Genomic DNA, 72089 nt, shown 5'->3' with positions numbered 1-72089 from the left:
CACTAAGTTGCAGAGGGCCTCACTAAGTAGCTGAGGCTGTCTGTGAACTGTGATCCTCTGGTCTCAGCCTCCCGAATGCTGGGATTACAAGCATGCACCACCACGCCCGAAATTTATTCTTTATTTTGAAATGGTCTCACTAAGTTGCAGAGGGCCTCACTAAGAGTTGAGGCTGGCCAAGAACCTGTGATCCTCCTGTGTCAGCCTCCCAAGTACTGAGATTACAAGCGTACACCACCAGGCCCAGCTAAAATGCGTGCTCTTTATAATCATGAGAACAGAGTTTCTATTTCAAGCTACACACATATGTCCTGTGCCGTGGAGACGGCATCTACTTGACCATGAAATGAAAATGATCCCTGATGCGAGACCAGGACGGCACACACAGCACCCTCGGACTCTGCCTGATCAGGGCGTTCACTCAGTGCTTTGACAAATGCTTCATGAGTTACTGCACCTTGACTGTCAATGTGCTGGCTACTGTCAATACAATGGTGTAAGAGTAGATGTGATTCCTACCTTTACAGAGTTTAACAATATGGCACAATAGGCAAACAATAATGAAACAAGCATTGGTTTAATAAACAAGAGTTAATTCTCTTTCTCTTCTCCTTATTTGTAATAAAAAGAATACCTGTTTCCCCCCCTTCTATTTGTAAGAATTAAATGAAATAATGAATCTAGCTCCATTTTTTTTAATCCAAAGCTCTCTACAGATAATTATTGCTCTATCTGTAACAAAAATTTATCAGACATGCACTATTTTCAAGGCCCTAGGGAGGCATGAAATGTCAGTAGTCCACGATACGCATTTGGACAAGTTGTTTGGGATCAGACCTTAGAGGACCTTGAATGGTGAGCTAAGAGCCTGAGCTGTATTTTTGACAGTTGTGAACTTTTAAAGGAAATTGAGCAAGACAGTAACACAACGGGAGCTGTGAGTCAGCAGGAGTGAGCTGTGAGTCAGGAAGGTCATCTACAACTGCCTCCAGGATGGGTTGTTAAAGCCATGGCTATAATTTTATTGAGGAGTTTGGGGTGAGAGCTTTAAGCCTTGTATTTGGGCCTGCTTGAAATTCAGAGTTCAGAAGGTGTTGAAGGAGCGGCCGAGGAAACTTGCAGCATTTTTGTATTTGTTGGTACTGATGTGTATAGATAATAAGCTTCCTCATCTGAATAAAATGGAACTCAGAAAATGGAATTCAAAGAACATACTTCCTTGGCGAAAGTAAAGCACTCTTCATAACTGGAGGTACCTAAATACAGTTATCAAGAGTGCTTTACATTCTCTATAATCTTATATTATAGACGTAGGGAGATGAGACAGCAGGATGTAAAAAACTATTGCTCTAAAAACTATGCTGCTCTGACTCATGCTCCTACAAGGTACGCCCTGCCTGCTTCACAGCACTCAGGGCTTTGCCTTTGGCAGTCAGTAGTGACTGATCGGAGCCACCTCATGAAGTATCCCTGCGCCTGGAACTCCCTGGGGCTGCTGCATAGAACACACTGACCCTAACCCTCTCCCCACCCGTGAACCTCTCAGAGCCAAAACAGCTGTCCGAGATGAGTGGCAGTTGGTTAGCCAATCACTGAGCAGCTGACAGATGACAGACTTCATGATTCAGCAGAGAGGGTGGAGAAAGCCAAGTTGTCCCGTCCAGCTGTGTTCAGAGCTCCTTGACTGAAAGAGAATAACAGATGTTCATATTTTTAAAAAACCAAATGCAAACCCCAAACGTAACTTTACTACACGAATACATGCCAGTGAATATTTGGAGAATAAGAACACTTTTTCGCCAGCCCTCACAGGGCGTCTGGATGACAAGCACAGAGAAAAGGGGTTACATATTTCTGATCGCCACCACATTTCCACGATGCACTCCAAAGATGATGAGACACTGTCTTGGTATGTCCCACAAAGCACGCTCAGGGCCTCTGCTGCCTTTGTTCAGAGCCAGGGGCAAACATGGGGACGCGCTACCTACAGCCATGGAGTAGGTGGAATTCAGTAGGAGCGAGATAGGTAGCTAAAGACTTTTTTCATATGAAAGTCATCACATTAAATAAAAGTGTCTGTCATACATTTATCACCATAGGGGAGAGTGATACGAAGCCACCCAGATAAGCTGTTAAAATTTCAAAATACAACGTTTTAAAATTTCTTCATTCAAATCAACAACCAGTTCCTCGGGCCAGGCCCTCAGGGGATGAACAGATTACACAATAACCAGAAGCAGCCATAGGTTCCGCCCTTTCTTCCTTTGCTGGGTAAGTTAAGAATGCCCACAGAGGGGAAAGGCAAAAGGCGCCTCCTCCGGGAGCCTATTCTTCCAAAGCTTCACCTGGTTGCGTTGGTCCAAAGGTCAGTGCGGTTAGGGCCAAATTCTGAGGTCCTGAATTCTATAAAAAGCAGAGAAGGTGCCAGGAAGGCGCTGAGGGTCTGTTTGGTGTCTAGGGCTTGTCTTGGGCTCTAGTTTCACGTGTGGCCCTGTCTTACTTGACACTGCCCCCAAAGTCCTCCAAGCTTAGTTATGAAAAGACCTGAACCTCCAATTACCAGCATTTTCTGATCATCCCAATATTCCCGATGGTTAGGGAAAGACCAATGGACTTCTAGTAAAATAAGGATTGGACAGGGCCAGTTCATGTCTGGAGCACTTTTTGGGGGGAAAACGCATTCCATCTCAAGATGGAGTCTCAGGTAGTGTGGGGCTTGCTTTAAGTATTCCAAGAGCAGAATTGGATTCAGAAGAGCACTCAGACTGATTAACTGGACCCCAAAATGCTGAAAGTAGGGCAAAAGGCAAGGGTAGGATTCATAGGACAAAGGAGGTCACAGGTAGAACTGAGGCAGACCTAGTTTAGGAATAAATATCTGAGTCTAGGTATGTGGAATCACCAACATCAATTACGACATCACCAACAGGCATCACTGAGTGCATGCAGCCAATGGTCAGCATTTCATGGAATGATTCCTAATTTGCATGAACTAATTTTGGTCTACTTAATTAACAGGATTACCATAGATCTCTCTCTCCTCCCTCTTCTCTCTCTCTCTCTCTTTCCTTCTTTCTTTCGTACTTGGGACTTGAACTCAGGGCTATTCTCCTCTAAGCTACACCCCCAGCTTTATTTTTATTTTTTATTTTGAAATAAGATCTTGCTAGGTTAATGAGAGTATCACTACTTGCTGAGGCTGTCCTTGAACCTGAAATCCTCCTGTCTCAGCCTCTCAAGTACTGGGATTATAGGTGTGCATCACCACGTCTGGCTTTACCTTAGATTTCTGAGAAGCTTCTGAAGCAAGAGGCTTAAACATTCCCCCTTTGGCTGAAATACAATTCCTTTCTTCTGCTTTGTTTTTTTTTTTTTTTTGTAAGGTAGAAAAGTTTAAGTAATTTCTTAAAAATTGTTAATACAATGCCTTTCATTTTATGTATTTGTTCTCAGATTGATTTCTGTTTTTGTTTGTTTTGGTACTCAGGATTGAAACAGGGGCATTGGGCCTTTAAACTGTACTCCCAACCCTATTTTGAAACAGGAGCCCAATAAATTTTTGAGGCTGGCCTTAAACCTGTAATCTTCCTGTCTCAGCCTCCCAAATACTAGGATTACAGATATGTGCCCAGCTATTTTCAGATTATTTTAAAGTACTTTTATTTGAAATACAAAAAGTTATTGTTGATCAACAAAAATGTAATCCTGAGAGAAGGCCACTATAATTAATCCATCTCAACAGGTATTACTTTTTATTTATTTATTCATTCATTCATTCATTTATTTATTTTTGGTGGTACTGGGGATGGAACCCTTCTACCTCCGGGCTACTCCCAGACTTATTTTATATTTTTATTTGGAAACAGGGTTTCTTAAGCCAGCAAGGCTGCCTTTGAACCTGTGCGATCCTCCTGTCTCCGCCTACCAAGCGCGGGTATTACAAGCGTGTGCCACCATGCCCGGCCAACAGGAAATACTTTTTTAAATAGAAAATAAGCCAGGCGTGGTGGCACACACTTGTAATCCCACCATTTGGGAGGCTGAGACAGGAAGATCGTGGTTTGAGGACAGCCTCAGCTACTTAGTGAGGCCCTCTACAACTCAGTGAGACCCTGTTTCAAAATAAAGAATAAAAAATAGGGCAGGGGGTATAGCTTGAAGGTAAAATACATACATAAATACATACATAAAATACATACATACATACATACATAAAATAAAAATACATACATAAAAATAAAATAAAATAGAAAATAGCTTAAATTTGTTTGAAACCTTATTTTAAAATCTGAAAAGTATTAACTGTTTATATTCACCTAATTGAATTGTAATTGCACATGTGCACTAAATTCTTAGGAAGATGAAAGAGTTACTCAGCTCTTGATTTGGGGGAGAATAAAATCTTCATGATAAAATTACTTGATAACATGATCTAACAGTTAATAAGTAATTATAACTAATAACTAATAAGCAATATCTATTACTTCACAATTGGACTTTGACAGCACAATCCCAAAGAGGATTGTGCTGTCAAAGTCCAATCTACATTTTTAGATATATTCAGTCGCTTCACAAATTTTCTGAAAGACTTTTTTTTAATCTGTTGATTTCTAATTGTCACTTGTGATACTAATCATGTTTTAATTTTTGCTGATTTTTTTTCCTTCATTGTTAATACCGTTGCACATGATTTGGTACTTTTGTTGCTGTGTTTGTGGATTGAACTCTGGGGTGTTTTGCTTCTAAGTGATACCGGTAGCCCTTTTTATTTATTTACCTACTTATATATTTATTTATTTATTTACCTATATGTTTCTTTTGAAACAAGACCTTGTTAAGTTACTGAAGGCCTACTAAGTTGTTGAGTCTGGCCTCAAACCTGCAATCTTCCTATCTCAGACTCTCAACTGCTGGAATGACAGGTGTATCCCACTGTGCCTCAGCTGAGCTATTCTTTAAGGGAAAGCGGAAGCTCTGTGGAGCTACTTTCCACTGCCAAATGGGGATGGTCTCTGTTCACTGTGGCCCATAAGGCGTGTCTAGCATACTTAACAATTCCAGTAAATTTTGTGCTGCCTACACTCAAAGCATGGAATGCATGGAATGTTTTTCTCCTGCATTTTGGGGGTTGCCTATCTGGCATTACATTTATTTGGTGGTTAGAGTGCAAAAATGTCTTTGCAGAAAGAAATTAAATATATATATATTTGTGGAACTGGGGATTGAACCCAAGGGCATTCTACCTCCAAGCTACACCCCCAGCCCTATTTTTTATTCTTTGTTTTGAAACAGGGTCTCACTAAGTTGTGGAGGGCCTCACTAAGTAGTTGAGGCTGGCCATGAACTTTTGATCCTCCTGTCTCAGTCTCCCAAATACCGGGATTACAAGTGTGTGCCACCACACCCAGCTTACAGAAGGAAATCTTGAGGTACCATGCTCCACTCAGATATTATTTGGTAAGCATCTTATTACTCCTTTCAGCTTACTCTATCTTCACACCCTCATCAGGTTTCTATTATTACTACTAGGATCACTATTTTATTCACCTACTTCTAGGCTATACAAATCTTTATTAAGTTCTCTCTGACATTCTGTGGTCACTTGAGGAAGAAAGATTTTTTAAAAAAACAATTATCCAAATTTTATTCTTGAATTCATACTGGATTTGAATCTCAAAGTTCCCAGTCATCTCCTCTGGTGCCTTTGCTGCTTCTCTCAACCTGAGCACACTCTTCACTGGTCACCCCCAGCCTCACTTTCTTTAGGCTAATCCTTTCTACCTGGCATATAGGGCAACTTCGAGTCCTGATTTTCCTGGAATCATCTTATTTTATGCTTGGTGTGCTCTTGTAATTATTAAAAGGCTCCCCTTTTCCTTTCAAAAGCATCTTGGATAATAATGAAGTTTGCCCTAGTTCATGCCTTTGCAACCCAGCAATAGCAGCAACTTTTCAATTTTTTTTAAGCTGCTTTCAAGTATTTTCCTTAACTCTTTCTTTCTGTTTTTTAAGGTATTTGCGCTCTCCAACACAAATGTCAAGGATCCCATATTAGTTATCTATTGTTATATAACAAATTATTTGAAAACTTGAAACAACAATAGACATTTGTTATTTCACAAATAGTTTCTGTAGGTCAGAAACTTGGGAGCAGCTTAGCCAGGTGGTTCTTGTGTGGGGGCTCTCAAGAGGTTGTAGCCAAGATGGTGATAGGGACCAGAGTCACCTGATGTATAGAAAGGAGTTGCAATGTCTTTTATGACTTACCCTCAGAAGTCACACTTCACCATTTCCTTCCTATGTTGTTTTGCAGGCTGTATGTACCGTGAGTGCTCTGGGATAGGTATCTTTTTCACCACTGGCTGAGTTTTAGCATTGTGGTAGGCACATTTCATACATTCGAAATAATCATCTGTGGTCATATTAGAGGCAGAAAGTAGATACCAGGGGCTAAGGATGGGGGAAACAGGGATTGTTTAATGAAAGTAGAGTTTCATTGGGGGTGATGAAAAAGGTCTAGAGATGGACAGCAATGATGGTTGCATGAAAATGCAAATATATTCAATGACACTGGATTCTGCACTCAAGAATGGTTAAGTTGTAATTTTCATTAGTATTTTATCATAACAACAACAAAATAATGGGAACTTCTAGAAGAAATCACCCAAAAGCTTGCCTTATTTTGGGATATTTTAGTTTTGTGAGCTGACAAATTCCCTATTGTTTATTCCAGCTGCGTGTGAATTTCCTGTTATTAAAACCATGAAATGCTCTAATAAAAATCATCTTAGAAAAAATTTAGATTTCTTGTTTCAATTTTAAAAAATCACTCATAAATTTATGGATGAAGAAACTGAGGCTCAGGGAGGCTAACAGCTTGTCCGAATCAGTGAGCAGCAAACCTGGGATTCCAGTCTAAGGTATGTTTAGCTGAAAATGATGTGCTGTCTTCTCAAATGCAAACTAAATCTCATGTAATGAGTAAATAATCTCAAAATGTAGAGACGGTTCTCAAATCAGAAGTTGCATTTTTTAATCTAAGCTTTTTGTCTTGTAATTGATGCCGTTACTTACTAAACATTTATTTGTGCTAACTCTGAGATTTTCCAATATTTAATAACAAGGCTTCTGCCAAAGGCAACATGTCAATGAACCACATGGACTCTTATTTTCCATACTAAACTTCTAAATAAAAGCAATATTTAAACTTTGTAAGCTTACTTTTTATATTCAGAATAAATTCTGCATTAAATTTTTAACTCACTTTCAAGACGATATTGTACTTAATCCTTTACAAACGTTATTTATTTTTACTAGAGCATAATCATTATACACAATAGTAGATTCATTGTGACATATTTGCACATGCACTAAGCATAATTTGGTCATTTTCACTCCTGAGTACCACCTTGTTCCTTTTCCTCCTCCCTTACCCTGATTCCCTTTCTCTAGATTATGGGTCCCTTCTATTTTTATGATCACTTTTTTCCTTTTTTCTCACTAATTTTCATATATGAAAGAAAACATACAACCCTTGCCTTTCTGCATCTGGCTTATTTTGCTTATCATGATGTTTTTCAGTTCTATTCATTTTTTTTGGAAATGACATAACTTCATTCTTTTTGTAGCTGTGTATGTATATACCCCATTTTCTTTATCTATTCATCTGTTGGTGGACACCTAGACTGGTTCTATAACTTGGCTATTGTGAATTGAATTGGTATAAACATAATTTATTATTTTTACCTCAACCAGAATTAAACAATTTTACCATCTATCTCATTTAATAGAGTTGGCTTTTAAAGGTTTCAGACTAAGACTAAAACTCAATGCCAACTTCAAAGGCTTCAAAGAAACTCCAACTTCAAAGAACCAGCAAAATTGAAGAAATGTCAAAGATTCCTTTACATGCAAGATATAACTATTGTGACAAGGCTAGCTCTTGATAAAGTCTGATATTCCATCTTAAATACATTTCTGCTGCACATGGTGACACACGCCTGTAATCCTAGTACTTGGGAGGCTGAGAAAGGAGGATTATAAATTTGTGAAGAGCCTCAGCAATTTAGCAAGGTCCTTGGCAACTTAGTGAGATGTTGTTTCAAAATAAAAATGAAATTGGGCTGGGAATGTACCTCAGAGGTAAAACACCCCTAGGTTTAATCCTCCAGTAACACACACACACACACACACACACACACACACACACACGCGCGCGCGCGTGCACAGACATACTTCTTCCTTTACTTCCTATTACCTTTCCTTGAATTATAGTCACTTTTCTTCAGAGTGCTTATCATTGCATGGTGTCTCTGTTTCTATTACTAATGGAATGTGAATTTCACCAGATCAAAGTCTTGGTCCATTTCATCTATTACTGTATTCTCAATACAAGGATGTGAGGGCGATCTGGCTGCGACATCTGTCACCCCATTGATTTCCAGGGTTGATTCGGCTGATCTGCCTGGCTAGGCGGTGTCCCCTTCCTCCCTCACCGCTCCATGTGCGTCCCTCCCGAAGCTGCGCACTCAGTTGAAGAGGACGACGTTCCTCGAATAGAGGAGGACCGGTGCTAGAACCTCCAAACAAGCTCTCAATACTGGGATAACATCCAAGACATAAAAGAAGTCCCACAAACAGTTTTTTATTGAATAAAATGAAGATAAATAATAATTTTCATAAATAGTTTTGTCTAAATTTTACAATTTTATAATTTGGTACAAGTATATAAGTTTCAGTTGATGGTTGGCAGTGTTAAACTTTCAGTTTCCACTATGATTATTTAATATAGACAGCTAAAGAGACACCCCCCCCCCCCCGCTCAACAGTGGTGTAAAGTTGTTTCCCTCTTCTTTTTCCTCTTCCTCCTCCTCTCCTCATTCTTTGTTCATAGTTGCATAGTTTGTTTGCCCCCTGAGGGTTTTCTATGTCTGTCTGTCTGTCTGTCTGTCTGTCTGTCTGTCTTTCTCTCTTTGTGTGGTATTAGGGATTTTTGAACTCAGGGACATTCTACCTCCAAGCTATATCCCCAGCCTTATTTTACTTTTATTTTGAAACAGAGTCTCGCTAGGTTGATGAGAGTCTCACTACTTGCTGAAGCTGTCCTTGAACCTGTGATCCTCCCATCTCAACCTCCCAAGACCTGGAATTCCAGGTATGTGCCACTACACTCAGCTCCGTGTCTTCTTTTTAACTGTACTTGATTGACACAGACTTACAATGTTAGGACCTTATCTGTATGCCGCAGTGATCAGAAGGATGCCAATTCATGTAAGGCTACTCCATGCTCTCAGTCCCTAAAGATCTTGGAACAACCAGAGCTGGTATGTGGAATTCAAAAAAATCAGATGAGTGAGTGACGCTCTACAAGATTCCTATTCAGAGAAATGAGAGTGGTCCAGGTTGGAGCTTCTAGGACAACATATATAGAAGAGTCGATCCAAGTAAGGCCTGGGCATTAAAGAATAAACCAAACATGGACACTTGTAACAAGACCCTAACAGAAAGGGCACAAGAGGTGATGTGATGCACTCTGGAGGCTGCTGAAAACCATTTCACAGTCCTGCTGTCCTCCTGCCACACCGGCTGCCCCTCCTTTACCTTTCTTCTTCTCATCTTAAGTTTCACAGCCAAAAGTCTCTTGTCATCTCCTCATTTTCTCACTCTTTAAGTGAGTTCTTGTGGCCTTATACTTCAAATAGTGCCTCAAGCTTGTAACTCCAGCCCAGTCCTTAAAGTCTGGGCTCCTGCCTCCAACTGCTTGTACCAGACGACAATTTAAGACAATTTAACAGGAATCCAAACATACTGTTTCTTTCTGCCTCAAACTGTTCCTGACAGCTCTATCTTCAAAATATACATTGAATTTGCCAGGCGTGGTGGTGCACGCTTGTAATCCCCGCGCTTGGGAGGCTGAGACAGGAGGATCGCACGGGTTCGAAGCCAGCCTCAGCTACTTAGTGAGGCTTTCAGCAACTTAGCGAGACCCTGTTTCCAAATGAAATATAAAAAAGGTCTGGGAATATAGCCAGGAGGTAGAAAGCCTCAGGGTTCCACCCCCAGTACCACACACACACACACACACACACACACACAAAAAAAAAAAAAAAAAAATATATATATATATATATATATATGGAATACAATGATTTGCAGCACCTACTCTGTTAGGTAGGAGCTCCCATGCTTAAGAGATCACACCTCTCATTTGTTAGTATGATAGCTTCCTAGTGGCCTTCCTGCTCACATTCTCACCCCATACCCCCATTTGTGGCCATCCCTTTATATTAACACATAGCAGGTTTACCATTTGACATTGTTCTTCTGGGACATACTTGTGAAACAGCCTCTGTATCAGTGCCGGTGCTCCTGCTGTTCCTGTTTAGAATACTCTCCCCTCCCCCAATGCTTGAGTGACTAGCTCCTACTTCCCCTTGATGCATTATCCTTGCCCCTACCTAAAACGGCCACTTTCCCTTTATCGTCTTCTACTCCCTTTCAAGCACATATTTAGGTGTAAGTATAGAGTTGCCAACCCCTTAACCACAAGGAATACATTCTAAGACCCCAGTCGATGCCCTAAAGCCACATATAGTGCTGAAGTATTTATAATATATTTAAATTATATGTTAAATATAACATATAATGCAAACTTAGACACATTAAATGTAAATTTAATGCAAACTGAGTGCTTATGTCCTGAGGCTATAACTTTTGCAGCTTGAGATATGCCAGCAAAATTAGCAAGACTTTCTTTTCTCTCACAGTTTTAAGAATTGAAGAATCATTCTTACTCCAGATCTCAGCAATCTTGGTAGAGGATTTTTCTTTCCTTATTAAGTGGAGAACTTTCATCTTTCCACTTAAAGGAAACACCTATAGTTTCTCTTTGGTAGATATTTCCAGCACCATTCACATAAGGTCACTTGACTACAGATACCACAGTACTGCAACAGTCAAACTGATAACCAAGATGGCTACTAAGAGGCTAAAGGGCAGGTCATATTTGCCTTGTGGATATGTTGAACTCTTTGTTTCCCAGAGGAATAGGGCAGGAGGGTGCAAGATTTCATCCCACTAGTCAGAATGGTATGCAATTTTAAACTTACAAATTGCTTATTTTGGGAAATTTCTATTTAATATTTTCAGACTTTTATTGGCCATAGGTAACTGAAATCATGGAAAGCAAAACTTGAGATAGTGGGAAACTAGTATATTTGGGGGGGTGGATACCAGTGACTGAACCCAGGGGCATCTTCTGAGCTATACTTCCAGCCCTATTTTTTAAATTTTTTATTGGTTTGTTGTAGTCATACATCTTAATGGAGTACAAGATGGTAGAGGCATACATGCACACATCACTCATTTAGCCTTTCCCCAACCCAGTCTCCCTTTTTGTGTGTGGTACTAGGGGTGAAACCCAGGGGTGTTCTACCTCTGAGCTACACCCCCAGCCCTATTTTTTATTCTTTATTTTGAAACAGGGTTTCACTGAGTTGCAAAGGGCCTCACTAAATAGTTGAAATTATCCTCAAACCGCAATCCTCTTGTCTCAGCCTCCCAAATGCTGGGATTACAAGTGTGTGCCACTATGCCTGGCTCAGCCCTATTATTTTTGAAACAGGTTTTCACTAAGTTACTGCCTTAACCTCAAAGCTGCCATCCTTCTGTCTCAGCCTCCCTAGTACTAGGATTATAGGCACGCACCATAATTCGATGGAGACTAATGTATTTGTTTCTGTTTTTATTGTTTGTTTGCCACTACTATAATGAAGCCCCCTGAGGTCAGGGGACTTCATTGCCATATCCCTGGTACTAGAACTGAGAGAAGGCTTGTTGAATGAATGAATTGCTACCTCGTCGGCTCACACTTTCTGATATAAAATGTTATTCTGAGTTCACATGATCAAAATCTGAAGTGCAGGGTCAGTGCAGCACAGTAAACAAGGAGAGACAGCGTGATCGTGCCTAGAAAGACAGGTGCTCAAGGTAGAGCCATGGTAGGTCCTGGGAAATAAGGACAAAAGCACAATCTGGCCATCCAACACATCCTGCCAGACATAATATCTGTGGCTCTTGTGGACCCCGGTGGACTCCAGAGCTAAGGGACCATACCAAGCAAGGTCATCAGGTGCCATGCAGTTTCTGCCTTGGGGATTCTAAGTGATATCTACCCTAGGAATCAAAGAAGCCAATCTCTAACAGGAGTGGCCTTGTACAACTGGCTGCAGCCATAAGGGGCACTGAATTTTTACTTGAAGAGAAAGTTGGCAGTACTGCTGCAAAGTGTAACATTTACTCATCTTCTTCAATGGGTTGTGAGTTTCCGGAAAAGGGACTGCCTGGTTCTCTACCACTTCAGATGCAAACTCTGCACTTTGGGAAAACATTTGAAAAAGCGCACACACACACACACACACACACACACACACACACACACACACACACAGGCCTGAAGATTATTCTCTTTCAAACACATTTAATATAAAATTTTTCCATGTACTAAATGGCTAGTGGTAAAGTCTTTAAAACCACCCTTCCTAACCTCAGCATTAATCTCTCAAGCATCAGATTCAGATGCCCACAAGTTCACACCTCTCACACAGAATGGCAACTAATAAAGACCTGAATTTATATCTCTGAGGCCTGGTGGTGCTTGCCAGAACTTGCAAGCCCGAGATAGGAGGATTCCAAGTTTGAGGTTAGCCTCAGCAATTTAGTGAGGCCCTCAGCAACTTAATGAGACCCAGTTTTAAAATAAAAAATGAAATAGGCCTAGGGGTGCAACGCAGAGATAAAAATGCCCCTCGGTTCAATCCCCACCCCACTCCCTACCCCCCACCCCACACAAAGCCCCAGCTGAGCGTGGTGGAGCACACCTGCAATCTCAGTACTTGCGAGGCTGAGACAGGAGGATCACAGGTGTGAAGCCAGCCTCAGCAACCTATTAAAAAGGGATGGAGGTATAGCTTGAAAGTAGAACACTTCTGCATTCCACTGCCAATAACAATAACAATAACAAAAAGCCTTGGATCACTCACTCATACTAGGGCAAGATCCTTTAACTTTCTCTAATTAGGACAGCAGTGTTTTCTTAATTAAAACAACCTTCTACTTTGAAAGAAGTACCTTCATGTTTCCCCCAACAAAGCCTAAAGTAATTATTTGAAATTTAAAAAGAGCAGTAATAACTGTTCTTTTCAAGAGTTTGGGCCATTAGCATAGCAGGTAACTTTTGTTTTTTTTTTTTAAGCACACCTTTCTTTTCAACTATAGTTTAAACACGTGAACGTGCTGGCATTTCAAGGCCAATATCAAGTGTTTCTTTTGGCGGGTTGGTGCTGGTAGGGACCCATGGGCACCTTAGTAGCCCCCACAGTCAGCGTCGGGGAGGACTGCCGCTGGACCTTGCTGCTTATTCCTTAGTTCTTCTATGCTATGAATACTAAGGGGAAAGTTCATTTTCATTCTGCAGAGCATAAAGGTGGCTAAAGACTGGACATTTGATTAAGGTCTGCAAGTGGAGAGAAAAAGGTGAATACTGTTTGGGTCTTTGCCCCAAAGGTGTGGCAAAATGGCTGGGCCAATTTCCCTGCAGGGAAGACTAGTATCTCAGAGCAAAAGGGAGGGTTTCTCTCCTGTTAACACTGAAAATCCCAATTGTTTTCTCCCTTTTTTCTCATTTTTTTTCTTTAGCAAATGATTTTTCAGGCAAGAGAATACTCTTTTGAACTCAGTTCAGTAACATCCGATGAATGATACCTTGTGGGCTAGAACCATCTTCTGCCACAGGGCCCCCTGCGGTGTTTCCAGGCTGGGTCCCAGGTCGCTGAAGCCTGCTGTCGGTGTGGGTTTGCCCCTTTTCTGGATGTCTCCTTACATTCACTCCAATGTTCATTCAGTAACTGTCCCCAGCCCTCATTTATCTAAAATAATTCTGCTTTGCCCATTCTCCTCCTCCCTCAAAGAATTACTATGCAACCAGTGTCAGGAAGTTTCCTCAATAAATTCCCAAATCAGCATTTCTAAAAATCTGCTTTTAAATTTTATTCCTTTTGCCTTTCTCTGACTCAACATCAACCTCTCCCTTTCTAGATCTGCTCACAGCTCCACATTGTTTCTTTCTTAGGTTGCAGAAAAAGGAAAGATCTACATGGAACATGGAAGGCTTTAATACAGAGCTCTTAAGTCATGGACTGTAAATAGAGAAGTACTCACAAGCCATGAAGGGGTTTCCAGGCTTCTCCAGTAAGGAGTGGATGGGAGTGGACTCCCTAATTGTTCTTATTAGGGTTGTGCTTCTCAAACATCGTAGGGGGGCTGCTCTGAGGTCCCAGGTAAGGGTGTACTCATAGACATGGACTTTTCCATCTCACTGCATTTTGAAAATGAACAAACAGAAGTCCTTCTTTGCCGTGTGTGTGTGTGTGTGTGTGTGTGTGTGTGTGTGTGTGTGTGTGTGTGTGTGTGTGTTGTCAGGGACAGCAGAGCCCTGTATTAGGTCCTGTCCCACACATGTGTTTAGTGCGCCATCTAGTGACTGAAGCTCACAGCAGGGAAGTTGCCAGAGGTCCAAGGAGGCGGATGCAGCTCAAGGTTGGGTGGTTCACCCTTGGGTGGGCGGCAGGTGGCTAAAGCAGCTGCATCTCAGCTTGACCAGTGGACAGGATGTTGTGCATATTATTGGGAGGTTTGTGGGAACCATGAGATATTCTGTAAAATGTACAGCTACACAACTATTCTGGAAAGTAGAACCCTGTAAATGTAAGGACTCTGGTAAACAGAGAAACGAACCTCTTCTGTGTGCATGAGGAACACTAAAGGGAATTGAAGGGACAGAAAAAAGAGACGGTGTGAGTAGAAAGTGAAAAGAAGGAGGTGGGATATGCCTTGTGGACAATTCAAAACTCAGAATCAAATTTCACAGCTAACACTATTCCTTTGACAACAGGCAATTTCTTTAAAATCTCCCAGCCTTGGAGAGATTTTCATCTATAAAGTGGGAATCATCCTACTATTTTCTAGAGATGTCATGGGGGTTAAATAAAAAAGAAAACATACTAAAAATACAAACCCAGAGAGTCTCGTGCAAATGCTCACTAAGTGGTAATTGCTGTTGGTAGGGAGAAAAGGGGGGAAAAAAAACAGAGAAGGGAGGAGGCTCAGTAAGGGACAGGGTGAAACACATTAGGAAATAATGAAAGAGGAACCAGTATTTAGACTGCCAGCCGGAGCCCAAGGCAGTTGGTCAACTCAGCGGGTGAAGCCCAGGAAAGCTGAAATCATCTCGACGCTGTGGCTGCATTCACAGGGTCTGAGCAGGTGCCACAGGAGGGCCTTTTTTCTAGCTACCCTGTGGATCTCAAACTACGGGCTAAGTGCTCTACACTTAGGACTTCCTCAGTTCCGTGAAACAATGACAAGTATGACTCGGCCTATGGAGCTGATCAGGGGAGGGAACTGAGGATGAGGTCTGACCCAGTGAGAGCAGCCTGGCTTCGCTTACAAGGAAGGTTCTGAACACTTGAGCTGCCATTGCTAACAGTGGTTTATACTGACTTGCAGAAGCTGGAATGAAATGCCATATAACTTGAGGCATCTTCCCTCTCCACTGAAAGCTGAATTCTCATAGGAGATCTTGGAAGTGGAAGTCCAAAGCTGCTGAGGCTCTTCTTTACAACCTGACAGGACTACTTCTAAGGGTCACCCGAAGCCCTCACCCATGCAGACTCGTGCCCCCCAGGAAAGCCCTTCATCTATCATTTCTAGCCAAGAGCCCTGAAGCTGGAGATTAGAATGCCGGTTTTCTGGTGGAACAGCCAACCAGAGTCTCAGGGGACGGTAGCTATTGCCTGTATTTCTAACCTTTTACCAGCTTCCATCCATGCCAGGGAGAAACTAGGACCTCTCAAGAATACAGTAATATGATCCCTGGTTAGCATAATATAAAAACAACCTAGTCATGTTTTCCATGGGCTCTTCCAACCTCCAACTAAAAACATAAAGCAGGGAGAAAGAGATAAAAATATTTGCGGGGAACTATAAATAGGTATATACTGTCTGTGGATACACAGCCAAGCACGCTGACCCAAATGAGTATGTGTCTGAGAAAACCACGCAGTCAGAAGCAGAAACCTGAGAATCTCCCCCTTCGTGGTGCAGTATGAGAACAGCCCAGAAGGGAAAGAGCCCTGGCTACTTAGCATGGAAGGGGTTAAGTCCTCAGTCATCCAATTCTAGAGAGATTTATGATGATGTGTAGCGTTTCAAAACTTTCCCCCAGCCCAAAGCACAGCCCTCTCCTCTCACCGAGTCCATGCTGGATGGCACCAAGTGGGAAGGAGGCGTGTTTTGCTGATCTGTTAAATTCTTAGTGAAGTTTCCTTGATTGCTAGTGGCCGCTGTTGTTGGTCTGGAGCAAAAGTGAGGTAGTCCTGACATTTCCGGAACCGAATCCAGACAAGAGGGAGAAGAAAGGGAAGGAGAAGAAAAAGAGCAAACAAGGTAGGGAGAAATAATGGGAGGAGAGCAGCATAGGAAAAGGGAGGGGGGAGTCCTTTTCAACATTGCATTCCTGTGTTTTCCCTCAGCCTGGAAAACATATTAATCCCAGCGCTTTGACTCCCGGAAACAAAGAGACCAAGCCAGACTGTGGGGGGAAAGGGTGATAAGAAGTATCCTGGAACTCAAAGAGGGAAAGAGGGGAGTTTTGGAAACCTTTAGGACTCTTCTTTAAGGGACTGGAGCTCGCAGACGCGCAGGACCAGGGAGACAAATGGAGATACAAAGATTTACAAGGACAGCGCCTCTCACCTCATCCCACTTGTCCAGAAGGTAAAAAGACGCAGGCAGAGGGAAAAGGAGTCAGCTCAGCGCTCAGCCAAGGACAGGCTGTGATCTGCGGTGCGACTTGGAACGCTGGAGCGGCCGCACACCCCTTTTGTATCGCTCAGCCTCCACAAGGACAGAGAGGGCTGGGAGGAAAAGTATTTCATCTAGGAACCGGTCCTGGGAACCAAACTTCAGATTTCGTTTGAAACTCTCCGCATTCCATCTCTATGAGCTCTGATGTAAGTGTGTAATCCTTTCTGTCTTTGGTGTATGGGTGTGTTGCTTTGTTACAGAAATGAAATGTGAATGTTGTCATAATTCATATACTCAGTTTGTATTATTATTTTTTTTAATCCGGAGGATCCAGAGTTAGTTCAAACAGTGTGAGCATGCTGACGGGTGAACTAAGTTGGATTTCCTGCCTAATGTAACTGGCTCTGCTGGGCACTGACAAATGACAAGGGCTTACCAGTAACAGGATCTTATCCTATTTTTTTTTTAATTCCCTGACTTCTCTCCTTTTTTATTCATCCACCTCCAGCTCCCTCTTCCTCTTGGCCAAGATAGAGAAAATGACCAGCTCTGTTTGCAACTAAATGATTTTCTTTCTTTCCTCTCCCCTTCCCTTTGTCTTATGACCCCCGCTGCATGCTGAAGTGGATTCCACAATGAGGTGGAGAATGGGCCTCCGTGTGGCGGTGCTGTTGGTCATGTGGCTGGTTTGTGGATCAGAACCCCAACCTGCGGCTCCTGCGACTAGAGGGAGCCATGGAGGCCAGAAAGCGCCTTTGGTCTTGCCAGCCAACAGCAGGCCAGCTCGATTTCTAAGGCACACGGGGAGGTCTCGGGGAATTGAGAGATCGACCTCTGAAGAGCCCACCCCGCATCCTCTCCAAAGAAGAAGGAGTGTGCGGGTGATGAGACTGGCTCGGCCGACGCCAGCCACCTCGGGCATCTATGGGGCTCCAGTGAGACCCACAGCCAGGAGCGGCCCTCGGGAGATGGTGCGAGATGAGGGGTCCCCAGCTCGCTCGAGAATGTTGCGTTTCCCCTCGGGGTCCGGCTCGCCCAACATCCTCGCCAGCTTTGCGGGGAAGAACCGGGTGTGGGTCATCTCAGCCCCTCACGCCTCTGAAGGCTACTACCGCCTCATGATGAGCCTCCTGAAGGACGACGTGTACTGCGAGCTGGCCGAAAGGCACATCCAGCAGATCGTGCTGTTCCACCAGGCGGGCGAGGAAGGGGGCAAGGTGCGACGGATCACCAGCGAGGGCCAGATCCTGGAGCAGCCCCTGGAGCCCAGCCTCATCCCCAAGCTGATGAGCTTTCTGAAGCTGGAGAAGGGCAAGTTTGGCATGGTGCTCCTAAAGAAGACGCTGCAGGTGGAGGAGCGCTACCCTTACCCCGTCAGGCTGGAGGCCATGTACGAGGTCATCGACCAGGGTCCCATCCGCAAGATAGAGAAGATCAGGCAGAAGGGTTTTGTCCAAAAGTGTAAGGCCTCAGGTATTGAAGGCCAGGTGGTAGAGGAGGGGAAAGATGGTGGTGGAGGAGTGGGAAAGCCCAGCCTGGGCAATGAGAAGAGGAGAGAGGACTCCAGGAGAGCCCAGATCCCCCCAACCAGAGAGACTCTGGTGAAGGTGATTAGAAAACTGGCCACCACCACAGCGGCTCCTCCCCCGCCTCCCCCAACCCCAAGGGCCACCACGCTTCATCCTGCTCCAGACACAGCTGCTGCTCGGGCCACGTCCAGGATGGTGACAGTGGCTGTGAGACCTGCCACCACCACTGCCTTGCCCATCACTCAGAGGCCCTGGACCCCGCGGGTGCACCCCTCCATGACCTCCCAGAGACCCCCTATAACAGCAGAGGTGACCACTGCCAGGGGACCCTCAGTCTCAGAGAATCTCTACCCTCCACCCAAGAAGGAGCAGCATAGGGAGCGGCCCCACACTACCCGGAGGCCCAGCAAGGCCACCAGCTTTGAGAGCTTCACAGCTGCCCCTCCTACCACCATCTCGGAGCCCAGCACCAGGGCAGCAGGTTCCGGGCGTTTCCGGGACAACCGCACAGACAGGCGGGAACAAGGCCACCGGGACCCAAATGTGGTGCCAGGTCCTCACAAGCCAGCGAAGGGGAAGCCTCCTAAGAAGAAGGCCCAGGACAAAATTCTTAGCAACGAGTATGAGGATAAGTATGAGCTCAGCCGGCCTACTGCCTCTCAGCTGGAGGAGGAGCTGCAGGCCGGGAATATTCCCTCCCAAAACGGGAAAGAGTCTAAAAAGCATACAAAGTTGGAGAAACCTGAGAAAGAGAAGAAAAAAAAGGTGAAGAATGAGAAACCAGACAAATTACTCAAGAGTGAAAAGCAAATGAAGAAGGCTGAGAAAAAGAGCAAGCAGGAGAAAGAGAAGAATAAGAAGAAAAAAGCAGGAAAAGCAGAGCAGGATGGCTACCAGAGACCCACGGCCAAACAGCCCACTCCCGGCCCCCAGAAGTCAGTGGCTGACCTGCTGGGGTCCTTCGAAGGCAGACGAAGGCTCCTTGTAAGTACCCTCCCCAAACAGTTCTGCAGGCTGAGGCAAAGCACTTTCACGTTTGTCCTGTTGGTTTTGTAAAAACTGGGGCTGAGCCTGTGCCATGTCAAGAAGCTCAGAAAGTTTGGCAAGAAAGGGCAGTCAGGCCAATAGTTGCATTTGATGTAGGTGTTCTATGAACCTCTCAGCCATTTTCTGGGCTACAGAGTCCATGGCTAGGAGATCTAGAGGTGAGCCTGGCCAAGCAACTATAGTCGACTTTTTCCAAAATGGATAGTACCCTCTTTTCCTTTCTGTTCTCTTCCAAGGTATATTTCTGGACACAGCACCCTTTGATCAAGTCTAAAAGATAAAAGAAAAATGAAGGGCATTTCCTGAATGGAATGCATTAACTCCAGTTATAACTCAAGAGAGGTATTTCTCTCTGCTAGAACTTAGGAACTAGACACATAGATGACATGATAGAGTTCATTTTTCTTCTTAATTTGGTCTGTATCAACATTGGAAACCTCAAAGGGGAGGAAAGGGCAGCCTAGGTGGAGACTGGCTTTGATTGGAGTAAAGAAGGAACCTGGTTAGTATGAGTCTCACAAATTCTTTTAAAACCAGCTGGCAGAAATCAGTCTCTCCTCTGTCCCTGCCTGCTCACCAGTAAAAGGCAGAGGGATGCGATGTGGGGATGGGATGGGAACTGGAGAAATGCTCCAATTTCCACGACACTGGGGATATATCTGAATTTGGAGTCTAGATGTCAGTTTCTCTTTAAATAATGTAGAGGGGGTGAGAGACAGACAGAACAAAAAAAGAGGCAAGCAGTTACTTCTACATTGTCTATGGTTCTGAGTGTCACCAGTGTTGAATGAGTCACATATTCATCTCAGTATCCCTCTCTTTCTTTGCCATTACTTTCTACTATTCATAGAATGGGAACAGAATCTAGTATAATCTAAGGAGAGATTTGGGCAGAAATAACCCCATTTTGGATGCAAGAGCAATTCTCATTAGCAATGTGAAAATGTCTCCCTCCCCGTGTTTCCTGTCTCCCTCTTTTAGGACCCCTCCTAAATTTCCCCCTTGGCTTCTTAATGCCATAATTTCACTCCAGGCTGTCAAGGAGAAAAGGGTATGTTACAATTAATTCAGAGTACGAGATCAGTACATTAATGTTGGGTAATGTGAGTCAGGAATGATTTTCTCAGGTACCTGGGTGAGGGGTCATCTCAAGTCATTGTGACAGGCCCATCCTACTGAGCATTAGCAGGCTTGCTCCACGCCCTGCACTCACCCTGCAAATGGGATAGGTGTTCTTCCCTTTCTCAAAGAGCCTTCAAATTTTTCTGGTCTGGCCTTAGTTTAGTTTAATGATCTTGGCAGAGGGACTCTGATGCTCATTTATCGTTAACAGTTTCAAAAAGTTTAAATACCCCTTTGAAGTGATATTCAGAGCAGAGGTGTTTGTGGTGCTTTTCCTGGGTGGGACACGTCCTAAATTCTCTCCCACCAAGAGTGGAGCTATGGATTCAAACAAAGTCTAAGCTCTGATTCTACGTGTGTGTGTGTGTGTGTGTGTGTGTGTGTGTGTGTGTGTGTGTGTGCATTATTTTCCATGTTGTTACAATTTTTACTCAGAGCTTTAAAGTGACTGTATAAACTTAGGTTATTAGAAGTTAGGCTTTGTTAAGAGTGTTTAATAGCTGCATGAATAATCCCAGAGTCCTTAAACTTAAATGAGAATGTTTCAATTAGAGTCAATAGAGTCACTGATTTAAGGGTAGAACTCTTATCGAGTTCCTGAATATTTGTTAGAGGACCTGTGGTGGCAAACTGCTCTCTTTGGGCCGTGGGAAAGCACTGTGGCTCCATCTCTCTCCTTCTGAGCACCTGGGACTTTGTCCAGCCCACTAAAGCATGTCACCCAATTCTGTCCATTTAGGCAAAAAGGCAGGCAAAACATGACCAGGTTTTAACCAGCGAAAAAATAATCATGGGTAAAATGTCAGGATTGTAATTGTGCACCCATCTGGCAAACATTTTGATTGCCCCTAAGTTGTGAGTCAAAAGAAAGGGGTTTTTAGACTGTATCTCTGATCTGAGTCATGCTTTTGATTTCTCCCTCCTTCCCTCTGCTCCCTTAGTTAGAGATCTAAAAACCCAGCTGGGCCTTTTCTGCTTTTAACAGTATCCCTGGTCATAAATTTCTAGCAAATGGAACTCAAAGGACGGCTTCTGCTGATGTCATGTGAAGCAAAACAGAAACCAGCTGGAGCTGCTCCTGGCAGTGTTGGCTCTTTGGAACTGAAAAGAGAATCAGATTTGTTATTAGAAAGAAAATACCAACAGGAGGCTTTCCAGGCTTTCGCGTGCCCAGCTGATGATCATATCAGAAATGTGCTTTCTGAGGGGAAAATATAATGCTGTATGAAGTAAGAGTGGATTAGAAAAGACCAGAGGAAATTAACATGAGACAAAAACAAAGGATAAAGAGAAAAAGAGTTTAAATGGAGAGGGAGGAGGCCAGCAGTTCTGGACGAAAGACATTACTGGGGCTGTCAGTCCTTTTCCCCGCTCATTTTTTCCATCAAACTCTGCTGATGTTATTCAGGAAGCTTGGTGATTCAATTAATATTCATTAAGACTTTGCATCCTAGAACAGTTCAAGTATGGCTGGGAGCATTTATGTCCAAGTGGCCTGGCCCTAACCCAGTGTGCAGGTTTGTGTTCCAAAAAATAATTGGGGCCTTTGATTTAATCTTTTCAGCTTCTCAGTAACCTGATGGCTAACTATAATTTATTGTAAACCCCTTTGTGCTTTGCATTTATTTACACCATTCTTCAGATGTGAATACATCACGGAATTGCTATTTAACTAAGAACTTAGAGAAATCCTGATAGGTTGATAGATTGTGGTTGGGCCGGTAGCATCTTACAGACCGTGAAGGACATGCAGGTAGAGCGAGCATCCTGTTCTCAGGCCAGAATTCAGTCTTTCTACTCTCTGCCTCTCAGCCCCCAACAGAGAAGGGCACATTCTGCAAGGTGCTTTGCTGAGACTTTTTGGGTTGATTCTCACAACAGTCTCACAAGGGATGATTTATTAGCCCCACCCCTTTTTGGTGGTACTGGGGTTCCTGGAAACACTTCTACCTCCGGATTACACTCCCAGACCTATTTTATATTTTTTATTTGGAAACAGGGTCTCTTAAGCCAGCAAGGCTGGCTTCAAACCAGCATGCTCCTCCCAAGAGCGGGGGTTACAAGGTGTGCCACCACGCCCGGCCTATTAGCCCCATTTTTACAGTCAAGGAAACAGAAGGTTAGAGAGGTTGAGAAGTTATCCAAGGTGTATAGTATATAGCTAATGTGTGGCAAAGCCAAAATTAGAACTCAGGTCTGTTTTATTTTAAAGCTCAGTCTCGGACCACACCCCTGTTCTATCTTTCTGGGAATCTGAGCTTCTCATAGCAAATACCACAGAGTGAAAGGAAAACTGAAAATGTAACTTGTTAGTTAATAAATGAGAACATTTAAAAATGTGTTGAACTCAGGTAAGTGGTAGGATATTTCTATATTCTTAATGAATATTTTTATATCCTACCACTTATCTGGGAAATATTATTGACATTTCTGCCAAACACATATGTATACTTTTCCTTTTCTTCTCTCTCTCTCTCTCTCTCTCTCTCCCTCCCTCTCTCTCTCTCCCTCCCTCTTTCTTTCTTTCTTTCTTTCTTTCTTTCTTTCTTTCTTTCTTTCTTTCTTTCCTTCTTACTCTCTCTTTTCTTTTTTTTTCGTGGTACTAGGGATTGAACCTAGGAGCTTTCTTACCTTTAAGCTATACCCCAGCCCTAGTTTTTAAATGTTTAAAATTTTAAAATAGAGCTTCAATAAGTTTCTGAGGGCCTCGCTAACTTTCTGACCTGGAACCTGTTTTTCTCCTGTCTCAGTCTCCCAAGTATTGGGGTTATACTAAGCCTGGCTGAGTTTCTACCTTTAATACCTAGCTAGTTCTCTGCACCTTACCTCTCTGGCTTTCCAACAAAACAGCAGATTGGATCCCAGTTCCCAGAATCCTTCAGACTGCTTGGTGTCATTTTGGGGTCAACTGTAGTGAGAGTACAGACAAGCTGTTTGTCACCAAGACACTGGACTACGGCGGAGCATAGCTGACAGGCCATCATTTAGTCCTTGAGACCTACCTACTCATCCCTTAACAAGGGGCCTCAGTAGGCTGAATTGCATAAATTCAAGTGCAAATTGAAGCTTTCTTTGGCAACTAAGTCTCCTGTAATTCATGTGGGTTAATATTTTCAACCTTCCTTCAGAGATCTGAATATTGGGATGGCAACCTACTTATTAGTTTTAATTTTAGAAAAGGATTTTAAGATTCTGATTTACAAGGCAGACTACTAGCTTGAAAGTTGTTTTTCAGAATCTTGTAAAAATCTAGTGTTTTGAACCCAACACAGTATTTAGAATGATCTGAGGCTTAAAATATCTTCTCCTTAGCACCTTCCCATTCCTGTTCCTCCTTTTACTTACACAAACAGGCGTCCTTCTCCCCTAACACCAGCTGGAACAGAAACATGAATAAGAACCACAACATAATTTTAAATTCACAGTACACCCCCTGATTTATTGCCACCGAACTAGAAAGAGGCCAGGTGATGACAGTAGTGTTCACCAAGGAAACCTAGGATGCTCTTCTTAGGAAGAGGAGAGCAAAATGGTTTCCTTTTTAAATACTGTCTGAAATGCTGCCAAACTGGAGAATGAAGGTGATGGAGGTGTTGGCACGCAGAGAGAGAGCCCTTGAGATGTGTCAGAGTATCAGCCGCCTCTGTTTCCCCTGTGCAAGCCAGAGGAGCAGATTCAGTACAAGGGAGGAGGTCTATCCAGCTGGCTCCTGGGCAGCACCTAGACACTTGTGACCAGGGGCCCTAAGCTCCTGAGTCCCTCCCCTCTACTCTTGCTGGTGCGCTCCCTGTGGCCTGGCTCGTGGGCAAGCATCACTCCCACGGCCAGCAACACCATGGCAGGATCAGTGCCTTTGAGGAATTTGACAACAACGTATATGATCATCATAAATAAAAGAAATACAGAAACTTCCATGTGAGCTGTGCAGACAGCCAGAACAGCAATTAAAAGGAGAACATAAGCCAGGTGTGGTAGCCTATAATCCTAGTACTTGGTAGGCTGAGTCAGGAGGGTCACACATTCAAGGTCAGCCTCAGCAACTTAGTGAGGCTCTCAGCAACTTAGCAAGACCATGTTCAGGGGCCGGGGATGTAGCTCCGAGGTAGAATGCCCCTGTGTTCAATCCCCAGCAATTCTCCCACACAAAAAAATAAGAGGAAAGAGTGATTGAGGTAAAGCGGGAGGTGGGAAACACAGCGTGTGTGTGTGTGTGTGTGTGTGTGTGTGTGTGTGTGTGTGTAAGCATATCTTAGTTGTCACAACTTTATGAAATTGGCACAAAATTTGTTCCATTATAAAGATGGCAAATCTGAGGTTTATAAGATGAAGTGCCCTTGGTAACGCTACAGGCCCCCTTAGGGTTGAACTAGGTCAGAACCACCAGCCTTCCAACTTTGGCTGCAGTCACCCTCCCTCTGTGCCATCCTGCCCAAGATTCCTTTCATTTCATCATTTAGACTGGTCTGGCTGCTGGTGGGGTGGAACGGGGAGTGATAAAGAGGTCACGTAAGGGAGGAACATTAGAAAGAGAGAGCCCAAATGCTTGTAATCTCAGTACTTTGGAGGCTGAGACAGGACATTCACAGGCTCAAGGACAACCTCAGCAAATCAGCAAGAATCTCAGTAACTTAGCAAGACCCTGTCTGTAATAAAAAAAAAAAAAAAAGTGCTGGGACTATAGGTTGGAGGTAGAACACCCCAGGTGCAGTCCCCAGTATGAGAGAGAGAGGGAGGGAAGGATAGAGGAGGGAGGGAGGGAGACAGACAGACAGAGAGACAGACAGACAGACAGACAGACAATATTTACCAAACCCAAATCCTGCAGGGCCAGAAGCCAGGAAATGGATCATGTGAAACAAGTGTCACCTCACATGTGGCTTAAGGCATCCTTGGGCAAAAACCAAGGTGAAAAGAAGCCTCAGAGATTTTCATTTATTTAAGATTCCCACTGGCTGTCCTTGGCCCAGAGCTACTGCTCTCAGAACACAGTGAGAGGAGCTGCCACGCGGGAAGGAAGAGGTTGTCTGTGATTATACGTTGTCTGAAATTCTTAATTATACCCACTCAGGGGAAGGAGAGGACTTCTGGAAGCTTTGAGAACTCTTAAAATCGAGTCCTATCTGGTCTGCCTGTGAATTGTAGGAGTTCTTGTCAAAATTTCAGATCAATGAAACAAAATCCATGGATGGATCTGAAGTGAAGGAACAAGTAATTATCACTCCCTGGCACATGGGCAGCTCTGCCTAGAAACTCCTTTCAACAGACTGGAAGTACAGCCTTAGCCTTAGTTAAAGGAAGGAATCCAAAATCATTAATAGCAAATCTCTTTCTCTCACCTTTATTTTTATTGTTTGATGCTTTCACTTAAGCCTTCATCTTGTTTATTTCAAAATACTGTGCTTTTGAGCAAAGAACAAGAAAGGAAAAACCTAAAATATGTCAAGTAGAACTCCAAGTTGCAGTCTGTCATCTCAAATTCCATACAGCTAATTAACAGCTAACCAACCAAGCAACCAGAAATATCATCACTGAATCTTTTTAGAGTCACCTTAAATCATTTTTAACCTAAGTGTGAATCCATGAACAAATTTTGGAATTTTTATTATTGCCGCCTTTGGGAAATTACATTTCTAAGACATTTCCTAGCCATCTGAACAGTTATATAAACAAAATAAAAAGTGAGTCGGGCGTGGTGGCACACGCTTGTAATTCCAGCATTCGGGAGGCTGAGACGGGAGGATCACAGTTCGGGGACAGCCTCAGCTACTTAGGCCCTCCACAACTTAGTGAGACCCTGTTTCAAAACAAAGAATAAAAAAAAAAATAGGGCAGGGGATGTAGCTCATAAGTTGAATGTCCCTGGGTTCCATCCCCAGACTCGCAAAAAAAAAAAAAAAAAAAAAAAAAAAAAAAAAAAAAAAAAAAAAAAAAAAAGAACTGGAGCTTGTTTATTTAAAACAAATATAAATCTGAAGGGGAAAAAATAATCCCAGAAAACCTTTGAGAATATGCCACTCAAAGGCTCTTAAACAGTTTTTAATTTCCTTGAGGGAGAGTATTTTTATCATGCATAGAGAATCATAGCAGGGAAAGCCTGCAGGTAACAATAAACACATCTGACAGAGAAAAATAAACAGCAAGATCAAGTTGGTACCAAATTTGTTGACTGTTTGTGATAAAATATTTAGAAGAGGTCAACAACACGGTGACTTCCCCTGTGACGAATGCCAAGCAAACAGCCACACGCTTCAGGAATAGTTCTCAGGCTGGGTGGGTAAATAGGAAAGTGGTTGATAAATACGAATGTGGTCAACTGCAAGAATCTGTTTACAGAAAAAACAATTGACAGAGGCCTGCCTCTGAGCTCAGTAAGAGTCAGCAAAGGGTGAAGAGACTGTGTATTGTAGACATCTGGGCCTGTGAGCTCTTTGGGGTCAAGAAGATCAACAAGGGGCCTGGTTATCATCAGAATAACGTTTCACACACTCCCTCCTCCAAGGGGAAAAGGGCATCATACCCACCCACTTATTGAGAGGAGGGGAGAAAATGGCTCTGGTTTCAGCTCAGGGAAAGATAGTGAAATTGAAGAAGGCAATTAAAAATGATGAATGTCTGTAATCCTAGTACTTAGGAGGTTGAGATTGGAGGATTGCAGGCTCGAGGACGGCCTCAGCAAATTAATGAGACTCTCAGAACTTAGCGAGACCCTGTTTGAAAATAAAAATTTAAAAAGGATTAGGGTAGAGTTCAGAGGCAGAATGCTCCTGGGTTCAATACCCAGTACCCAAAAAGTTAAAAGTAAAAAATTGCAAAACCAAGAGAGTAGGAAAGCATTTATACTAGGTTATATAAAAACATCGAGGCATTCTTATAAAAGAAATTAAAGGAAATAATCTCAGTATTTGGGAGACTGAGACAGCAATTTATCAAGACCCTGTTTCAAAATAAAAAATAAAAATAGGGCTGGGGATGTAGCTTAGAGGTAGGATGCCTTTGTGTTCAATCCTCAGTAACACAGACACACACACACACATAGAAGTATCTTCATTAGAATTAAAATAATGATTTGTGGTTTCTCAGATATCTGGTGACTATAGTGTCTCTTTTGATTGCTCTGTCTTTCTTCTTTTTCCCCTGATGAAGCCAAGGATCACAAAGTGAGATTGAAAGACAAAGGGATAGGTGAAAAAGAAATCCCAGGTCTGAGTTGTAGAGAAGGCTAGTCTTATTGGGGAACTCTGGTATCTATCACAAGGCATCTACCATGAACTCTGCGCAGACCCAATGTGATAATAAATATCATCTATGTGATGAAACATGAGCTGAAAGGTCATTCTAAGAACATTCCACAAGGTTACCTAATAAAAATTCCAAACTATAGAATGTTTCATAGCACCCAAGATCTGGCTCTGAAACTCAGCCCTGTGGAATGTGAAAAAAGAAAAAATGTAACCACTGGATTAACCAATGTCTGGTTAGGCAATTAGAATAATGGAGGTCAAAATGAGGGGACAGAGAGAACATTGGCTCAACTGTCATTTCCTGCCAAGTATTTATGTAATACAACAGCCTTGCAAAATAAGTATTCCTGGGCAGAATTTGCAAATGAGAAAAACCAAGATACCCAGAGCAATGAAAGGGAATAATGGAAGTGGGTAGAGAACTCTAAGGTGTCTGGAGTCATTAAAAGAAGGGAAGGGGCAGGCATGGTGGTGCACACCTGTAACCCCAGTACTTGGGAGGCGGATACAGGAGGATCTGCAGGTTCAAGGCCAGTTTCAGCAACTTGGGGAGGCTTTCTGCAACCTAGCAATAACCTGTTTCAAAACAAAATAATTTTTTTTTAAGAGCTGGGGGTATAGCTCCAAGATAGAATGCCCCTGGATTTAATTGCTTATAGTAAGAAAGGAAGGGGAAAAGAAAGGAAGGGAAAAGGAAAGGAAAGGAAGAAAAGGAAAGAAAGAAGGAAGGAAGGTAGGGAGGCAGGCAGGCAGGCAGGCAGGCAGGCAAATGGTCTTTTCCACCTTAGAATGTTAACTGCCCAACAGAATGCTCTGCAGTTCAGGAGTCAGACACCACCTATGTTCTGTTCCAAAGCATTTCTTTAGGTTTTGCCTGGACATGCACCTGAAGTGATGAGTTAATATTTGCTTATCCTCGCCCGCCTCCAGCTGATAACGGCTCCCAAGGCTGAGAACAGCATGTACGTGCAGCAGCGGGACGAGTACCTCGAAAGCTTCTGCAAGATGGCCACCCGGAAACTTTCTGTGATCACCATCTTTGGCCCTGTCACCAACAGCACCATGAAAATCGACCACTTCCAGCTAGGTTCTCTTAAGCATTTTAATTATATTATTGTTTATTTCTCCTATCCAAGGTGGGAAAGACATTATGGGAGAGGTCTTTCTGGGATCGAAAAGGAACATTTGGATGTGTGGAGGGCTCTTTGTGAAAGCATAGGTCAGTTGACCTACCTGTTTATATAGCCATTCCAGGAGGACTCTGGTTTAAGTTTTCAGCATTTTTATTTTTATTTTTATTTATTTTTTTGCGGGTCTGGGGATGGAACCCAGGGGCATTCGACCTCCAAGCTATACCCCCTGCCCTATTTTTTATTCTTTATTTTGAAGCAGGGTCTCACTAAGTTGCAGAGGGCCTCACTAAGTAGTAGCTGAGGCTGTTCGCGAACCGTGATACTCCGGTCTCAGCCTCCTGAATGCTGGGATTACAAGTGTGCACCGCCACGCCGGGCATGTTTTCAGCATTTTAAAATGAAAAATAGAGCCAACCATGGTAGTACATGCCTGTAATCCCAGTACTTGGAATGCTAAGACAGTAGGATTACAGATCCAAGGCCAGCCTCAGCAATTTAGCAAGACCCTCAGTAATTGAGCAAGATTCTGTTTTAAAATGAAAAATAATAAGGGCTGGGACTGTAGCTCAGAAGTAGAATGGCCCTGGGATCAATATAGAAAAAAAGAAGGAAGGAAGGAAGGAAGGAAGGAAGGAAGGAAGGAAGGGAGGAAGGGAGGGAGGGAAACACTATTACTATCTCAAAGTCAGGAAGGTGGAGAAAAATGAGAAAAGTAATATAGTAAGAAGGAGAATCGGGTCTTGAGACCTTTCTGCAGCCTGAGACTTCTTGCCTATGACCGGTCCATCTGATCTGCCTACAGGCTCTATGTGTAGGTGACTCACCGTAGATGGGGACCTGCCAGACCCCTGGAAGCACTTGAGTCTGGCAAGCCTGAGGAAGGAATTAACCAGAGTTGAGAGCAAACAGTTAAGCTAAATGAAAAGCCACCAAAAATTCAGACTGAACTGTGCCCAAGTCCTTTTGGAAACAGAAGAATTTGGCTGAATGTAGAATTTTCACAATTTTTCATATTAATGATGAGTGTGAGATTCATGAGGTGCAGAGCTCAGCTTTGGGTAGCTAAGCTCTAACTTACTTCAGTTCTCAGGGGAATGTTACATGACTTATGTGATTAGTTATAAGCTTCCCAGTCAGAAGACCAAAATCTGACTCATCCAGTTTCTTTTATAATTATTATATGTCTAAAACTTTATTTTAAAAAAGCTTTTTACATTAATTTTCTACTTTTTCTGCCATTGCTGTTTAACTACAATGAAAATCCCTCAGAGTAATTCTTCATGTTTCATTACATAGATTTTTCATCTTTTTCATATAAAATATATTTAATCTGAAAACATCTGAAATAATATAAAAATGTTGCCCTATTAATTAACATTGAAAATCAATCTATAGAACACATTATCTTGCAGATCTTTCTGGCATGTGATCTTGGTAAAAATGACGATATATCACTCAGTCATAATTATGTCAAAACTATGTCATAATTATGTCAACTTGTTTTGAATACGCTCTGGTCTTCAACATTAAATATTTTTGTTTATTTATTTTATTCAAAAAGGAGCTACCCTTTAGAATTTTTAAGTACAAAATGTAGCATTGTTAACTGTAGACAATGTCAAATAGGATTTCTAGAATTTACACAAGTATTAACTTTTAGACAAGATAGGGTGTGTTCAGGGTGCTATGGCCACAGACCACAGGTATTCCTTTTCAGTTATGCTTTATCTACTCTTTTTAGCTTACTTTCCCCTGAGATGGGTAAAGAACAAGTAAACATTATCCTATCCAATGTCCCATCATAAATCTTTGTGCATTAGTGATTGACTTGTGGACATGTATCTCTGTGCTGTGTGAATATATTTGAAAAGAACCAAATCAAAGATTGACCTTAATTAAAGCAACACCAACAACAATAATTATACAAGCAAAAGACACAAAAAAGTAGTTTTGGAGATTTAAAAAAAAAGATCAAATCCAGAGTCTTAATTTATTTTTTATGTGACTGTGAGCAAATTACCTCTTAAGTCCTAGCTTAGAAGAAGCCCCTACTTTACAGGCTATCCTGAGGATAAACTAAGATAATGTATACAAACACTTGTCTAGTAATTAGCACTATTATTGTGGCCACCATCATTACTACCATTGGTCTGTAGTTATCTGGAAACCAATGAGCTGCCACAGTTTCACTAGAGTAGAATTGCAAGATAATTGCAAGATAATTATAATTGCAAGATAATTATAATTACAGCCTGCTAATTATAAAATATTATCATGTGAATCCTCAAAACTGCTCTTCTAGGTCAGACTGCATTACCACTTTTAGTGATAAAAATGAAGCCCAAAAGACCAATACTATAAGGCCACATATTTAGTGGTTAACAGGTCTTCAAACATTTGTTTCCTAAAGTTCACACTGTAGTGTGAGCCAGTGGACTTAATTATACTCCAGACATTCCAGAGAGGAAGTAGGTATTCCATCCAATACAGAGACTGGTGATGGCTGGCAAAGAAAGTCTCCAACCAAGTGTTCCCAAGGTCCAATGTGCTACCCACCAAGTCTTTGACAAAGTATTTCCATTCCTTATTTCAGAGAACTTTGGAAATGTCATCATAGTGTCTACCTCGGCCTCTGTGGTCCTTGTATAAGCATCTGGTGTTGCTGTGGCAAAATTTTTAGTATAAATCTGCTGTTTTCTACATACCTAAATTGAATATGAATGGTGGGGGGAGCGGGAGGCTGAGGTTTTCTTTTCTGCTTAATTGGAACTCAGGTATTGTGATTTGGGTATTTGTCTCGCTGAATGGCAGTCTGGACCTGATTCCGGGTGGGCAGGGGCTTTATTTTGTTCCTTGCCTAGTTCCTGGAAGATCTTTCTCTCCTTGTGCTGTGTCCCAGGTTACCCTTATGGGAAAGTCTACAGCACTTTCAGCCAAGACTGGGAATCAGCTATGGGAAAATAAGAATTGGCATGAACCATGGTCTCAGTGAACCAAACCTCAGCCTTGTCCAGTTTTCAGCTGGAAATCTATCTGATGGCTTTACTTTCCCTTAGAAATAAATCAAGCAGTCCCTCCTTTTTCATACTTTCACTGAGCTTTGCAAGCAGATGCCTGCACTCAACTACAGTGTGGGCCATGCTTGCCAGCTGGTCCATCTTTATTTAGATGATTGATAGTGAACCTACCAATATCAGGAAACTTAGCTAAAAGTTTCAGGCATTAGCCTGAAGAAAGTTATCTATGCTTGAACCAGTTCCAATGCCTCTCTGGCTTTGTCAGAGTGCAGTATATTATGCTTGAGAGCTTAAAATGGCCAAATGTATGAAGGCATACTTTATTATTAGTGGAAAACTCTCAGTCTGGGATGGGGATATATATGTATATGATAGGTAGACAGACCATAGATACATTTTGTCAGGTGGAAAGAAGATGCTGCCAAATAGTACTTTATTAAAGAATGAAACTGGAGAGGAGGGACATAGCAAGCAAAGGATTTTTTCTAGCAAAATAGAGAAATGAAAAATATTTTGGCACTGGTAGTTGATCATTATTTTTTTATTTTTTGGTGGTACTGGGGTTCTTGGAAACCCTTCTACCTCCGGGCTACACTCCCAGACCTATTTTTATATTTTTATTTGGAAACAGGGTCTCTTAAGCGAGTGAGGCTGACTTCGAACCAGCGCGATCCTCCTGTCTCTGCCTCCCAAGCGCGGGGATTACAAGAGTGCGCCACCACACCTGGCTGATCACTAAATTTTAAAATCTAGAAGCACAGTATATTTTATGAACAAAGAAAAATTTTGATAGCTTCTTTTGAAGGGAGGAAATTTTAAGGGTGATTATTTTTAAAAGTGATGGGAAAGTTGATGGCAGTAGAATATTATAACAAGAAACAAAGTATTGATTTCTTACTTATATGGGTCAGGAATTCATAGGTGAAATTTTAAACAAAAACTTGTATAAATAAGAATGCATTCCAGCTTAAAATAGTCTCTGCATTTAATTCTCTTGAAGAGAGTTCTTTATGGAGAAGCCTTGTAGCCAGCAGGATCTAGAACAATCCCAAAGTGCAGCTTCCTCTCTCAGACAGTCCTGAAAATTGACCTTTGGCCCCAGCTTTTATCAATGATGACAGGGCTGGCTGCTGCCTTCTCTAGATCCTGCCAGCCTCAGCAGGAAGAGAGACTGGGTGAGTACAGAGATTACCATACACTGGCCGAGTATCCACCCTTGAGTTTATCCAGACTGATTTTCAATTATTCTGTGTCCCAAAGACTAGAAAATCTGTCTCCCAATTTGCTCATTTATCCTCTTCTGCCACCTTTCCTGTCTCAGATGTTAGTGCATCAGAGTCAAGATGGACCCTGACAATGAAGGGGGGAAGTGCCTTGGTCAAATGTACGAAACAGGTGTTTGAAGAATGTGGTGGAGGGATAAGCAATTCCAGTTGCAGTCATCAGAGAATTTGAAGACTGGGTTAATTTAATGAGTAACTTGTTAGGGGTAGGTGATAACCCTACCAGGGTAGTTTTGTTTTTATTTAACTTTTTATATTTTTATTTTTTAATTTTTTATTGGTGCATTGCAGTCATACATTTTAAATGAGGTACAAGATGGTAGAGGCATACATGCACACAGCACTCATTTAGCCCTTCCCCAGTTCCCACCTCATTCCCTCCCCCTCCATCCTTCTCATGTTTGGCTTAGTGATTGGCTTTGATATGTTTGTGAATGTACCTCATGTACATTAGGGAATATTAGGGAATTTTCTTCTTAGAGTTATAGCAGTTTTGATTTTCTAATTTTTTTTTAAGTACTGGGGATGGAACCCAGGGGTGTTTGACCTCCGAGCTACACCCCCAGCCCTATTTTTTAATCTTTTATTTCTATTTTTTTTGCCATTTGATTATTTTATTTTTGGGTTCTGGAGACTGAACCCAGGAGTGCTCTAACACTGAAATGTATCCCCAGCCCCCCCTTTTTTTTTGCTGAAACTTGTTTCTTTTTTTATTTTTAATATTATAGCAATTCATCCAAAATTAACAATGATAATCTCACATAACAGATTCATTTGTCTGATATCAAACTTTTGATCACTTAGAGATAACATTTCAATATTTCTTTCTTGTTTTTTTTCTTACCAGAGGATATTTTTTCTTTTTTTTAAAGGTGAAGCTATCATACATTTATTTTCTTTTCAGAAAAAATCTATCCTAACATGAAATATGAACTCTAAATACCCAAAAAAATCTCATAAAAGAACACATCTAGAAGATGTACATTTTCTGATTTCAAACCTTATAAAGCTACAATAATCGAGACAGTGTAATACTGCTATAAAGGCAGATATATAAACCAGTGGAGTAAAATAAAAAGCCTAGAAATAAATTCTTCCATATATGGTCAAGTTATTTTTGACAAGGTTTCCAAGAACATTTGGTGAAGGAAATAATAATCTTTTCACTAAATTTTGTTGAAAAATAATAATTACATGAAAAAGAATAAAATTGGACCCTTATCTAACACCATATACAAATAGTAACTCAAAATAAATAAAAGACCTAAATGTAAATCTTAATACTATAAACTTTTAGAAGAAAACCTGGATCATAACACTTCACAACATTGAAATTGGCAGTGATTTCTTGGATATGATTTCAAAGACACAGGCAACAAAAGAATAAACAAACTTCATAAAAAATAAAAAATTGTACATCCAAAGACAATGTAAACATAACCAAAAGGTACTGATAAAATATTTCCAAATGCTATATCTGAAGGTATATTAATATTCCAAAAATAAATCCTAAAACTTATCAACAATAAAAGCAAACACAATTTAGAAATAGTTAAAAGACTAAAATAGATAATGAATCTCCAAAGATTTTTATATGACCAGTAAACACATGAATATCACTCATCATTATCATAATATAACTAATGATTAAGGAAATACAAATAAAAACTATAGTGAAATAGCACTTCACATTTGTTAGGATGGCTACTTAACATGAATTACCTTGCTCCAGCCCTTTACCTTGAGTTTGTTACTATCTTTACTTGTAAAGTGTGTTTCTTGTAAGCAGCAGATGGATGGATTCTGGTTTTTAATCCATTTTGCCACTGCTTTTGGTGAATACTGCCAGATTTTTCCATAAATTATATCATTTTACAATTCCATCAACCATTATAAACTTATCATTTCCCTAAACCTTTTCAACTAGAGCATGTGATCAAAGTGCTGGATTTTTAGCCAGTGTGGTACCTGAAAAATGTTACCAGTAGAGAGTAGTATTGGTATGCTTTTCTCTTTCATGAGTGTGGTTGAACATCTTTTTATACATTTAAGGAACATTTATACTTCCTTTTATGCGAGTGTCCTTTGCCCATTTTTTTCTATTGGATTGTTGTTCTTTTTCATCTCAATGTGCAGATACTCTATACAAATTAAAACAAAAATTCAGACTCCCAGCTCCCTGCCCACTCCAACGACTCATTCGTTTAGGGGTAGGGTCTAGAAATCTATATTTTCAAAATGTTGCTCAGTTGATTCTGATTTGCAACTAGGTTTGATCTAGAACAGAAGGTTGGATGTGGGAGAGAAAACAAACAGCTAGAAATGTGCGGTGTGGCATCTGATTTCAGAAGATTTCAAACATCAGGACAGGGGATTTTAACTTCATTTAGAAAACCATGTGAATAGACACTAAAGATTTCTGAATATGTTTTCAGATAAATTTAAATAACTTTTTAAGTTTGCTGGAATCAATCTATAGGACAGACTAACTCCTGGACAGGACCCATTTTTCTTTGATAGGACAAGTTGCTCTATCTGGAGCCCAAGCAAGTGTAACAGCTTGATGAAGAATGGCTAAGTTAGTCCTATTTATCAGTTCAGTGGCCAATAGGAAAATGACCCACTCATAGAATGACAAGCAAATCAATTGCCATTTAAATCTATGTTTCCAGTCAAAAGAAAGTAGACTCTATAGTTGTAGGTCAAGATCATCCTAAATAAATAGCACCCTACGCACTGCTTAGCCATCTAGGGACTATTCTTTAGACTCAAAATAGCTATGCTGGTCAAGTATGCCTCCAGATTTGTCCAGAGTCTAAAGAAGAGATTTGGGGATTACATGGTCTTTTTGAATGGATTAATTATATTTTAAATGTCTTACAAATATCTTTCATTTAAAATCTCTACTAGCTGGGCATGGCGGCACATGTCTATAATGCTAGTACTTTAAAGGCTGAAACAGGAGGATCACAGGTTCAAGGCCAGCCTCAACAATGTATTGAGATACTGTTTCAAACTGAAAAATCAAACAAACAAAGAAGGCTGGGAGTATAGCCCAGAGGTGGAGTGGCTTTGAGTTCAATCCCAAATACATATATATACATATAATATATGTAGATACATACATTGTGTGTGTGTGTGTGTGTGTGTGTGTGTGTATATATATATATTACATGTAATATATTTCATGTAATATAGTATATATTACATGAAACTCAAATTTAGAAAATAAATAGATGTGAAACTGTTTCTCAAATATGGTTATGCTAGAGGCTTATAAGACCAAAGAAAAATATTTGGCTTTTCTGGCAGGTTTTCTTTTCTTTTTCTTTTTTTTTTTTTTTTTTTTTTGGTGGTACTGCAGTGCCTGGAATCCCTTCTACTTCCAGACTACACTCCCAGACCTATTTTTATACTTTTTTATTTGGAAACAGGGTCTCTTAAGCCAACGCAGCTGGCTTCGAACCTGCAGGATCCTTCTGTCTCCGCCTCCCAACCAAGGGGATTACAAGTGTGTGCCACCACGCCCGGCTCTGGTGGGTTTTCTACATAAACCTAAAGTTGTTCTTTTTTTTTTTTTTTTTTTTTTTTTTACTGGAGATCAAACCCAGGGACACTTTAACTCTGAGCTATAGCCCCAGCTCTTTTTATTTTTTTATTTGGAAACAGGGTTCAACTGTTGCTAAGGGTTTTGTTAAGTTGCTGAGGCTGGCCTCAAACCAGAGAACCTCCTGCCTCAGTCTTCCAAGGATTATAGGTATGTGTCATCATGCTTGGCCATGCTCATCTTCTTGGTCTCTTACTACCCTCTTTCTTCATATGTTAGCCTTCTTAGAAGAGAGTTTTCCTAGCCAGGTGTAGTGGCATAGATGAGGGAAAGACAGGTTGCACAGGTAATTAGGGGTACCTGTGGACAAAGGTTGGGATCACATCCCGAGAAGAGAGGGCATGTTTCTAGCAACTTAAAACAGAGGGCTGGAGCACAATGTATGAAGGAAGAGTTAATAGCTAAGATTAACCAAATCCCTATCATTAGTGGTCCTGTTTGCCATAACAAGAATTCAGATTTTATCCATCCTCTGAGACAATAGGTCTCTGTCCTTAGCATTCATAATAACCAGCCAGAAAACTTGTTAAAATGAAGATACCTGGGCCTCAAGCCCAATGATTCTAAGTCTGTTGTTCTGGAGCCAAAGACCGTGATTTTAACAGATGCTCCAGGTGGTCGCAGTGAAAGTAGACAGCCTCTAGAGGAGAGGGGAAACTTGGGAAGCAATGAGAGAGGCTGATGTGGTGCTGGTGGAATGACTGGAACTTAGGGAAGAGAGGATGTGCAGAGGAGACCACGGCTGACAAGAAGAAGCAGCTGCAGGTGGAAGCCTTGAACATAATACCCAGCACATGGTTGTTTAGTAGCTTAGAATTGAAGCTCAGTTTTCTGCAGTGTTGTTGCTGCCCATACTCAGTCAGGAAAAGGGAAATGCATGAAAAAATTTACTACCATCTGAATGTGACTGCTGACGTTTGGGGTTGGAGATCTTAAAGAATGAGCAGCTGGGCAAACATCCCACTTCTGGGGCCCATCCTTAAGCACACAAGGTTTCATCCTCCCGGGCCATTTTTCCCAATTATCTCAGGTCCAAATCTGACCAAATGGACTTGGATCTGTGAATAGTTTTAGCTGAACTAGGAGCATATAAATACTTTATAGAGAAGGATGAAGAACTGGTCCCTTTTAAATTTCTACTTCAATCTCTAATGAGGACTTCCATCTCAGGCATTTAGTGGTTTTTGTGACTTTGTTAAGTGCTAATGGTCTAATTAGGAACGTGTATTCTGTCCAAGCTACTAATCTCTGAATGTAGCGCCCAGCACAGATCGACTCAGGACATTAGTGATACTTTTGAACAAAAGCAAAATTGAATGTTCAAAATTTTAAATTGTAATTCTTAGATGCAACATAAAATTGGCTTTGGAAAGCAGTAGAATGAAAATATCAATTATTAGAACATTTAAGAAATTAGTTTCAATGGTTTTCTTTGTTAATGTTCACAAAGTAAAATATGGTATTTATTCCGTGTGTGTGTGTGTGTGTGTGTGTGTTTGTGTGTGTGTGCGCGTGTGTGTGTGATCTTGGAAATAGAACCCAGGGGCAGTCTACCCCTGAGCAAAACCCCAGCCCTATTTTTTATTCTTTATTTTGAAACAGAGTCTATGTTGTAGAGGGCCTCATTAAGTAGCTGAGACTGGCTGAGAACCTGCAATCTTCCTGTCTCAGCCTCCAAGTACTGGGATTACATGTGTGTGCCACCATGCCTGGTTTTATTCAAATTTTAATAACATCAACATGCAGAGTAAACAAAAGTTTCCACCTCAATTCTCTTTACTCCCATTTCACTTCCTAGATGTAGCTGTAGTCATTGGCTGTGTATTCTTCTGGGCCTCTTGGCTAAGTATATTTCCATGTGACTGTATTCTTTTGCTTTATTTCTTTTTAACCTAGAACCAAGCCGTATTATGTATTTTATTCTAAAACTTGCTTTTTACACTCAACAAGACATACTATATGCATACTACACATAAACAACAAAGACACAACATAAATCTAACAGTTTTTTTTCTTTTTCTTTTTCTTTTTTTCCTTTTAGTACTAGGGGTTGAATTCAGGGGCATTTTATCTAAGCCACCACCCCAGACCTATTTTTATTTTGTATTTTAAAGTGGGGTCTTACTTAGTTGCCAAGACTAACCTCAAACCTGTGATCCTCCTGTCTCAGCCTCCCAAGTACTAGGATTACAAGTATGTATCACCATGCACAATTAAAAAAAAATGTTTAGCCGGGCGTGGTGGCACACGCTTGTAATCCCCACGCTTGGGAGGCGGAGACAGGAGGATCGCGCAGGTTCGAAGCCAGCCGTGCTGGCGTAAGAGACCCTGTTTCAAAAATATAAAATAGGTCTGGGAGTGTAGCCCGGAGGAAGGAGGGCTTCCAGGAACCCCAGTACCACCAAAAAAAAAAAAAATGTTTATTGGTGCACTGTAGTCATACATCTTAATGAGGTACAAGATGGTAGAGGCATACATGCACACATCGCTCATTTAGCCCTTCCCCAACTCCCTCCCTATTCCCTCCCCCTCCCTCCTTCTCATGTTCAGCTTAGTGATTGACTTTGATATGCTTATGAATGTATATTAGGGAATTTTTCTCTTTCCCCCTCCCATCCCCTCAGTTAGGTCACATTATTTGCTCATCTATAGTTTCTCCTTCTTTGTCCAGAATTCCCCCTATGACCCTTTTTCTTTCTAGATTCTACATATTAGGGAAAGCATCGATTTCTTTTTTTTTTTTTTGATTGACTAATCTCACTTAGCATAATGTTCTCCAGTTCCATCCATTTCCTTGTAAATGATGTAATTTTGTTCTTCTTTATGACTGAGTAAAATTCCATTGACCATGCACAATTTTTTATATTTTTTATTTCTACATGGATCATATTGAAAATGGCATACATTCAGATAGTGCTTGGTGCCCACCCCCATTTCCCCTCCCCTCCCCACAATGAGTGTCCAGGTTGACCATGCTACATTCATACTTTTACACATATTAGAATGTAGCTCCTTTATTAATCAACCTCAGCCTTCTTCCTCTCCTACCCTTCTATTTCAGCTTTGCAAAAAATGCACTTTATAAATCTTCCCTATCAATAAGCTATGCTATGATGAACAGCTCAGTGACATCATACCCCATAGACTAGCAATACTTACCTCACAGCTGTGTGGCTGGGGAGCAGGAGCTTGCTGCTGCTGTCTAGCATCTTGAATGAGTACTGAGAAAAGACCAAAAATCAAAATTCAAAGTATGGTTTCTACTAACTGTGTATCATTTTAACACTGCCATAAAGTTGGAAAAATGTTAAGTTGAACCGTGATAAATTGGGAATGATCTGTAGAGCTGTCTGTCCTTGGAAATGTTAAAATGATTTCCAGACACACAATTTAACACGTAAAGCCACAGTTACCTTGATTTTCATGTTGTGAAACTTATTTGTATTATGAAAAGCTTGACTTTTTTTAGAGTCCATAGGAACCTAAAACTAGGTTGTAGCATAGACTTTTTTTTTCTATAAATATAACATGTTCACTGAATCCCAGAGTTGATATTTTTCTGTGTGTGTGTGTGTGTGTGTGTGTGTGTGTGTGTGTGTGTGTGTCACTGGGGATTGAACTTAGTGGCATTCTATCTCTGAGTATATATCCAGCCTAATTTTATTTATTTATTTATTTATTTATTTATTTATTTATTTATTTTCGTGGTACTGGGGGTGGAACCCAGGGGCTTTTCTACCTCCAGCTACACTCCCAGACCTATTTTATACTTTATTTGGAAACAGGGTCTCACTAAGTTGTTGAGAGCCTCACTAAGTAGCTGAGGCTGGCTTCAAACCTGTGCGATCCTCCTGTCTCCGCCTCCAAAGCACTGGGATTACAAGCGTGCACCACTATGCTTGTCTTTTATTTTTTATTTTGAAACAGGGTCGCACAATGTTGCTGAGGGCCCCATTAAGTTGCTGAGGCTCCTTAAAACTGTGATCATCCTATCTCAGCCTCCCAAGTACTGGGATTACAAGTGTGAGGAACAGACACAGGTTTCAGATTCAGAATCATGTTTAATGGAAGCACAACTAAACTAAAGCATGTGGCTCAACTTTGCTGGCGAGTTAGGGGGAAGGCGCCTTCCCTGAGTACTCACGAGGGAGTAGTGAGTAGCTGTCTCCTGGGATGACTCAGCCGCCTCCACCCTTACTTTTCCCTTCTGATTCATCCATTATAAACAGGATGGGCAGAAATGTGACCATCAGGATCTTTAGAGAAGTGGCTTTCAAAACTACTTTATTTACTTACTTGCTTGTTTCTATATTTATTAAATTTACTCTGGAACCTTCACTCACAGAAAGCTGGGCTGATTAGAGCCCGCTGGAGGCCAGAGCCTCCACTTCCCGCTCTCTGCACCACATTTACTCACATTTCATTTGCCTTCAGACAATGAGAAACCTATGCGCGTGGTGGATGATGAAGACCTGGTAGACCAGCATCTCATCAGCGAGCTGAGGAAAGAGTATGGAATGACCTATAACGACTTCTTCATGGTGCTGACAGATGTGGATCTGAAAGTCAAGGTAGAGGTTCCTGTAGTGGGTGATGTGGTACCATTGCTTACAATAGCAACTATGCTTTTTTTTCCCCCTCAGTGAGTCTATTAGATATATGAGTAAGCACAAATTATTTCTTAGGTGGAAGAGTTTTTAAATGACCCAAATATTTCAAGTTGTCCCATGAATTTGCATTCAGAAATGTTCTTTCTTAAAAGGCCAGGTTGGAGTGACCTCCGATGGCCAGGCTCCTTGACTCAGACTAAGTTCTCTAACATCAATGTTGTGTATTCATCAGACACTTGTTGAATAGCTGTGGTGTTCCAAGCCCTGGGGATAAGAGGTGAAGAGTGGTTTCTGCCTTCAAGAAACCCATTTTTAACACAGACCTCTTTTGGAAAGGCTTGGAAGTTTACCTCCTGATTTAAAATGGACAAGACTATAGGGTTTCACACTTTTTTTCCTGTGCTTATGCACAAAGTTTTTGAGCCATGAAAAACTGGGCTATGTAAGCATAGTAATGATAACCAAATAGTCAACTTTATTGAGTGCTTTTCTCATGCCAGGCACACTGCTCCATCTTTTACAGTCCTTATCTCCAACTTCCAAGACAAATACTAGCATTATTTTTGTTTTACAGAGAAAATATACCAAACCCAGGATGGATAAATAACTTGTTCAAGTTTACCCAGTTAATGTTGTACTTGATACGCAAGAGGCCGGCTCTAGAGCCCACTCTCTTGTTAGTCTAGTATACCGACTGTTTCCATGCTTATATGAGGATCTTTAGGGAAAGTCGACTGTTTGGGCTATCAGAATGGCTGACTTGATTTGCAGTATATTTCTGGATCCAAGGAGAGATTACTTCATTAATTCATTCTGTACATGTGTTGCTGCATCTCTAATGTGAGAGATTGAACCAGGTGATCTTTAAGGTGAATTTCTTCTGGGTGCACAGCTCTAAGCCATGTCCTGGCTACCCTCTCTGACTTATGCAGGCTGTGCTCAGCCAGCCCCCAAATCCATCTCGGGTTGCTTCTCGTCTTGGGTTGCTTTTATGAGTCTAGAGAGCTATGATCCAAGAAACCGAATTTCATTGTCTTCATGTTGGATCCCAATTTGTTTCAGAGAATTTGTAAGCAAACATGTGTGACCTAATATTAAGTGATAGTTGCTCAGAACAGTCCCTGGGCCTCAGAGTGGGCCTTCGTAGGAAACAAGTTCACATATTCTACCATGTCATTTCATTTGGGTTCCTGTGATAGGTACAGTGCTTCTCATTTCTCTGCCGTGTAATGAACAGAAATCAGCTCAGTCTCAACAGTATGGAAGTAAATCTGGGATTTGTATGGGAGACTGGTATGGACCCATTCCAATAAAAGGTTAACAATTACTTAAAAAAAGTGGTGGTTGCTTCCTGGACTCTGAACCTCAAAACATCAGCAGAGGGTATTATTGCAGGAGACTGTTAATATGCCAATGAACTCTCCAGACTCTGATTTAAAACATTTCCTTGGCTCTTCTTGAGTTCTCCGATTCTTTAACCATTGAGCAGAGAGAAGAAATATACTTACACAGTGCATGTATTCTATTCTTTTCTAAACAGCAATACTATGAGGTGCCCATAGCAATGAAGTCTGTGTTTGATCTGATCGATACTTTCCAGTCCCGAATCAAAGACATGGAGAAGCAGAAGAAGGAGGGCATTGCTTGCAAGGAGGACAAGAAGCAGTCCCTGGAGAACTTCCTATCCAGGTACATCACCTTTGCAGTCCTGGAAGAGGTGGGCATAGAGGTGCTGTTAGTGATTAGTGAGCTAATGAAAACGCCCACAGAGCCATGCCTGAGTTTACCAAGAGCCCCTCCTCCACGCTGGCCTGGCCGCTGGGCTTAGTCTTCCTGTTGGAAGTGGCTCTGTCTGCAAGGCTGACTGGGTTCAGATCCAAGTGTGAACATTGATTTCATTGTTTGGGATAGGTTCTTTTCTATTTTGCTCCTTTTTTTTGGTACAGAATATAGAATTCTGAACTGCAAGGATTAATTTATTCAGTGAATTTAGAGAGCTCTGTATGTGGCATGTGTTATGCTCCTTTAGTTCCAAAAAGGATTTGGCGCCCTGTGCTTGATTTTCTGCTTTTTTGCAACTCCAGAATACAAGAGCCCCAGTAAGACTTCAGAAGGGAAACCTTCTTGACTCAGATCCCTGATTATCCAGAGAATGTTATTTATTTTTAAAAAAATTTTTTTACAGCAACCTCAGTGCCAGTGAGGGAAGCTTTCTTACACTGTAAAAAAAAAAAAAAAGTTTTTTTCTTCCCAGCTCTATTCCTACCCTGATATTGGATAAAAACTCTATTTTTAGAATTTTAGAACTTTGGGAAGCTAGTAAGTAGAAAGCTGCAGGAATCCACCCACAACAAATATACTCAAAAAGACCTCAATAAAAATACCACCCCAACTAACTGTACCGTGTGACTGAAGGCTTTCAGAAATGAAGCCAACATTTGCTGGAGGCTTGGCGTTGAATATGGATCACTTAGGCAGAATCTTTACTCATGTCTGCACAAGCACATTCTCCACACGTGAGTCAGAAAATCAAGACTTATATAAGTAATTAGAGAATAACCCCAGCCCTACAGATTCAGAAAGCTGGGCTCTCTTAGGACGTAACATCAAGGTGTATAATGAACATAGGATTCATCACACGTCCAAGTTCTGGGTCTGCAAGTTATTAGCTGTGTTGACTCTATGCTTCTCAATTAACCTGCCTTTTTCATAAAGTGAAAATAATGGTAATAAGTAGCCCTGCCTCTTTTTCAAAGTTGCTGTATCACTTTTTGTGTGCTCATCTCTGTGCCAAGCACCTCACCTTTATTGCCTAGTTCAATCCTCAGGACAATCCCATGATCTAAATGCTGTGACTGTCCTCACAGTACAACTGGAGCTAATGAAAATGAGCAACTTTCTCTTATTCCTGAGCCAATGTCAACTGAATGGTTAGTGCCCCAGGAAAATTTGGCCCCTAAAGTCTACCTTCTTATCTTACATTTCTTTTGAAAATATAATGTGAAGCCAGGTATGATGGTACACACCTGTGATCTCAGTACTTGGGAGGCTGAGACAGGAGGATGAAAGGTCTGAGACCAGCTTCAGCAACTTACAGAGGCCCTGTTTAAAATAAATAAATAAATAAATAAATAAATAAATAAATAAAGGCTTCCTTGTAGCTCTTACATAGAATATTCCATGGGTTTGATAACCAATATCATAATATATATGAATTATTTTTAGTTTTGGACCCAGAGGCCTAAAGTTTGAAATGAAGAAAAAGACTTCTACAAATCACAGGATTTCAGAGCTAGTTATTAGTAGTATCACAGTCAATTATTCAGCTCCTCTTAGAGAATTTCATCATTGAGGGAGAGGTGAGAGAGATTTAGTTAATAATTCAGAATTGAGACCCAGGCGAAAAGAAATGGTTCCATGTATAAACGAGTATCCACATGGGAATTTTCCTTCATATTTGCTGAGTTGTTGCTGTGTCTACCCAGCCTGGTTTCAGTTGACCAGACCCTGAAGCCAGTCTGGTCGTTAGCAATCCTCATTCAGTTCAGGCTATAATTACTGTCTCCTGTGACAGAAGCCCCAAAGAGTGGACAAATGCACTTTAATTTGGGAATTCCAATTAAGAGAAGCAAACACATGCTTAGCTTGTAGGATTTCTATTTACTGAAAAGATAAAGTGACAAAAAAAACCCAATTTATTTAAAATAAAGATCTTGGCCAGATTCATAGCTCTAGTTACCAGTGTTGGGATAATTTCCTTCCATGTCCTGAGCTGGGATCTTGTATGTGGAGGTGTGTGGGAAAGGGAACTGTTACCTGAGGGAAATAATCTTCCTTGGGTTGTGTCTGGGACAGGGAGTCTCAGTTCCCATCTCTCTTCAATCAGGACTGTATTCAGCAGTGTCTCTAGATCAACATGCCAAAGTAGATCTCACCCAAAATAGCCTGCTTGGGGACACTGTACAGCAGCATGTGAGGCCAGAGGCCTGGCCGGGTTGGGATTCTGGCTGGGGACCAGTGCTGGTCTGGCGCTCTTCCTAAGGAAGCAGGGAAGTGCTGGAGACCGTGTTTGTGACCCCACAGCCAGCACTGTTCCTTGTCCCAGGAAACTTCAGACAGTGTCTCTGAAACTCCTTTTTTTCCCCAGTGCCAAACATATTCATCTCCTTATCCTCAGTGGAGATTTTAGTTTTTCTTTCCCTTTGAAGAAAAACAAGCAAAGGAAGCAAATGTAATGTCACAGCAAGCAATTCTTGGCAAGACTTAACAACAGACATCCATTCAGAGGTTGTGTTTCATCAGACTGCTTTCTCTCATTCACCCAAACCACTGCCTCCCCCCCAAAACCATTTTCTTTAGGGTTGAAAACTCTCAAGTTTGTTCAGAAGCTAGAAGGGTCCCAGAGAGAGAAGCTGTGAATAAAATCAGCTCACTGAGTGCTCTTAGTCCCCGTGGTTGCCTGCACAGGAGGCAGAAAGCAGGATTCCAGCAAAAGTAGAACTTGAAACAATTCCATACTGTTGCCAGATGGACATCTACTCTCCATCTTCATAACTTGTTGGGGACCCTGGCAACAATAGCCAACCACATTGTCTCTGTGTGTGGTGAACTAGGGAAATCGCTGGACCAGGAGTTGGAAAAATCTATATTTTGGTACCACCTTAGTTATGTAAGTTACTCATATTTTTAAACCTCGTTTTATCCTCTACAAAATGGGAGAAATAGCCACGCTCTTTCTGAGGCTTGACAAGGCTCCGAAAAATTGGCAAGGCAATTATTGTGTTGTGAAAGTGAGCTATAAAGTGATATTCTGACATAAGGATTAAGTAAGTTATACTGTGACTTTGTGTTCTTAGCAGACTTTGATCACATAAAACAACCAAAACACGATTTTAGTCATTTTAAGAATGTTTATTGCAATGTGACCAAGGCAGGGCCTTTATTTCTTAATACTCCATGCAAATTTCATACAATATTTTAGGACAAAGGGAGATTAGTACAACTGGGAAGCAGATTGTGCAGTCCACTTACCATAGAGCTCAGCAGACGGTGTTATTCTCAGGTCCAGGTCAGTGGTGATTCTGGTTTGGGTCTAAGTTTTCAGTCTCAGGTGCTGGTAATTATGGTCCTCATGTTGCTAAGGACTCCATTTGGTTGTTAAGCTTGTGTCAGACATTTGGGTCTGCTCATTGCCTATTAAGCCCGGGCTTTGCGCTTGGTGCCTGATGCCTGTGTGTTGTCCCTGATACCCTCTGTGGTTTGTGCCATGCCAGAGTGTGTTCTGAAAGTTACACGTGTGTGCTGCACACCATGAGTGAGCCACATCCAGGTGTGCTTTGGGAGTTAGGCCCCTCTTTGCCTTTAATGGAGCCCCTTTTAAAACATGTGCTCCACACACATTGTGGTGGATAATGTCCCAAGTCTGTTAGTGATCAAAGTTTTATAATCAGTCTGCAAATTAAGATTTGGTCTCTGATATCCATATTATGTGGAGAAGTAATAGTGATACGTAATATTGATAGGTTTTAGAGTTTAATTCTTTTAACACTCCTTTGATGTAGATACTGATATTTTTCAATGAGAGATAAGAAAAAACTGAGACTTAGATGAATTGAATGACCTAATTAAGGACACCCCAAACATAGTGATAAACTTGAGCTCGGGTTTCCTAGCTTTAAGATAAAAGCTCGTTCTACTATCCTACCATGTCAGAGCTATAGGAGCAGAAACCAAGTTTACTATTGTATATTCTAAAATTCTCAAGGTTTAGCACCTTTCCATTTCATAGGGATACTTTGTGTTGCTCTTATTAATGATAATAAGGTAAATTTAGAACTTGCATCTGACAATGGAGGAATCACTGGCCATTGAAAAAGGTGCGTGGGTTTTGTTTTCCTAGGAACCGTCGCTGACACTTTCCCATCTTCCTTATTTCTGTCACTATTAGCTACTTAAAATTTGGCTGGCCTTCCTTCCTTCCTTCCTTCTTTTCTTCTGTCTATTCTTCCTGGTACTGGGGATTGAACCCAGAGGCATCCTTTCTCCAGAACTACACACGAGACCTTTTTATTTTTTTCTTTTAAAACAGGTCCCACTAAGTTGTTGAGGGTCTTGCTAAATTGCTGAGGCTGGCCTTGAATCTGCAATTCTCTTTCTCAGCTTCTCAAGTACTAGAATTCCACACCCATCTCATATATTCACTTCATTTGGGGGGGTTACTGGGGATGGAAGCCAGGGGCATTCTACCTTTGAGCTACACCCCCCAGCCCTATTCTTTTTTTAAAGAAGGCCTCACTAAGTTGCGGAGGGCCTCACTATTTAAGTTGCTCAGGCTGGGCTCAAACCTGCAATCCTTCTGTCTCAGCCTCCCATATATTAGGATTCCAGGTGTGTACAACTGCGCCTGGCTCATATATTCACTTCCTAACCCCCTTCAAGGCCTGAAGGAACTCCACTAGGACTTGAGTTCTCTTCAGTTTTCTTCTGAATTCTTTACTTCTGATGCTATGATTCAAAGTACGATTTTGGACAGTTTTCATCATATGTGAGGACTTTGTCTTTCCCCAACTGACCTCATCAGGCAAAGTGACCACAGACCCACACCTCCTCATACAAACACCAAGTAGGCAGACTATGAAGTTACAATGGACAAAGTACAAGAATGTGGTCATGCAGCTAAATTTGAGGAGCCCTGGGACAGTTCTTTGGGTCAGTGATTTTTATTCTGGGCATGGAAAAATCCAATAGCCAAAGTCGCTCCGCTCTCTTATGCTGGCCCCTGTTATTTGACGCATTAGCAGTGGCTGTCTGCTTCTTTTCCAGGTTCCGATGGAGGAGGCGGTTGCTGGTGATCTCTGCTCCAAATGATGAAGACTGGGCCTATTCACAGCAGCTCTCTGCCCTCAGCGGTCAGGCATGCAATTTTGGTGAGTGAGAAGCCACCTCATTTCTGCTTTCCCATGGCACACTCTTTCTGGTCAATTCTGAAATGGAACACAGAAGCTTAGATCACCCAACTATTCCCTAGCCCAGACTGCCGATTCCCAGACACAGACTTTATTGTTGTTGTTGTGTTGTTGTTGTTGTTTTTGTTATTATTGTTGTTGTTGTTGTTGTTCTGGGGGTTGAACCCAGGAGTATTCTACTACTGAGCTTCATCCTCAGCCCTTTTATTTTATTTTTTTAATCTTGAAATAGGGTTTTGCTAAGTTGACATTAAACTTGTGATCTTCCTGTCTCAGCCTCCCAAATACTGTGATTATAGACATGTGCCACCACAACCAGCCCAGACACATACTCTATTATATTGAGTATAAAGTTGTTTTCAGACTGGAGCTTTAGTCAACTATAGATTTTTTTTTTCCCCAAAAAAACTCTTCCTTTTTATCTTCTGCATTGAAATGTTTGGAAACATCTACTGCTTTACTTTTGGTAATCTCTATTATTTGTCTCCTGTTTGTTTTTTTTAACATGTCTCTAGATGATAAAACTTAGTTATCATCATTTACTTAGGTAATACTTCGGCACTAAGTCATTGGGTAGTTAAGTATCATCACTGGGTGCTTCCTCAGATATTTGTTTTTGTAATAGAGGTTGAACCCAGGGGCATTACCTCTGAGCTATAGTCCAGCCATTCTTATTTTTTATTTTGAAACAGGGTCTTTCTAAATTGCTTATGGTCTCACTAAACTTAGGTGAGACTGACCTCCTTAAACCTGCAATCCTGTCTCTGCCTCTGAAGTACCACGATTACAGATGTGAGTCACCATGCTTGGTTAGATTTAATCGCTTTTATAAAATAGGAATGGACTTGGGAGCTTAAACACTATCTGTGTCTTTAAAAAGATTTTGATGTATAACAGGCACCAAGAATACAGCAAGATCTGCTAAACAGACCCTGTTTTAAAGCTGAGCATGTTTAAAAAAAACATAGTTTATTATTTATTTTGTTGTAGTGAATTTCCAATATTTTAAAAACTAATAGATAAGCCAGGCGTGGTGGCGCATGCTTGTAATCCCCACGTTTGGGAGGCAGAGACAGGAGGATTGCGCAGGTTCGAAGCCAGCCACGCGCGCTGGCTTAGGAGACCCTGTTTCCAAATAAAAATGTAAAAATAGGTCTGGGAGTGTAGTCCGGAGGTAGAAGGGCTTCCAGAAACCCCAGTACCACCAAAAAAAAAAAAAAAACTAATAGATAACTTTATTTACTAAAGATCATTATGTAGTGGATGCAAAGTTCATCATTTTGAACATGAACATATAAACCATATAAATGCTAAAATACATGACACAACTTAGCACTAAATTCAATGCTGAACTACAAATATATTGGCAATTTCAAAAGTGTAAGTCACAACTGACATCTCATATTAATGATGCATCTGCAGAGGGGGAGTATTTAGTCCTTGGGGACCTAGGAAAAAAGAGGAAGTAGCTATAAGCCACATATGAAAAAGTTTACAATTAGAACACGGATGAATCCGCATTATTTTGATGATGATTCTTTTTTTTTTTTTTTTTTTTTTTGCAGCTACAGGGATCAAACCCAGGACCTAATTTATGCTAGGCAAACACCCTACCACTGAGCTACCTCCCCAGCCCCTTGTAGTTTTATTTGTGACAGGATCTTGATAAATTGCCTAGGCTGGCCTCATTCTTGCAATGATTCTCCTGCCTCAGCCTTCCCAGTAGCTGGGATTATATATACCATATGCCACCATGCCCAGCTTTATTTTGATATTTTAAAGGAAGATTCATCTATTAGTAATAAAGCTACTCGATTTTATTTATCTGTGATACTCAGGATTGAACCCCGGTGCATTCTACCTCTAAGCTATACCCTTAGCCCTATTATTTGTTGAAACAGAGTCTCATTAAGTTTCTGAGGGTCTCGCTAAATTTCTGATGCTGACCTTGAACCTGTGATCCTTGTGTTTTAGTCTCTCAACTACTAGGATTACAGACATGTGCAACTCTACTAAGCTACTTAATTTTTTTTACAAAGGGGGTGTATACAAGTTTTGTGAAGCATTATCAGGACCTGGTTCCTTGGTATGACATAATACATGAGTACATTTTAATTGTTAAGATGTGAATTAGCTCAAAAGAAGGCAAAAAACAAGCTCAAAATGATAAGAAAATTCATGAACTTTTACTTATACTACTATCAAGGTTAATCATTTAAGATTTTATATCAGCATATACAAGGTTTGATTATGCCAGTAATCTTAAGCATATTTTAAATAATTTATAGCCATCAATGGTGCTACTTAAGGCAGAAATTCTAAGAGCAGTTAATGACCAACCACAAAATGAATATAAGTAAAATTATAGTTTGCTATCTTTCTAAAGATGCCTTTGCAACAGCTATGAGAAAGTGTTTATTTAAAATCTCGGTACACAAAGTCTGTGCCACATCAAACCCTTTTGGAGTATAACGGAAATGTGAATGAGTCATGTTTTCCAGGAGTAATCAAATTCATGATCTTCTCTTTTGAAATATGATTCACCAATATTCAGAGCAGAAATCCTCACTCTCTGAGAAAAGGATAAACTCAAAAGAAAAAAAAAATCATGGAATAGCATTTTTCCTTGATTTTAGCTCCTCCTTAAACAAGTCTTACCACAACGACTTATAATTTTTTTCCCCCTGAACAATAAACACCACCAACAATATTACTACCTCTCAGCTATTACCCTGATTAGCCTAGCATTGGTCTGAAACCGGGAAATCTTGACAGGAGGACTCAACAACTTCTTTGTCTTTCTCTTTCCTTTCTCCTAAATCCTTTCATGTGCCCTTCATCTTTAAAAGAATTCCAACAAGCTACCACGGCATGATCCTCCCTTCTTCCCTGAAACTTTAGCTGAGGATGTGGAGACAAGCTTTGCTTACCTGTGCTTCCTCCTTGGATCCTCTAAATGAGCTTCAAGAACCTGCCAGTGAAGCCAACACAGTATTGTGCAAGGAAGCAAAATGAGTTCCTTAACCATCACTAGTTTCTTAACCATCACAGTGGATGGGGTCTGTAGTCTTTTCTTTGAAAGCTAAGTTCTCCGTAAAAGCTGCTGTAATTTTATAACTGGGGCTTATCTTTTTTTTCAGAACACTAATGAGCTTAGATCATCTCAGACATTTTAATGTTTCAATGAGCATTTAATGGTGACAATGACAGTATTCACTGAATACTCAATAGAGCAGATTCTTCTATTTCAATCTACCAAAAAGAAAATAGTTAATTCTAATATCTTCAGTTGGGTTTTTTCCCCTAAGTATTAGTTTTCCTTATGAAAAAAATTAAAAATAGATTATTCTACTTATGTTTCTATATTTTTATGCAATGGCCAGATACCAAGTCCTTGGAAGTAAAAAATATTTTAGAATCCTTTTTTAAAATTCTGTGACTTTCTTTTTCTTTCATTCTTTTTTTATTTCCTCTCAGGTCTACGCCACATAACTATTCTGAAGCTTTTGGGCGTTGGAGAGGAAGTTGGGGGAGTTTTAGAACTGTTCCCGATTAATGGTAATCTTATTGTTTTTATTATTGCCATTGTTGTTGTTGTTGTTGTTGTTGTTGCTATTATTATTATTATTATTATTATTATTATTATTATTAGTTTATTATTTGGGTACTGGAGATTGAATCCAGAGGCATTCTACCTCCAAGCTACACCTCCAGCCTGATTTTATTTCTTATTTGGAAACAGGGTCTCCTGAATAGGTTCCTGAGAGCCTAAGTTGCGAAGCTGGCTTTAAACCTGTGATCCTCCTGTCTCAGCCTCCCAAGTACTGGGATTACAAGCATGTGCCACCACACTTGACATATGTTTTATTTTAAAACTGGATGAAGTAGTGTTGAATTTAATTAAATCATATTAAGCTATATGCAAGCAATGATTGTACCTGCAAAATTAACAAAGTCCATTGACCCTTTACACACACAGAAGACACATGCACACACACAGTGTGCGGAGGGGAGGGGTAGAATGTAAGGATGAATGTTGTTGTTGTTTGTGGTACTGGGGATTAAACCCAGGGGCATTCTACCTCTGAGCTGCACCCCAGCCCCTTTTATATCTTTGCTTTGAAACAGGGTCTCATGAGGTTGCTTAGAGTCTATGTTGCTGAGGCTATTTTTGAACCTGTGATCCTCCTATCTTAGCCTACCCAGTACTGGGATTACAGCATATGCCACCATGCCTGGTGGAATATTGTTTTAAAAATAATTATTCAGAGTAAAAGTATTCATTTTCCTAATTAATATAATGATTTTTATGGTATATAATGAATTTGAGGTTTATGAAGCATTTTCTTTTATGCTATTTAATTTAATTTTATGAGGTATACAGGTCATATCTATTTGATTCCTTTTCAATAGATAAGGAAATACAATAAAAGCGTAAAGAATTGGAAAGAAAATTGCTTCTTTCCAAGACTAAGCTGTTTAAATGAACTATGTGTAAAACACCTGGCACAGTACCAGAGTGGACCCCCCCAAAAAAAATATCAGTCCCTTTTCTCCTCTTTCCTTTTCCCTCATCATAATAGTTTGCCTATATTCATCCAGATATTAACATAATTAGTATTTTTTACCCTGACAACAAAATAAGCTTTTTGTTATCAAAAGCATGGAAAGAAAAATTATAATTGCAAAGAAGTAACTAAGCTAACTGGAAATAAACTTAGAAACATAAACAATATGATTATCTTTATTAGTGACAAAGTTTATAGAAGTTGGTCTTGCAAGGATTAAAGGACTGGTTTTATAGTTTGTAACGTTCCTACAACACAGACATGAGTGCCCACAATTTTGCACTAATTATGTTGCTAAATAGCAAGCCATATTTAATTTCCAGTGGGAAAAAATTCAGCAAACTTTAATTGGATTCTGAGCTAAAGGAAACAGGGTCATGGGTCTCCCTCTGTGCTCACAGTCATTTCCTTTCACTTTGATATTTTTATGAGCTCTGTCTCCTTAATCCACTAACAATTACTTTAATGCTCTTTTAGGGAGCTCCACTGTTGAGCGAGAAGACATACCAGCCCATCTGGTGAAAGACTTACGTAACTATTTTCAAGTGAGCCCAGAGTATTTCTCCATGCTTCTAGTTGGAAAAGATGGAAATGTCAAATCTTGGTATCCTTCTCCGATGTGGTCTATGGTGATTGTGTATGATTTAATCGATTCGATGCAACTGCGGAGACAGGAGATGGCCATTCAGCAGTCACTAGGGATGCGTTGCCCGGAAGATGAGTATGCAGGCTATGGTTACCACAGTTACCATCAAGGATACCAGGATGGTTACCAGGATGACTACCGTCATCATGAGAGTTACCACCATGGATACCCTTACTGAACAGAAGTATGTAACCTTAGCCCCAGCCAGTTTCTCCTGAAGCTGATAGGCCACATGTGGCCAACTATATAGGGGAGTTCTTCCACATTGTCTACATTTTCTGCCTCTTTTAGTGTCCAAGATTAAATAAATAGCAAACTTTCACCTACTCATGAGTTGTTACTGGATCTTTATATCATGAAGACACTTAAAAGAATTAACTTGTTTCTCTAACTGGAGGGGATCTGGTGCTAAATATTGATACTGAAAATGGATATTATTTCCTTTTTCTTACATAATGGATATTGTTATGCAAAATCCTATAAGTTTTTATATCTATTCTTGTTTTTCATATTAATTTGTAAGTGAAAACTATAATTGTTGAAGAAAATTGAAGATCATGGCACATATGTTTTCAGGAAATATCTGAACAAATAGAATACAAAACTTCTTAGCACTTTCTTTTTTATACATTTATAAGATTTTATATGTATATATAAATAAATAAAACACATGTAAATAAAATTTAATACTTTTTCATATATAAGAAAAAGACATTCAAACTGTTCTCTAGTAGTATTATAAAGCCTTTACTATAATAAGACATAGTTTTATTGCAGAAATCTATGAATTCTTAGGACAAATCTAGAAAAAAAAACAATGCTAGGAAATATTAAATTCTTCTGCCTATTCACTGCCTCTATGATTTCTGTAGAGCAAGTATGTGCCCACAGATCAAGCACAAGGCAGGCAAAGAATTTAAATTCTAGCGAGGGCAAAGTTCCATCACATTGTGAGGCAAATTGAAGGCAAAGCCTTCACAGTTCAGGTTTTTTCCGAAAACCCCCAAATTCCCCCATTTCTTATACTTTCTAAAATGTTAGTCAAAAATATTTAAAATAGGTCTGCTTTATATAAGTTTATTTTGTGAAGCTTGATACCACAGACCAGAGAAAGGACCAAACCTAGTTTTGTCATCATAGCTACTTCCTGCCTTGTTTCTGTTATCTTTGGTGTCTTTTTGGAGATAGACGAGGGGGCTGGGAAGTCCTCACCAGCATCTACACAGCCACCAGAGGTGAGGCTTCAGAGTTCTAATAGGTGCCATGAAATCCTGGGCATGGGTCAACTAGATTCCTCATACCTGACCCTCATACTTAACTTGTGAATGGGCCTGTTACCTACCATGTGGGCATCTTGTAAGAGCAAATTACAAGGAAAGATACTGTATCCTTGGTTCTTTTGTTTATAAAGGCAAATGTTACCAAGCTATAATGACTGGAAGTGCAGCTGATGTGTCTTTTAAAAAGAACATTTATTTTCACATATAGCATACCAAAGTAAATTTTGTTTGTTTCTTCCTCCCCTTTCTCCAACCTTTCCTTTTATCAATTTTGCTTTCCCCCCAGCAAATACATATGAAGTAATATTATCCTGCAATATTTATGAGCTTGCCCTCAGACAGACAGGTGGATTTCTATGCAAGTATCATCCAGAAGGCAGCATCCTCTATCAATAAAGTAGACACTTATTGTTTAGCACTGCTATTAACAACTAATTTTTCAAATCATCTTGGTATTGGCTATGAACTCTGATAAGCACATGTATTAACAGATGCATTTAAATAATGTATAATTTTTTTTGTGTGTGTGGTACTGGGGATGGAACCCAGGGGCATTCTACCTCTGAGCTTAAGTCCCAGCCCTATTGTATTCCTTTATTTTGAAACAGGGTCTCATTAAATTTCAGAAGGCCTGAATAATTTGCTAAGGCTGGCTCAAATCTGAGATCCTCTTGTCTCAGTCTCCTAAGTCCTGGGATTAAAAAGCATAGGCTAGAGGGCCACATGCCTAGCTCACAGGTAAATATTTGCTGTGAGCTTATCTATAGTTATTGAATACAGAAATTCTTATTTATTTATTTATTTATTTATTTATTTACCTATTGTGGTACTAGGGGTGGAACCCAGGGCTTTCTACCTCCAGGGTATACTCCCAGATCTATTTTATATTTTTTATTTGGAAACAGGGTGTCACTAAGTTGCTGAGCGCCTCACTAAGTAGCTGAGGCTGGCTTCGATCCCATACGATCCTCCTGTCTCAGACTCCCAAGCGCGAGGATTACACGCATGTGCCACCACGCCTGGATATTTATTTATTTTTGATAGTGCTGTGGTATTAACACAGGAGCATTCTACCCTGAGCCCTTTTTAAAAAACAATTATATTTTTCCCCTTTGAAACAGGGTCTTGCTAGGTTGCTGAGTGTCTCACTACATTGCCAAAGCTGGTCTCGGACATGTGGTCGTTCAGTTTAAGCCTCCCACATACTACAATTACAGGACTGTGCCCACTATAGTTGGCCACAAATTTATATCATCTGTACTTTGCTGTATAAGTGACAGTAAACTAATTTGTAGCTCGATGGTCCTGAGAAATCACTTGTTCTACTCCTCATTCTCCATAAAGATCATTCACTCTGACTTGTTTTTACCAGCAATGGAGGCCCAGAATGTTCAAGTGACTTTAGAACACAGTCCTTCTAGTGTGTAAGTCATACTCTCACCTCACCCACTTCCCGTGGTGGAGAGCTTTCTTCTCTTTTTGGGTGATTGGCAACTTGAAGCACACAGATGGAGAGCCATGTTGATGGGTACTGCCCTCAAATTTTTGCTGTGAAGCACAGCTCAAAATGGCTGGGAAAATAGATTTATTTACCATTCCTTTTGAAATTATGTATTTCTTAAATTGAGATTATTTGGAAATAACTATAACTTAAAAATGTAACGAGGGAGTTTCATCTCCTAAGGAAATGTTTTTTTTTTGTTTTGTTTTGTTTTTTTTGGTGGTACTGGAGGTGGAACCCAGAGGCTTTCTACCTCCGGGCTACACTCCCAGACCTATTTTATATTTTATTTGGAAACAGGGTCTCACTAAGTTGCTGAGAGCCTCACTAAGTAGCTGAGGCTGGCTTTGAACCAGTGCGATCCTCCTGTCTCAGCCTCCCAAGCGCAGGGATTACAATCGTGCGCCACCACGCCCGGCTCTAAGGAAATGAAATAGAAGAACTCACTTGTAGAATAATACTGATAAAAATTATTAGTCCTGAAACCACAGAAATAACAACACTGTTCATAACCTGAAATTACTTTTTAAATAATTCATCTGGTTTCCCTTTTACTGAGACACTACTTAGCCATGCATTTTAACTCTCATTCTTCCAATGAGCAGGCTGAGAATTTGTGGGTCATCAGTTGGAGAGCTGTGGATAGCTGAACAGAGGGATGGAAACACATTTACAGGAAGATCCTGTTAGTAAATGTCTTTAAATTATACAATCTGGTAAAGGCAAAGTATATCTCAGAAAATGGGAGGATTAAAGAACTCTGTAACCTGTATCTTTGTCTTCTGGTGGTACATACTAGGTATTATTATAAAATGTAGGTACATCATAAAATCTAGTTATTTTTCTATGAAAGCATTTCCTTCTAAACAAAAAAAGTAAGAAAAAAGGAAATAATTTTTAGAAAAATTATGGAATTATAGTATTCAGAAGGAAAAACACCCAGTTGAGTTGGGAAAATCTGGAAGCCTTTTAGAAGGACACAGTCTTGCCAAGGTTGCTGGTTGTCACGGTTTGCTTTCATGAATCTTAAAAAACTGATTTTTACCAGAGATTTCCTGGGGATCTGAGGTGAATACCAATTCAGCAGAGAGATCCTCCCCTGCTACAAAGGCAGGAGGTCCAGACACGGTGGAGTTGGTAGAGCCTCGCGGGTCTCCTTTTCTGGACCATCCTTAATAAGGAAGCTCACACCCTCACTTGTAGAAACCTTGAGAATAAAGCCCATTCAAGACCAGGAGGGATGACGGGCTCAGCGGGTCCGGATTGATGCATCTCAGTACTTAACGAGTGGAGAGTCCAGAAGAAACCCTAGTGTCTTGAGAAGCAGCTCTGTCCAACTCTCTGCCACCACGCATCCCCCCCTCTGAGTCACTCTCCATTCCTCCCCTTTCCCCCATGGCTGCTCTTTACTTGGTGGTTTGGGGTGTGCAGATTGCAGGGTGTATTTGCTAAGTACTCACTTCTTGTCAAAGAGAAGCAGTGAATGCTACTTCTCTTCAGCTCTCAGAGTTTGGACAAAGCTCCTGATGTCAGACTTACTCTTAGTTTACCATTTGTCATTAAGATCCCAGGAATGATGATTAGGATGAAGAGGGGAAGGGGCCCGTTGTAAATCGATGTGTGTCATTAAAGGCCACCAGACTTGGGACAACAGGAATAGATATCTAAGATCTGGTCTGACTCTGACATTCGTGAATCTTCTGGGCATTTTGGGAGTAAAAATGTTAAGTTCAGAGACTTCCCATGATTTAATTCATATAAAATTCTCAGAGAACCCAGACTTGATAGTTCAGAAATCTAGTTCCAGATTTTTGTGGGAAATAAAAAATTTCTCATATAACTTCATTGAGTTCTTTTTAGCATAGTGTACTGTCGAAAGTTCTTAGATAACTTCATTGAATTATTTCTGGCATAGTGTACTGCTGTGGCCAAGACTCATGGGGTCACTCCCTCTGCCACTCTGAACCCTTCATCATTTCCTCAATCTAAACTGGAGCTTCTAAGGACATTTGGCTTGAAAGCTTAAGCATCCTGAACCATTAGAGTCCCTCTACTAAGGAATGTACTTGTTCTTCAACAGTTTCCTAATTGGGCAACCACATATGTATCACATTTCTGATAATCTGAAGCTTAGGCAAACTGTATAGCCCCTTGAGCAGACTATAGAGTCCATAATATTAGGATTTATTTATATATTTATTATGGTACTGGGGATGTAACCCAGGGGCTTTCTACCTTCGAGCTACACCCCCAGGCCTTCCTTCCTTTCTTCCTTTCTTTCTTTCTTTCTTTCTTTCTTTCTTTCTTTCTTTCCTGTTCTTTCCTTTTCTTTCCTTTTCTTTCTTTTTCTTTTTTTGAAACAGGGTCTCACTGACTTGCGAAGGGCCTCATTAAGTAGCTGAGGCTGTCTGTGATCCGCGATCCTCCGGTCTCAGCCTCCCAAATGCTGGGAATATAAGAATACGTCACCACACCCGGCTAATATTAACACTTCTATAAAATAAAAGAATGGTTCTCTCTCTCTCTCTCAATCCATGGGCCAAGGGAGCTGCTGGTGACTTTAAGTGGATAAGACAGACTGGGGAAAATGTTCTCTGGCTTTCCTTCCTCTGTAGTAGTATCCTTTACCTTTCTTTTGGTCCTTTGTTCTTCCCAGACCCCATTTCCATGATCCATTCTGGCTCTCAGATGGCTACAATTGAATCAGTGTAACTAATAGATGCCATCCTCCCCAAGAATAGCTACAAGATAAAAGCTACAAAAGAAGCTTTCTGAAGAGGGGAGGTAGAAGAATCTCTGCTGAAAGCAAGCTTTCTCTCCCCAAAATGTTAGTGAAATGGTGACTTTCCCCTGTAGCCTTCACCATCATTTTTTTTTTTTTTTTTTGGTACTTTGGATTGAATCCAGGGGCATTCTACCAAGTCGCACCCCAGCTCTTTTAAAATTTTTTTTTAATTTTGAAACAGGGTCTTGGTAAGTTTCTGAAGCTGGCCTCAAACCTGTTATCCTCCTGTCTCACCTCTTTCAGCCTCCCAAGTACTGGGAGGGTACTATACCCAGCCTTCAGCCTTGTTAACCTTTGACTTGCTTCATGTTCTGAAATGTATCTAGAGAGACAAATTAGAACAGGAGTAGGCTGTCTTTTAGAAATATGTCAAGCTCGGTGTGGTGGCGCACACTTGTAATCTCAGTACTTGAGAGGCTGAGATAGGAGGATCGCAGGTTCAAAGCTGGTCTCAGCAATTTAGTGAGCCTGTCAGTAACTTAGTGAGACCCTGTTTCTAAATAACAGAGAAGGGGCTGGGGGTGTAGCTCAGAGGTAGAATGCCCCTGAGTTCAATCATCATATAGCTGGAGTCTAACCTTCAAATTAGTACCTGTTGTGTAAAGTCTGACACTATGCTAGTCATCCCCATGTTTAATTTCTTTAATGATGGGTTTCCAACTGGTATAAAAGACAAGTAGGCCTGGCTGATTATCTGGACAGAAGGACCTTAAAAACACCTGCTCAAAACTTTTACTTCAAGTTCTTTCAAACTTAAAAGTCCTTACACAGATCTTTGTGGTCCAAGATGAAGACAGGATGATCTGTGCATAGAAATAAGACCCTCGGAATGGCCATCACCATTACAGTGTGTATGCCTGAAATCTGAGCACTTGGGAGGCTGAGACAAGGATCACAGGTTTGAGGCCATCCACAGAAACTCAGTGAGACTCTGAGCAATTCAGCAAGACCCTGTTTCAAAATTAAAAATAAAAAATAATCTGGGCATGGTGGCACATGCTTGTCATCCCAGCATTGGGAAGGCTGAGACAGGAGGATCGCGGTTTGAGGACAGCCTCAGCTGCTTAGTAAGGCCCTTTGCAATTCAGTGAGACCCTGTTTCAAATTATAGAATAAAAATAGGGCTGGGAGTGTAGCTTGTAGATAGAATGTCTCGATTCAATCACCAGTATCAAAGTGAACAAATATAAATAAATAAATAAAATATTCTAGAAAGTACATGCACAAGATGCCTCTTGGAACCCCAATGATTGTATTCTCCTTGGCTTGCTGCAATATATCTTTGACCTTAAGTAAAAGTTTTATGTAAGTATGTTCTGTGGTCAGTACTTTCAAATATGTGACCTTGGAGGGAGGGCTATGCCTGAGGCCCTGGGCTCAAATCCCAGAACCCAAACATACAAACAAACAAAGAAATTAATGAACTTGAGAGATCTTTGCAGGATAGTACATATAATTTTACATATAAAACATACAAAATATGAAATATAAAACACAAAATACATATTACACTAAATAGATACATATAATAAGCAATATAAAATATATTGTATGCGTATAAAATATTAAAGATTATAGTAGCCAATTTCCCAGCTGTAGGGAAAACTTAAATATTGCTTTCAAGGCATTCCATTTAACCTAATTTCTCACCAAAGCAGGGAGCTTAATTGAAGACAAGGGAACAAATTAAAATTCAAGTGATAATCCCTTGCTCATGAAAAGCAGATAGCATCATTTGTCTTTGTGGAATTGGCCCTTAAAGCGGGAGTTTCAATGTAGAGGGCAAGGAGACAGCCACAATGCCCTCACTGTAAATTTCTATGGCCTCCGCTTCTCTCTCACCCAACTCTTTAACACAGGTTCAAAGATGACCTTCAAACAGTGTACCAGTAAAGAATAGGTAAGAAAGATTCTATCTACATTATTTTGTGGCAAATAACAGGTCCACCTAGAGTGTGCAACTCTGTTTAAGGATGACTAAGCAGAAGCCTTAAATAAAGGACCACACAAAAGGGAACTAAGAACTCAGGCTTAAAATAAAGCTCATCTATACAGAAAAGAATATGTATGTATATACACATCCACATCCACACATATATACATTTATATTACAGTAAGAAAACAACCACACACAACAAAGGTTTATGATGGAAAAAAGAATGATTAAAGAATTATTTTCCAGGAAAATCAATTGCCTATAGCCTTCTATCACCATTGTTAAGTAGCTATAGAAAACAATAAAAATTATAAAAACTTCATTGAGCAATAATGTGACCAGAAAAATTTGGAGTTAGGGGATAATCATTAGATACTAAAAATATATATAGGAAACCTCAGTAAGTATTTTTAACCAGAAATTCTTAGGGAAAAGTAAAATCTATCTAAAGACAGCTTCTTCTTTTTTTTTTTTTTATTGCCTCGTCCAGGTACTGAATTTTATTTTATTTTTTTTAATTTATTTTATTGGTGCACTGTATTCATACATCATAGTGGGATACAAACTTTTGTAGACATACATGCATACATCGCCCAGTCAGCCCCCACCCGATCCCCACCCCGTTCCCTCCCCATCCCTCCTTCCCATGCTTGGCTTAGTGGTTGACATCTAGTATTATAGCAAATTATCCAAAATTAAAAATGATAATCTCACGTAACAGTTTCATTTGTCTGATACCAAGCTTTTGATGACTTAAAGATAACATTTCAATATTTCCTTTTACTTTCTTTCTTACCAGAGAATATTTTTTTCTATTTTTTTTAGGTGAAACTATCATATATTTATATATTTATTTTTCAGAAAAAATCTATCCTAATATGGAATATGGACTCTAGGTACCCAAAACGATCTTGAAAAAGAACAAAGCTAGAAGATATATATTTTCTGATTTCAAACCATATAAAGCTACAATAATTGAAACAGTGTAGCACTATTCTAAAGGCAGATATATAAACCATTGGAGTTAAATAAAAGCCTAGAGCTAAATTCTTCCCTATATTGTCAAGTTATTTTTGACAAGGTTTCCACGAACATTTGGTGGTGGAAATAAAAATCTTTTAACTAAATATTGTTAAAAAATAATAATTACATGGAAAAGAATAAAATTGGACCCTTACCTAATCCCATATACAAATATTAACTCAAAATAGATAATAGACCTAAATATAAATCTTAAGACTATAAACTTTTAGGAGAAAATCTGGATCATTAAATCTCACAACATTGAAATTGGCAGTGATTTCTTGGTTATGATTTCAATGGCACAGGCAACAGAGGAGTATACAAACTCCCTAAAAAAAAAAAAAATTGTATATCCAAAGACAATGTAAACAGAGTTAACAGTTACTAATAGAATGGGATAAAATATTTCCAAATGCTATATCTGAAGGTATATTAATATTCCAACTAGAAATCCTAAAAATTAACAACAATAAAGGCAAACAATACCCTTTTGAGATAGGTAAAAGACTAACATAAATAATGAATCTCCACAGATAACCAATCTTAGTTGTCTGTTGGATGGAAAATCTTGTTTCTCAAGTTCTGGAGTGTGTTACCTATTTCTTCTTTGTAGTTAATCTCTTTGAGTATTTTCTCTAGTGCTGGTTTTGAAGACATAAATTCCTTCAGTTTCTGTTTGTCATGGAAGCTTCTTATTTCTCCATCTAATTTGATAGAAAGTTTTGCTGGGTAGGAAATTTTTGGCTGGAAGTTGTTTTCTTTCAGAGTTTGGAATATGTTACTCCAAGCCCTTCTGGCTCTCATGACTTGGTTTGGGAAGTCTGGAGTGATTCTAATTGGCTTGCCTCTGAATGTCACTTGGCCCTTTGCTTTTGTTGCCTTTAAGATTCTCTGCTTGGCTTCCACATTGGTCATTTTGACAATTATGTGGCGTGGGGATCCTCTTCTCCGATCCTGTCTAAAGGGAGTTCTTTAAGTTTCCTGGACCTTTGTATCAACCTCTTGCTCTATGTTTGGAAAATTTTCTGCTATTACTTCCTTGAAGAGATTGTTGATCCCTTTGGTTTCACTTTCTTTTCCCTCCTCTATTCCAATAATTCTTAGGTTAGCTCTCTTAAAATGGGCCAATATTTCTTCAATATCAGATTCCTGTTGTCGGATATTTTTTTCTAGATTAGAAACTATGATTTCATTTTTGGATTGCTTATCTTCTAAGAGCGAGATTCTGTTCTCCATGTGTTCTAATCGGTTGTTTGTGCTTTGAATTGAGGCCTTTACTTCATTAATTGCATCCTTTATCTCTTTTTGGCTCTCTCTGAGTTCTTTTCGAAGCACCTCTATTATTTCTACAGTTATTTTCCTGATTTGATCTTCTAGAAATCTCTGATTTTCTGTTTTATCGGGTTCTGAATTCAGCGAGGCCAGTACAGCTACATCTGCGTACTCAAGAACAGTGAGTCAAATTGCGGGCCACAGAGGAGAAATCCCTGGGACTTGACCCAGTGGGGAAGGGGCGGTGGCCGAGATATCACACCATAGGAGAACGTGCAACCTGGCACCCCCCACAGTCTAAAGCAGCCTCTATCGACTCTCTGGGTCGGAGACTCTGTGATAAAACCCAGTAAAGGAGTAGTGGGGTCTGAGATACTACTGACTCGAGATCCAGAACACCTTAAGGGAAGTCATAGTGACCCAAGGGAAGAACCCAGAGAAGGCACAAACATCCGAAATCATGGGAAAGAGGAATAATACTGGAGCAATTAATGCCCACAACCCCACAACATCAGAACCCGATAAAGACAGCTTCTTGTTGAGAGATTAGTTAGCATTAAAAAAGTGAATGAGGATTGGGCGTAGTGGCACACGTTTATAATCCCAGTACTTGGGAAGCTGAGACAGAAGGATCACAGGTTCACAGCCAGCCTCAGTTACTTAGTGAGGCCCTCCACAGCTTAGTGAAACCCTGTTTCCATAAAAGATATTAAAAAAATAGGAGTATGGATGTAGCTTGGAGGTACAATGCCCCTGGGTTCATTCAATCAATACACAGTACTGCCAAAATATACAATTAAAAAAGAAAAGAAAAAGAAAAAAAGTGAGGAAGTCATGAAATGAAAAAACTTAAGCTTAATTAGCTGTCAGATTATAAAATAAAAGCAAGCAAGCTATTCTTCAAATAAAAGGCACATAAATATTTTTAAAATGAGCTTCCAAATTTCACTGAATTTATGATTTCAGTGATTCTAAGAGGCAGCAGTATTTTACAACCTAAGAGATTAGACTGCCAATTAAACAAAATTATCTTTTTATCACTTAAGAGTTCTTATTTCATATTTACTTAAAGAGCATTTAAAGATATTTAGGTTGGTTCCAGGGCCAGTGAGGCCGGGATCGGAGACTGCCGTGAGGCAAGGCTGCTACTGAGGCCTCTGAGGCTGGGATCAGAACCTGCCAAGGGATTAGGCCGGTGCCGGAGCCAGTGAGGCCAGGATCGGAGCCTGCCATGAGGCAAGGCCAGTGCTGGGGCCTCTGAGGCTGGGATCGGAACCTGCCAAGGGGTTAGGCTTGTGCTGGGGCCAGCGAGGCCGGGATCAGAGCCTGCCATGGGGCAAGGACAGTGCTGGGGCCTTCAAGGCCTGGATTGGAGCCCACCGAGGGATAAGGCCAGTGCCGGGGCCAGCAAGGTTGGGATTGGAGCCTGCCGTGAGGCAAGGCCGGAGCTGGGGCCTCTGAGGCCAGGATAGGAGATTGCCAGGGGGTTAGGCTGGTGCCAGGGTCAGCGAGGCTAGGATCGGAGCTTACCTTGAGGCAAGGCTGGTGCTTGGGCCTTCGAGGCCAGGATTGGAGCCAGCTGAGGGGTTAGGCTGGTGCGGGGACCAGCGAGGCCAGAATCGGGGCCTCCCATGAGGCAAGGCCAGTGCTAGAGCCAGAGATTGGGATCAGAGTCCTCTGGGTGGCCAGGCCACTACTGGGGCCGTCAAGAGTGGGATTGGAACTTGCAATGCAGCATGCACAGAGAAATATCACAGAAAATAAAAACCAGATGTTTCCCCTAATTAGCAATAACTAGGAGGGAAGGGGTAACAGGAGGAGGTCGAGTTATAGAAAGGGCCCTATAGCGAAGCAATAATGGTGACCAATCAGAGGGTATGGGATGGGGGAGGATGGAACCTCTTTAAAACTCAGGAGGTACGTAAACAAATGTATCAAAGATAATCACCAATCAAGCATGGGATTGAGGGAAGGGGAGGGAATGGGATGGGGATTGAATGAGAGCTAATTGGATGATGTGTGCTTGTATATCCTCTCAAGTCTTGTATTCCAATGTGTTGTATGATTACAATGCACCAATAAAAATAAAAAAAAACATTTATCATGTCACTCTTTACTAATATAAAATCAAAAGCTAAATAAACTACTCTTAAAACATCATCCCATTTAACGCCGGACATGGTGGCACATGCTTGTAATCCCCGCATTTGGGAGGTGGAGACAGGAGGTGGAGACAGGAGGATCGTGCAGGTTCAAAACCAGCCTCTCCATGGCCGGTGCTGGGACCTCTGAGGCCAGTATTGGAGCCGGCCGAGGGGTTAGGCCAGTGCTGGGGCCAGCGAGGCCGGCATCGGAGCCTGCCATAAGGCAAGGCTGGTACTGGGGCCTCCGAGGCCAGGATAAGAGCCTGCCGAGGGGTTAGGCCGGTGCTGGGGCCAGTGAGGCAGGCATCGGAGTCTGCCGTGAGGCATGGCTGGTGCTGGGGCCTCCGAGGCCAGGATTTGAGCCTGTCGAGGGGTTAGGCCGGTGCTGGGGCCAGCGAGGCAGGCATCGGAGCCTGCCGTGAGGCAAGGCCGGTGCTGAGGCCTCCGAGGCCGGGATTGGAGCCTGCCTTGAGGCAAGGCCGGTACTGGGACCTCCGAGGCCGGGATAAGAGCCTGCCGAGGGGTTAGGCCGGTGCTGGGGCCAGCGAGGCCGGCATCGGACCCTGCCGTGAGGCAAGGCCGGTACTGGGGCCTCCGAGGCCAGGATAACAACCTGCCAAAGGGCTAGACCAGTGCTGGGACCTCCGAGGCCGGGATTGGAATCCTGCCAAGGGGTTAGGCCGGTGCAGAGGCCAATGGCCAGCATCGGAGCCTGGCTTGAGGCAAGTTCACTCCTGCGGCCTCCAAGGCCGGGACCAAAGCCAGCTTAGGGGTTAGACCGGTGCAGGGGTCAGCGAGACCAGAACTGGGGCCTCCCATGAGGCAAGGCCGCTGCTTGAGCCAGCGAGGTCTGGATCAGTCCACTGAGTAGCCAGGCCACTACTGGGACCATCAAGAGTGGGATCGGTACTTGCAACGCAGCATGCACAGAGAAATATTGCAGAAAATATAAATCAGACGCTTCTCTTAATCAGCAATAACTAGGAGGAAAAGGGCAACAGGAAGAGGTTGAGCTATAGAAAGGGCCCTATAGTGAAGCAACTAATGTGACCAATCAGAGGGTATGTAATACTGGAGGACGGAGCCTCTTTAAAACGCAGGAGGTACATAAACAAATGTATCAAAGTAAATCACCAAAGAAGTGTGGGATGGAGGGAGGGGGAGGGAATGGGATGGGGGCTGGAAGAGGGCTAATTGGATGATGTGTGCTTGTATATCCTCTCAAGTCTTGTACTCCAATGTGATTGATATATGACTACAATGCACCAATTTAAAAAATAAATTAATTAAAATAAATAAATAAATAAATAAATAAAACACAGGAGGTACATAAACAAATGTATCAAAGTTAATCACCAAAGAAGCATGGAATCTAGGGAGGGAGAGGGAATTGGATGGGGGCTGGAGGAGGGCTAATTGGATGATGTGTGCTTGTTTATCCTCTCAAGTCTTGTACTCCAATGTGATTGATATATGACTACAATGCACCAATTTTAAAAATAAATAAATTAATTAAAAAATAAATTAATAAAAAAATAAAAAAATAAAAAAACAGCCTCTCTGGCTTAAGAGACCCTGTTTCAAAATAAAAATATAAAAATAGGTCTGGGAGTAAAGCCCGGAGGTAGAAGAATTTCCAGGAACCCCAGTACCACCACCACCACCAAAAAAAAAAAAAAAAAAAAAAAAAAATTTTATATATATATATATATATAGTTGGGCTCTTTGGAATCACTTTTTGATGACAGGCTTAGATGTCTGAGGCTGTCCACACAGAGCAGTTTTGTGTCTTTGATAGTACTAATGCTGATACGAGATTCTCTGTTGTCTTTAGGATTCTTTCCAAGCTTTGGACATTTATTCTGTACAACCTGTGGACAGCATTTTCTTAATATCTTACCAGGAGATATCAGTATGAGATTTTCAGACAACAGTCTAAAACATTTGCCTCTTACACAGTCATTACGGAGTCATGCCAAATGCTTGCTTGTGCAGGCAAAGACAAGTGTATCAATAACTGCTACCAGGCTGCATATTGTTTATCATTCTATCACTTAAAAGTCAACGTTCAGAGATGGTGATGTGAAAACACGAACTTTTAAATAGAGAAAACACAGTATAACAGATCTAGATAATATTCCCAGAGGTTATAAGAAAAAGTGTTGGAAGGCGGCAGAAGAAGACAAAGTATTGTTTTTCTCCTTTCAATGAAAAGAATCAGCTACTAATTTTTAATTCTTGAAGTTGATAATATTTATAAATGAAGTTCTAAATTTGCTTTAAAATATAAAAGCAACTAATAACAAACCAAACTTGAAATGTAAGGGGAGTAAACTTCAATCTTATGAAAGTTTCAGACTGGTTTAAAATATTAAGCCTACTCAACTACCAAAAAAAAAAAAAAAAGGCTTATTTACAATAGCCAAATTATGGAACCAATGTAGGTGTTCTTTACTTGTTTAATTTATGAAAAATGTGGTACATATATGCAATGGAATTTTACTTAGCCATAAAGAACAAAATTATGTCCTGTGCAGAAAAATGGATGAAACTAACGCCGGGCGTAGTGGCGCACGTTTATAATCCTCGCGCTTGGGAGGCGAAGACAGGAAGATCATGCAGATTCGAAGTCAGCCGTGCTGGCTTCAGAGACCCTGTTTCCAAAAATTAAAAAATATGTCTGGGAGTGTAGCCCGGAGGTAGACGGGTTTCCAGGAACCCCAGTAACACCAAAAAAAAAAAAAAAAAGAAAAAGTAAAAAGAAAGAAAGAAAGAAAGAAAGAAAGAAAGAAAGAAAGAAAGAAAGAAAGAAAGAAAGAAAATGGATGAAACTAGAGAATATTATATTAATGGGAGCCAGCCAGTTTAGATAGTCAAGGGTCAGATGTTTTCTCTCATATGTGAAAAATTACCGAGAAAACTGGAAACAAAAGGGACTTCAGAGCCTGGTGTGGTGGCTTACACCTGCAATCCCAGTAGTTGGGAGGCTGAAACAGGAGGATCACAGGTTCAAGATCAGCCTCAGCAACTTCGTGAGGACCTCAACCACTTAGCAAGACCCTGTTTCAAAATAAAAAATAAAAAGGGCTGGGATGTAATTCAGAGGTAGAATACTCCTGTGCTCAAACCCAGGTACCCTCAAAATTAAAAAAAAAAAAACACATGAAATAAAATAAAAAGAGACTTCAGAGAGACCAGCAGATTAGTGGAAGGAGGTTGGAGAGGCAGCAGGCAGTGTAAAAAGGACAAAGAAAACAGTTCAAATAATGTTATGTCTGTATATAAAAGTATCACTACCAATCTCACTAACATATGTGATGAGGGAAAAGAGAGTAGCAGAGTGGGATGCTAAGGGAAATACACCCAGTGGTGCATGTATGTATTATTTTGAATCTCATTACAATGCACCAATTAAAGTACTAAAAACGTGCTAAAGAATAAGCCAAACTACTCATAATGATTCAATAAAAATAGGAAAACACGGCTGGGCGTGGTGGTGCATGCTTGTAATCCCCGCACTTGGGAGGCGGAGACAGGAGGATCGCCCTGGTTGCTAGATTAAGAGACCCTGTTTCCAAATTTTAAAAAAGTATAAAATAGGTCTGGGAGTGTAGTCCAAGGTAGAAGAGCTTCCAGGAACCCCAGTACCACCAAAAAAAAAAAAAAAAAAAAATACACAAACACTAATAATATCAATGATGCCAACACTAATATTACTATATCAACACTATAACTAATATTATCATTAATATACCTCATATTTATGTTATAAAATATACAGATATTAGCAGTATTAGTACTATACACAGAATTAAAAATTAAAACTGGCATACACCTATGTATATTTTACAAAAAACAAAAGTGAATGATATAAAATATAAATTGACAAAAATACAATGAGAAAGTGATAGACACCTGGTAATAAATTTTACAGGGAGAAAATAGAGATTATATCTTTGCTTGAATGCCCATGAAATATTCATAAAAGTATCCACAGAGGAAATATCCTTTACTTCTATAAGAAAAGAATACAGATCTAAGAGAAAAGAGTATGGATCTCATTCTCCAAAGAAATAGGTGAAAACTGAAAATGAACAAAAATGTAAATAAAAATTTAATCAGACTATTATTGACTCAAAGCTGAAGTTAGAAAATGATGACGAGGCCGGGCGTGGTGACGCACGGTTGTAATCCCCGCACTTGGGAGGCAGAGACAGGAGGATTGCGCTGGTTTGGAGCCAGCCATGCTGGCTTAAGAGACCCTATTTCCAAATAAAAAGTATAAAATAGGTCTGGGAGTGTAGCCCGGAGGTAGAAGGGCTTCCAGGAACCCCAGTACCACAAAAAAAAAAAAGAAAAAAAAAAGAAAAGAAAATGATGACAACAATACTGTAATACTGTACTTCAAGGTCCATGTGGACTGGCTGAAGTTATATGTACCATAATGTTTATATATATATATATATATATATATATATATATTCATTAGCAAAGTAAAGAGGAAATAAATATATTTCAATTAGTTTGAAAAAGAAAAATCAAACTTTAAAAAGTTGAATATATGACAAACTTTAATAAAGTAAAAATTAGAAAAAAAATTAACCATAAAGTAAAAATTATCTAGAAGAGAGACTTCTAGTAAGAAAGTGGAATAGGAGGCACCAAGAATCTGTCTCCTCATCTAGACAACTGCAGTGGCAGAATCTGTCTCACACAACTATTTTAGAACTCTAGAATCTACTGAAGGCTTGCTACTTCCGGGCAAAGACTTGGACTGTAAATTGCAGTTCATTTTGGTCAATTTTAGCTCTTAGCACAGTGGCAGCTACCTATTCCATGTCCCTTAGCTCTGTGACAGGCAGCTGTGCTCCTGTCCCTGGAGCAGACTAACATAGCTGGACCCAGGGTAAGCACAAAGGGGCCTCTTCTCCAAATATTGGGATCCATGTTCTGTTCATTGATAGCTGCTTATGATCATGGTGGTGCAGGCAGAGGTGGCAGCCAGTGTTGTCATGGCCCCCTCCCTCCAATTGTTGCAGAGCCCTCAGCTTTGGACTAAAGTAATTTCCAAGTCAGGTGTGATGGCATATGCTTGTTAATCCCCGTGCTTGGGAGGCTGAGACAGGAGGATCGCACAGGTTCAAAGCCAGCCTCAGCTACTTAGTGAGGCTCTCAGCAACTTAGTGAGACCCTGTTTCAAAATAAAGCATAAAATTGGTTTGGGGGTATGGCTCAGAGGTAGAAAAGCCCCTGGGTTCCACCCCCAGTACCACCAAAAAAAAAAAAAAAATTCCATAGACTTAAAGGGCTGGAACCCTTTCCCCTCTGTAACATTAATTGTAGTTGTCAACTTAACTGGATTAAGGAATAAATGATTGGTTGAGCATTGTTTCTAAGAGTATTTGGGGGCATTTCCAGAGGAGACTGCTGTATAAGTCAGTGAGCTGAGTGGGGAGGATCCATTCTAATTGTGTATGTATGTGTGCGGGGGCACCATCCAAGTAGCTGGGGGACTGCATAGGACAACAAAAGGCAAAAAGAAAGCGATTGTCTCTTTCTGTTCAGGAGCTGGGGCACTCTTCTAATCCTGGCCTTGAAGATCGGAATTTCATGCTCCCTGGCCTCAGACTGAGAGTTATACCCTTGGCTTCTATGGTTCTAAAGGTTCTGAGTTTGTACTGAGTCACCCTACAACTCAGGAAGAAGGTTATCACACTTAAGCTGTGTTAGGTAATAATTGGCATGTACCTGTCTGTATTTTATACATACTTAAGCATGTGATAACTTTTTTATATCACACTTAAGCCTGTGCTAACTTTAGGAAGTTAAATGAAATCATTATCATAAGTACAAAGAAAGTAAAGTATATTTTAAAAAATAAGAAATTTAAATATTTCACTACAAAAACTCAAACACAAAGGAAAACAGTGATGCAGAAATGGGCAATAGAAAAGTTCTAAAGCACATAGAAAACAAACATCACAAGGGCAAAAAGAAATCCCTCCTATCAACAATTATTTTAAATATAACTCTATTAAATTTTCCACACCACAGGTAAGAGATTAGCAGAATGCATAAAAAACCCTACAAAACCAGTCTAATGATATGCTATCTACATGAGACTCATTGAAATGAAAGGGTGAAAAGGAATATTACAAGCAAACAGGAAATATATTCAGTGGTGAAGACTGAAAGCTTTTCCCTAGAACTAAGATCAGGAAGAAGGCAAGGATGTCCATTTTAACCACTTCTATTCAAAAGTACTTCTATTCTAAGTACTAAAGGTCTTAGCCAGAGGATTAGGCAAGAAGAAACAAAAGGCATACAAATCATAAAATAATAAAATTACTTCTAACCACAAGTACTCTTTACCTTTTAATACAGAAAACTTTAAAGATTCTTGGTGTGGTGCTGCATAATTCCAGTACTTGGGAAGCTGAGACAGGAAGATTGCAGGTTCTTCACCAGCTTCAACAACTAGAACCCTCAGGTAGTTAGTCTGTTTCAAGATAAAAAA

At 40.7% G+C, this 72089-nt stretch overlaps 1 protein-coding gene across 1 annotated transcript; it reads left to right on the top strand.

Moving 5' to 3' along the window:
- Nucleotides 1–17498: 17498 nt before the first annotated feature.
- CCDC80 (coiled-coil domain containing 80) lies at nt 17499–53809 on the top strand (the record flags this gene model as incomplete). Its single annotated transcript, XM_080696268.1, has 7 exons — nt 17499–19376; nt 28733–28889; nt 41277–41413; nt 42993–43141; nt 48275–48378; nt 51895–51975; nt 53463–53809. The coding sequence occupies 7 exons, from the start codon at nt 17499–17501 to the stop codon at nt 53807–53809; spliced, it is 2853 nt and encodes a 950-aa protein (XP_080552394.1).
- Between the last annotated feature and the right edge of the window lie 18280 nt (nt 53810–72089).

The sequence above is a fragment of the Muscardinus avellanarius genome (assembly GCF_963383645.1).
Source record: "Muscardinus avellanarius genome assembly, chromosome: 5".
NCBI lineage: Eukaryota > Metazoa > Chordata > Mammalia > Rodentia > Gliridae > Muscardinus > Muscardinus avellanarius.
This window is presented reverse-complemented; position numbering and strand designations above follow the sequence as displayed.